Raw genomic sequence first — 66,970 nt, 5'->3', positions numbered from 1 at the left:
CCGGCAGGGCCAGGGCTGCCCCAGCTGCCCTCCCATCCAGGCAGAAGACTGGGCCTTGGCCCCTGAGAGCCAGGAGAGTGCAGTGCAGGGGGCCAGAGGCTCTGGGTCTCGCCTGCGCTCTTCCCAGCTCTGCAGTGAGGTTGGAGGGAGCTGCGAGGCACACCCCAGGCCCTGCTCTTGGGGTCACCTCAGGGCAGGGACAAAGGGGGCCCTCAGCCCATTCACAAAGAGCTACAGAGGGGCCAGACCTGGACACAGTTGGAGACGAGGCCTGGGGTGAGTGAGGGGTCCGCTGTAGAGCCCCCACTGTACAGCGGAGGGATGGCGTGCAGAAGAGATCTCGTATCCCAGGTGCTAGGTAAGGGACTTGAGCAGCGTGGTAACCTGGGTCATGGGGTGGGCCTGGTGTCACTGTGTTCCCAAGAGGCAGGAGGGACAGACAGGGAAGGCAGCCCCTGCCAGCGCCTCCTCAGGGACACAGGAATGTGCCCAAGCATGCTCTCCTTGGCCTCCTGGGTCAGAGCCTGCCTTCTGCCCTCACAGACCTGTGACTTGATGCCAGAACTGTCTGCCTCCCACAGTGCCACGTCCACTCAGGTCTGACCAATCCAGGGACCTGGCCTCCAGCTCTCTGCCTGACCTGCCTGAACCTGGCCAAGTTTCCGTCCTTGTCCAGACCTGGCCTAGGAAGGTCGGCTCCTGAAGGCAGCCTATCCCAGGGACCCCGCCAGGGTGTCAGCCGGCCAGAATCCTCCGCCCACCACATAAGACACGGGCAAAAGAGGGAGACAAGAACTTCATGCAGTTTATCAAACTGGGAAGCAGCCAGTTGCTCTCCTCCCGCCTCCCCACCCAACAAGCTGCTACGACTTCTGGAAACCAGAGCTGGGCGATGTAGGTGTGGAGATGTAGTTGGCCTGAGAAGGGGACAAAGTGGGACGAAAGGCAGGAAGTCCTTGTGCACAGTGAGGGAGCCCATCTGGAACCAAAAGGGATCTGTACTCGCGGAAGGCTGCGGGGGCTCCTGACTGCCTCCTCCAGCCCCTGGGGCTCCAGGCCTCCTTGACTCGTGACCCTGGCCCTCCATCTCTGCCTGTCTTCCCGTGGCCTCCCCTCTGGGCCTTCTGCTCCACATACCTCTCCTGAGGATGCTGGAGATGGCATTTAGCCAACCAGGCGATCCCTCCATCACAGCTTTCTCCTAAAAGGCCACATTAACAGGTCTGGGGATCAGGACATGGACGTGTGGTTTGGGGGCCACCACTCAGTTCGTGCTGGGCTGATAGGAGAGGAGAGATGCCATCAAGCAAGAGGCCATAAATACCAGGAGACATGGCACAGAAAGACCCATGGAAGCTGGGCATGGTGGCACTCACCTGTCCCAGCTACCCCAGAGGCTGAGGCAGGAGGGCCACAAGCTCCAGTCCAGCCTCAGCAACTTACAGAGATCCTGAGTCAAAACAAAAAATAAAAAGGGCTGGGGTTATAGCTCAGTGGTAAAGTCCTGGGTTCAATCCCCAGCACGGGGGTGGGGTAGGGGCAGAGTTCCTAAGGAAAAGACCCCACTTTTTGGCTATCACATGGGTAAAGTGGACTAAGTCTAAAGTGTCCTTTTTTGGGCCTGGCTATGGGGACATGGGCACCTGCAGCCCCATATGGGAGTGGACACAGCCTCGGCAGACCCACCATCCAGCAGTCTGACCAGGTCAGTGCTTCCTGCGGAGTTAAGGGTGGGTGCGGCCTGGCACAGGTCTGAGAAACCCTGGGGATGGCCCAGGCACTACACACAGCCTGCCAGCCTCCTGACCACTGCCAGCATTTGGCACTGGGCACACTCACCTGTGTGTAGCCATCACACCTGTGCCTCCCACACCCATGTCCCATGGAGCCCGGGCCCTTGGGCCTCATGGAACAGTACGGTGTCCACCCCGTGCCTGGCTGATTGGCATGGTGGCCATGCAGCGTATGTCAGAATGCCCTTCCTTTCTGGATTGAAATATTCCATGTCTGTCCCCCTGCCCACAAGCACGGGAGCCCTCCTCCCTGGCTCTTGTGACCCTGCTGTGCAAATGTCTCAGTACCTGCTTTCAGTTCTGTGACTACTCAGTGGTGGAGCTGCCAGACCCCTTGGCAACCCTGTTCAAATGTGTGAGGAAACAGGTGCATTTGTTTTTAACTTTGAGACAGGGTCTCACTAAGTTGCCCAGGTTGACCTTGAACCTGTGATCCCCCTGCCTCGGCCTCCCAGGTAGGTGGGATGACAGGCATGGCCGCTGCACCAGGCCTGGGCATACATTTTTTAAAAGGATCAAAGGCCACTTGGCGGAGACAAATGAGATTTCAGCCGTCTTTTACCTTCCATGTTAACAACTGGTAACTAATTTTGGTAATTTGTTGAAGTAGGAGAGAACTCGCTGAAGACTCTTGTGGTGGCCTGCCCCCTACCTGCCAAAGGAGAAGCCCAGCTGGGCGGGTGCCTGAGGGGCCTCCGGAGGCTGACTGCCCTCCAGGACACGGGGCCACCTCCTGCCTGCTTCATCCACTCAAGTCTTAAGGAGCCCCCTGCATGTCAGTTGGCTCCTCCTCTCCAATCTGTGAGTGACAGCTGTTGAGGGCAGATCCCCAAACCCAAGAGGGTCCACATCATCCTGTCCAGCCATCGGGTGCCCCCACCCGGGCTGGGTGCCCTGCAGTGTGCCTCAGCTGGGGCTCCCCGCACACTGCCAGGGCTGCTGTTTGGTGGCACACACAAGGCAGATGACCTCCTGACTGGACGGGGCCCTGGGGACGCTCGTTCCCGGGGCCACTTCTCAGTGGGCGCCCAGGAATTAATAGAACTCACCCCTATTCCCAGGAGGGGAGGCTGTCCTGGGTAGCAGGACTGTCCACTGAGGCAGAGCCTGTGCTTCAGACTCCAGCCCAGGGGCTCAGAAGCAGAGGTGGGACAGCCCCAGACCGAGCCACGGTGCCTGAAACTGGTGGGCAGTCTGCCATCTCCGCCCTGGCCTCTCACTTTCCTCGGGCTGTGGCCGGGAGGAGAGCCTGGGAGGGCCTGCGTCACGGGCCCTGGCCTTGGGTCAGAGGACTCCAGTGCCCAGGCCCCAGGCTCCTGTGTGAGCAGGTTCAGGGGGCCAGAGCCAGCAGGTGCACGGATGCAGGACGGCAGGCCTCAACTTGCCCTGGCGATCCTAGGGGCTTCCTGGAGGAGAGTCGGAGAGGAGGGTCCTCACGGCGGGGGAGCAGGAGACGTCCTTCAGCCGCCCACAGGAAGGGGCGGCATCCTGCCCCAGGTGGCCAGCCAGGCACTATGACACAGGGCTTCCTCACAGGCCCAGATCGCCCAACTGGTTGGGTGAGTGCCTGAAGGGCTGGCCTCGTCACCATGGGGAAGTGACCTCACTCAGGAGTTTCAAAGAGGAGTCCCTGATCCGCCCACTGCTGGGCTCCAGCGCCAAGGGTTAGGCAGCTGGACAGGACGGTGAGTGTCTAGGCCAGATGTTTGGGGACCCAGTCTGACCCGCTGCTGCCTGCGGTGGGGGCCCCTCTGCCCAGGTTCTGTGTGAATCCTGGATGCGACCCCTCAGATAAATATTAGTAAACGTGGTTGGGACTGACGCTGCCTGACACCACCAGCATGAGGCCAAGCCAACACGGCCCCTCCCTGTCCCTACCGCATGGGCAGGGGACTGCAGGGGAGGCCGAACGGCGCTTTGGAACGCTGTGTGATCCCGGCTGGGTTGCTTCACCTCTCTGAGTACCACTCCTGGGGTATGCACCTTCCTCTCCAGCACCTGCCTGACCCAGAACCCTGTGGACACAGCTCCCAGGGGGAGCAACCCAGATCCACACCAGGGCCTGTACCTGGCAGGAAGTTGGTGGGTTCTAGTCTCCACACTGCTGAAGGACCTCCAGGCTCCTGCCCACCAAGTGGCCAGAGAGGCTGTGCAGTCCTCACTTGGGGCCCCGTGTAGAGCTTTGCCTCCTCCTCATCCCTACTCCAAGATCCTCACAAGTAGGACCATAGTCCCCATCCTCCAGAGGGGCCTCAGGTGGCCCACCTGGGGCATGGGCATGGGGCAGGGCCTGGGGGCAGTATGACTGCTGCATACTGCTGCTCCCTTTGAGCATTTGTAAGGAGGTGACCTCTCCCCCGGGTGTCACAGAGGTGAGAGGTTGGGAGCAGCTTCCAGGGTCCTAATTTAGGCAGGTTCATGTGGCTTGGCCAGGCAGCAGCCCAGGTCATCCGGCGGTAGGGGCTCCTCAGGCCTCTGGGTAGGGGATATTGACGGTGGGTCTGGCCTTGGCCTGCCCCAAGTCCATCAGGGGCTGTCACAGCCCTACCTGGTCTTGACCCTGTCTGTGAGGAGAGCAGAGGGGCCTGGGCTCCCCACCAGGGCTCCACGCTCTGCATCCAGCCTCCCAGCGCCCCGTGCTTGCTGCTGTCCCGGGCGGGCCAGGTTCCCCAAGAACACAGGCTCAGGCTGGGGGGAGCAGGGGCCCCTCCTTGCACTTGCCTCCTGGGTGCTTCTCCGGAGGGTTAGAAGAGCCCCTCAGGTATTCTCTGGGCTAGTGGTAGAGTCTGGGCTCAGTGCTGGGTGTGCAGACACCAAAGAGCTTTTGGGGTCTCCTTGGGACTCTCCCCACCCAGTTCCCCCAAGCTGTCCTCTTGGTACCATGGTCCCCAGTCCCCGGTCACCTGTTCCCTACGCATGCCCTGGAGTGAAGTGGGTCTCCCCTCTCTGAGGCCCTGGCTCCAGCCTGGCCTGTAGGTGCTCAGGCAGCCAGGCGCCTGGGAGGCCTGGAGCTGAGGTCACTGGCGGGTTCTGGGTGAGGGAGGTGGGCTGGGGGCTCCGTTGGGTCTGGGGGTTGCAGGCAGTGCACTGGGCACCTGTGGACTTGCAGCGACTGCTTCTTGTCCTTCCACCTACTTTTCACTTCCCAAAGGAGCCTCTTGCCCAGCCCGTGACCCACACAGGACAGTGCAGGACAGTGACTGAGCTGCTGGGGAAGGGACCAGGCATTGGCAGCCTCCCGGGGTCTCCCTAGCTGGACCCTGGGTTCTGTCCACCCACCCACAGCTGACCAGTGAGCTGAATGCCTGCTGAGATGGGGAGCTCACTCCCTATTCATGGAGGGTCCCACCTCCCCGCCTTCTGGCCTGCTCCCCTACAGGTCACAGGCAGGGCTTGCTGCTGGTCAGTAGTCCTTATGCTGGTGTTACTCCTCCACAGGCCAGAATCCTGGCCAGCCCCATGCTCACCCACCCACCTGGCCCTTCACACCCACCCCAGCTGGCCATGTCCCTGGCCCTCGAAGTGACCCTGAGGACCAGGAACCTGGGCTGGGCTCTGGGAGGTTAGGGGCTTGTCCAGGACACACAAGGCGGGGCAGGGCGGGTCCAGGACCTGGGTTTTATGCCCCACTACCACTCCAAGGGACCTGCCCTTTCACTCTGCACCGATCTTGCAAAGGAGGAGGCTGGGGAGACTGTCCTCACCCTCTCATGAGGACTTCCTTGCAGCACCCCCGCCAGGACTACCCCTGGAGCAGCCTGGCACCCCTCGGGGGTACTTTGGGCGCCACCCCCATCCCTGGGAACCAGGAGGAGCTGGCCTTGGCTTCCTGCTCCTATTAAACCTTTTAAAGGAAGACAATAAATAAAACCGCCAGGCTGCCCGACTGAAAGGCAATGACGCAGCCGCCCCCGCGGCCGCTGGCCCCCAGGCTGGTCCTGTGGGCCGCCGATATCCTTATCCGGCCGCCACCCCGCCAACCCCCACGCTCCCTTGGGCTCCGCCAGGGGCCTCTCGGTCGTCTGGGTTGCATGGTCCCCGGTCGGTCGGAGCTCTCTCTCAGCGGGGGACACACGAGGGCCCAGGGAGGAGGGTGGACCTCTTCCTCCTCCTGCTTGCTGAGTATTGCAGGGTGCTACTCTCGCCTTTCCTGTGCTGCCTGATCTAATAACGGTCACTGTCCCCATTTTACAGAAGGGAAAACAGGTTCAGAGGGGAAGTTCAAGGGCAGTCCCTGGGTGCCAGGACGGACAATAAACCCTGCTGGGGCAGGGCCACTTCTGGGGAGGGTCTTGGGGTAACCTGGAAAGCGACCCTGAGGAGGACCAGATGGCTTGGGCTTGGGAGGAATGAGGCGGGCCGCGACCCTCCTGCCCCAGGAGCTCTGGAACGGCAGGGCCAGATTTCTTGTCGCCTGGGCGCACGGTCCCGGCCCTACTGTTCCCCTTCCCGGACCAGTCCGGGGCCCACGGGCGCTTCCCGGGGCTTCCCGGCCATGAGTCACCGTGGGCAGGGCCGCTGCAGTGCATTCCTCCGCGGGGCCGGCGCCCGGGTGGGGTGGGGACCGGGAGTCACCCTGCCCGACCAGGCAGCTGGGACGTCGCGGGCAGGAGAGGCGGCCCTGGACTGACAGGGGCCGACCGGGAGGCCAGCCCCGGAAGGCCGGCGGGGCAGGCTCGGCCCAGAGGGCCCGGGGCGTGGCCTGCGGGGGCGTGACCGCGGGGCGGGGCCTACATAAGGGCCGCGCCGGCCGCCGGGCGCACAGCCGGTGCCGCCGCCGCCCCGCGCTCGCCCGACATGAAGACCCCCGGCGAGGTGCTGCGCGAGGGCGAGCTGGAGAAGCGCAGCGACAGCCTGTTCCAGCTGTGGAAGAAGAAGCGCGGCGTGCTCACCCCCGACCGCCTGCGCCTCTTCCCCGCCGGGCCCGGCGCGCGTCCCAAGGAGCTGCGCTTCCACTCCATCCTCAAGGTGGACTGCGTGGAGCGCACGGGCAAGTACGTCTACTTCACCATCGTCACCACCGACCGCAAGGAGATCGACTTCCGCTGCGCCGGCGAGAGCTGCTGGAACGCGGCCATCACGCTGGCGCTCATCGACTTCCAGAACCGCCGCGCCCTGGAGGACTTCCGCAGCCGCCAGGAGCGCGCCGCGCCCGCCGCGCAGCCCGAGCCCGGGGCGGCCCGTGCGCCCTGAGCCCGCGCCGCGGCGAGTGTCGCCCCGCGCACCCCGGGCGCCCTCGGCGGTGTGCGCCGCGACCCTCGGCCGGAGACCGGCGCCCGTCGGAGCACGTCAGCTTCAGGTCCCGAAGGGAGGTCTGGCCGCCTTGGGGACACTTCGAGAGGGGACCTGGCTCCGCACCACCGCGGCGTCTCTCGGGTGCGCGGCAGGAGCGACCCTCGCCCCACTCGCGTCGGGGTCTCGGGGACCCGCAGGCTGCGCCCCGACCCGCTCTGGTACGCCTGCCTGACCCAGTCCTCTCCCCACAGAGCCACCCTGGACTGTTCTGGCCGAACCGGCCGCATGGCCGTGTTGGGCAGGAGCCCAAGAGGTGCCCGGGACGGCGGGAGCTCGGGCGGGCGGTCCAGCGCTGGCCGCGCGGGGACAAGGCGCCGCTTCCGCGCCCCACGGAGGAGGACCTTCCCGCGTGCGGACCCTCGCCCCGCTGCGCGGGCGCGCTAACTTATTGGACTCTATTTATTTTGATGTTATTTGTCAGACGTCCTGTCTTTAATATTTTGTTTTGCAATCATGTGCCCATTCCAAATAAATGCCTTGCCCAGCTCCTTTTCTACCCGCCGGTTGTGGGCAGTGAGTTTCCCGCTGGAGTGCTGGAGGGAAGGGCTACCCGCAGGCCCTGGCCAGCCTGGCCAAGACACTGAACTAGCTTTGAATGCATATTGTCACGCTGGGTGGGGTCCAGAGCCTCCCCAGAGGCCAGGAAATGCCTTGGGTGTGGCCCTGGCTACCCTCTACTCCTGGGTGTGGTGTGAGGACAGGGATGGTGGCCATGCTTGCCCTGGGCATCTTCTCACTGCCTGTCCCCAAAGCCGTCGAACCTCCCCTAGACCTGAGCTTCTGTACAGGGGAGGGTGGCCGTCCTCTACTGCCCCCTCTTGCCTGCAAACCACCTGTCCAATGACCAGCCAACCGGAAGGCCTGGCTGCTGGCCCCAGGGCACTCCTCTTGACCCCACCCTGGGCTGGACCATGATGGCACTAGAGTCCAGCTGCCAGCCCTCCTGGCCAGGGCCTGAGGCGAGGGGCCAGCAGGTGGGCATTGCTTTCCCAGGCATGCCCAAGGTGGGGCAGGCTGGCCCAAGACTGACTTGGGTGGGAGGCCTGAGTGCTCACTAGACCCTGGCCCACTTCTGGAGATACCTGTCAGGCTGCAACTTCTGCCCTCTCCACCTGGCTGTGTCGTCTGTGAGACAGACCCAGAGGCTTGGTGTTACCTGGCTGGCAGGGCACAGGAAGTGGGTCACCTTCCCCACAAGGTCCGTGGGTAATGAACAAGCTGAGGACAGATGAAGAAGGGACAGGACACTAGCTGTTTCCAGGATGGAGGCATGCTGGTGAAGAAAGAGGTGAGGGACCAGAATTGGACCCTAATACCTGTCACTAACCTCCATAGAAGCAGGGATCACAGGCTTCTCAGGGGACCAGAACTGCCCCTTTGCTGAGTGGCCTGCTGAGTGGTCTCGGGTGCTAACTCCAGATAGGAAATTATTCTTTGTAAGAAATTTTCTTTTTTGGGGTGCTGGGGACTGAACCCAGGGCCTTGTGCTTGCAAGGCAAGCACTCTACCGACTGAGCTATCTCCCCAGCCCCAGGAATTTTCTCCCAAATATTTATTGGGAGGGGTTCCAAAGAGCAAAAAAGACCCCAGGGACCTTGCACTGACCGTTCCAGCCCCCCAGGATGTCTCCCACGCAGCCTCACATGGAGGAGTGACCAAGCTCAGGAGATGAGTGAGCTCATGCCAGGCAGGATCTGGAGGGGAGTGGATGACTTGGTGGTCTGAGGGCACTCCCAGCTTGGGGACTTTGGATTTCTGAGATTGAGTTTTCCAGGTTTTAACTGCTTTTTTTTTTTTTTAAAAAAGGAAACTTGTGCAGGGAGGGGACCTGTATGGTCTCAGGAGTTCTGCAGTCCCCCGTCCTGGTGGTGGTCTTCAAATCGGTCAGTGCTGGCCTCCCCACACCATGTCTGTTCTCCCAGGAGCCGTGGGAAAGGGTGAGGGGGTGGGAGCTCAGGCCCTTGTTCCCTTGGTCTCTCCTTCCTGGCCCAGGGCAAGTGGCCAGGGATGCCCACCGAGGGGACTTGGGGAGATGGGCTGGCCCAGCATCTCTGGTGCAGTCCTGGAGCTGGGGGGTTGGAGTGCACCCCCTGGACTCCCCGGCACATCTCTTCTCCAAGCTTTGTTTCCTTGATCTTTTATTCTTTTATTTTTTTGCCTAATATATGTATTCAGATACCACTCTTCTCCAGGGTTGGATGTAGTTACTTTTGTCCAAGTGGAAAATTAGATATTTGTTTGTTTGAACTAGGGATTGAACTGGGGGGGGGGGGTGCCTTACCACTGAGCTGCATCCCCAACCATTTTTATTTTTGAGACAGGGATTCACTAAGTTGCTTAGGGCCTAAGTTGCTGAGGTTGGCCTCAACCTTGTGATCCTCCTGCATCAGCCTCCCAAGTCATGAGACAGGTATGCACCTCTGTACCTGGCATTCTTTCATCTTTTAAACCCACCTGCTTGAGCTCCTGGTGGCCACACTGCAGGCTGGGGTGGGCAGAGAGCTCCTTTCTGGGGGCGGTGACAAGAGCTGTCTGAGTACAGCAGGGGGATTCCCCCTGAGCTGTGTTGGTAGATTCAAAGGGGACTAATGACCTAGGAGGAATTTGGGTCATCCTGTGCCCGGAACCCTGGGGCCAGCTGCAGGCCCCTCCACCAGCAAGCACTTCAGCCCCTGGAGCTCCCTGCTCGCCTCCCGGCTTCCTGCTACAGATGCAGGCAGGAGCCCACAGAAATCAGACCACAGAGAGGTTCCAGGAAGTTTATTGCCAGGGGTGGTGGTCACCAGGCTTTGTCCCTTTTCTGTGACATGGGCTTCCTCCAGAGGACCAGGAAGAGGAAGAAGTTTACAGCAAACTGCACCTGGCCAAAGACAGGGACTCCGAAGCTGCGGTACAGGAGGCCGCCCAGGGTGGGCCCCAGGGTGCGGGTCAGCGGCTGCACAGAGGCACAGAGGCCCAGCATGGTCCCTGGGGAAAGCCGGGATGGCAGTCAGGCCCTGGGCAGCCCCTGGACAGACAGGCCACTGCCTGGACACGGCCTCTTCCTGTCCCCCAGACACCTACCCCACCCCCCGCCAGGCTCTGCACAGCGCAGGAGGCCTGGGATACCCCAAATCACCAGCCCCATGCCCCACCCGTCACCCCACCTGCTCCTCACCTCCAGGGCACCACCCTCCTGTCACACACAGGGCCCTACGGACCACCCTGCCAGGAGGGGCCTCATGGGTGCTCCCCCAGAGGCGGGGCTGAGTGTGCTCTAGAAAGTTCCCAAGTGCGGGAGGAGCCTGGGAACGGGGCCACAGGTCAGGATGCAGGCTCCACCCTCCCGGCCTGCAAGGGAGGTGGCCTCCGCACCTGGGGCCCCAGCCTCCGCCCGGGACATCCGGGAGCTGACTCTCACTGCTCCTTCCCAGGCCCGCCAGGACTGGGACCAAGGCCCAAGCGGTCAGGCTGGGCCCGCGGGGACTGGAGCAGGCTGGGTAGTCTGGCTGGGGAGGGTCTTTTAAGACCCTGGGACTCTGGGCCAGGGTTCTGGGGGGCACAACACCCCAGTGCCACCCCCACAGCCCCGCCTGACCATCAGTCCCTTCTCCTGCCCCAGACGCCCTGTGGACACCCCCGTGGGTGGGGAGGGACTTCAGGGAGTGGCAGGACACAGGGACAACCAGCCCCTTCCCAGCTCACCCTGCTGCCAGGGCCCTCACCCAAGCAGCCAGCTCTTTCACCTGTCACCAAGTCTCCACGCCCTCTGGGCAGCTGTCCCTGAGTGGACCTGCCTAGGCGTGGCTGCGGTCCACCCCACGACAGCACTAACCCCGGCCGAAGCTCCCCTCCATGCCCGCTGGGAACCAGCTCCCGGGGGCGCTGCGTCCGCCCCCCACTGCCCAGAGGGTCCCTGGTCTGGGCTTCTGAAGCCGGGCCGTGGAGCGCCCCTGGGACCGGGCCTGGGGCCCCGCCCTCGCTCGGGGCCTGGCGTGGGGAAATGTATGAGTGGCTTCTCCGCTGCCCACAACGCCCACAGACACCAGGCAATTACCGCCGCCTCTGCAGCTCAGGTTCCCAGGCTGCTGCTGGGCCTGGTTCTGCTCCTCCCGAGCTAAGGGTGGTGCTGCAGCATGACGTGGCCCTGGTGGCCTGGCCTGTTCCTCCCTGCCAGAGCCTGCCCTCCTCTCTCCAGGCCTTCGTCACCTGCACCTCTGTGCCTCTCCAGTGGCACCTCCTTCTGGAAGCCCCCCTGGTCCCGCAGTTGGAGACCTGCTCTCCTAGCACCATGCAGTCACTGTCCTGGGAGGACTGGTCACGCAGCCTTGAGCAGCGGACTGCCCCTGCTGTGCCCTCTTGGGCAGGTGGGTGGATGAATGCCCGTCCAGCACTCAAGTTTTCTGGCCCCGTACGGGGGACGCCTGGAAGAAGCCCCAGCCTCCCATGGCCAGCTCACAGGCCCGCCCTGAGCCAGCTAGCCTGTGCCTGCACCACGCCAGCTCAGGGCAGCCCACAGCCTGGGACAGGGCACTTCCAGCCTGGATGGGGACCCCTCCTGGACCTCAGAAAGCAAGCTGGGTCCAGACGGGCCCAGGAGATTCCTAGATCACACTGAACCGCGGCGCGCACTGCAAGCCCGAGCCCTTGCCTGAACCCGGGATGGGGGCCAGGCCCTCCTGTCTGCTCGCTCTTGCCCCCCGTTTCTGCCCCTCTGGGAGGTTTTCCTGACTGGCTCTGCAGGGCCCTCCGAGCCCACACCTTTGCTCAGCATGCTGCTTCCTGGAATGCCAGCCATCTGTTCTCCTTTAGTGAAATCCTGCCCGCGTGTCGGTGCCGGGCAGAGCCAAGCCACCTCCCACGCCCCCAGCTTGGCCCTGGGATGGTCAGCAGGGCCTGCTGTAGGGCTGGGTGCGGGAAGAGTCTCCCCTGAGCCCTCACGCAGCACCCTCTCGGGGCACGGTTGCCTGGCCCACTGCCTCTCCCCTGGGCAGCTCGGCAGCCTCCCCGGAGCAGGGCCTGCCCCCTCCTTCCCAGCTGTCCCCAGCGTGCCACCCCATGCAGCACTCACCCGTGTCTGAGGCTGAGACGGCCTTGGTCAGCATGCTGTCGGTGACCACGTGGAGGGTGCAGAGGCTGAACACCAGGCCGGGCACCAGGAGGCAGAAGTGGAGGACAGTGGACATCAATGCCTGGCAGAGGCCATAAGCGGGGTCACACTGAGCCAGGTGGGGCCCTGACTGAGGATGCACCTGTCCCCTCCACCGTGACTGCCCCCCGAGAGCTGGCCTGGGGAAGGGGGTCAGACGGCCAGTGTGCCCTGCCCTGAGGAAGGCCCAGGGGCTCAGGCACAGACAGGGCACCAGAGTGGCCTTGCCTGGGCACAGAGGGCCAGGCGACTAGCCTGGGACCCCGTTTTGTGGGGAGCTCTCACCATGGCCAGTCCCACCACCATGAAGACCAACACACTGGCCCGGAGCAGGGCTTCCTCAGAGAAGTGGCTGCTCAGCTGCCCGATGACCAGGCCCTGGACCACCTAGGCAGGGCGAGAGGGTGGACGTGGGCATGGGGACCTCCAGGCTGCTGGGAACCATTCTCAGAAATGGCACCTCACCATCTGCAGCCCTCAGGAGCCCACTGAGCCCCAAGGTCCTCAGGAGGGCCCCAAAGTCAATGCAGAGATGGGCTCTCCTGGGTGGACAGAAAGCCTACACCAGGGCCACCAGGGTATGACAAAGCAGGGCAGGCTCAGGCTGCCCCAGCCAGGGCCAGGTGCCCCGTCCAGTCCTCTCACCTCCTTCACCTGGAGGAAAGTGTCGGCGGAGGCTAGGAGTGCAGAGGTGGCCACAGGCACGGAGCTGCAGGACAGGGGCCCAGGATCCGCAGGGCTGGGAGGCAGGCCCCGTTTGCGGAACCCACCAGGTACTCTGCCCCCTCTGCCTGGCAGGGCCCACTGCTTCCAGCCCAGCTACCAATGTCCCTCAAACAATCTACTTCTAGCCTTAGGTTTTGTTTAGGTTTTTAAAAGAGAAGATCTATGGGACAAGCGTCAGTGAGATCTCAGCACAGGAAGCTGAAATCCAGGCCTCGCCCTTCCAACCAGCACCCGACCAAACCCTGAGCGAGCCCTGAGTGCCAGTCTCCACAGCGGGGCCAGACCTTGCGGGGCATCGCCAGAGCAGGAGCCGCCAACAGGCCAGTGCTCCCTTCTCGCCCTCCGGCTGCCGGCCGACCCCCGCGCCTCTCCTGTGCTCCCCGATGGCCACCTAGCCCTGAGGCACCTCGGCTTCTGCACTTGCCCCTCCTCCACACAGTGGCCAAAGCAGAGGGTCCCTCCTCCACTCAGACCCATCCTGCGCCACTCTGAGCAAACTGGCAGACCATGTTGCCCCGCGAGTCTGGAGACGGGTCCTGCCCTCTCAGGCTGGCTCTCCGGGGCTTCGCTCTGCGGACGCCGCCACGTCCTGAGGCGCCCTCACTTCCCAGGGGCTCTGGCAGACACCCACCCTCCGCAGCCCTTCCCCACTGCACCTGCGCCCGGGGTTTCCCCAGTGCATGGGGCGCCTCCCTCCTCTTCACTGAAGTTCCCACCGGGTACCCCGGTAGCTCTGTGCCGTCCCCTCCGGGCACTCTGAATGCCTAGCGCCCTGGGAACAGCTGTGGGTCAGGGCGAGGTGGCCGGGCACATGGAGGCCTCTCTCCAAGGTCTGAAAGGGACGGAGGTGTGCAAGCTGCTCAGGATCAGGACCCATTCCCTCACCAGGGCTGTGGGGGTGCTGTGCCTTCCAACTCCTCTGGGGTGCACCTCAGGGCAGGGGAGCTGCAGGCAGGGGACCAGCTGTTGGGGCTTCAGGGCCTCTTGATGCTCGCCTACCCTGAGGGGTTCAGGGGCACCTGAAGAAGGTGGCCTCAGGCCTCTCTGCAGACAAAAAGCCCAGCCCGCAGCGCTGCCCTCTGCCCATGGACACAGCGGGGTCACTGCTGCACACCTGCTCCAGGCCTGGCTCCTTCCCCCAGCCCTGCGCCCACCCAGGCCACCATCCTCCCTCCTGATATGCTGCAGCGCTGCCTGGCCACAGCTGCCAGTGTCTGTCCCCAGGGTGGCCTGCCCTGGGCAGGCGGGAAGCTCCTTCAGAGCAAGGCTCCGGGGTGGGTTGAGGCCTTCTGCTGCTGTTCTCTCTCTATCTCTTTCTCTTCCCACCCGGGTGGCCCTTCCGGCTGCCCCCAGAGCAGGGGCCTTCCTCGCCCACAGCAGGGCCAGCCCCTCCCAAGAGAGGCTATTTTAGCACCAGGGGCTAGAACAGTCCTGGGCCTGGAGGCGGGAGCAGATGGCCGAGGTGCCAGCAATGCCACAGGCTTCTGGAGAGGCTGAGAGCCCCCTCCCACACCAGCCCCAGAATAGCTGTCAGGCAGCCGTCCCTGGTGCTGGCTGGGAGGGCATGATGGCTGGTCACCACGTGTCTCCAGCACCCAGGGTCTGGTCAGATGCCCAGGAGGTTCTGGGGAGAGCTGGGCTTGGGCAGGGTTGGCCCTGGGCCGGCAGAGCGGACGCCTGCTCCCCACCTCAAACTGCCCTAAGGGCACCTCATGACCGGAATGGCCAGAGCCTCGTGGCAGCTGTGAGGACAGCACAGCAGCCGGGCAACAGTGTCTCGGGGCTTTCCATCTCAGTCCATCACATCTGCTCAGACCCAGGGGCTGAGCACCGTGGTCAGCCTCACTTGCCCATTAGGAAACAGCAGCAGGGCAGAGGACACCCCAGCCAGAGCCTACTTCCCACCTCGCCCACGGCTGGGGAGCACAGGCCTGCAGCCCTGCAGGGCCTGGTGCAGACCCAGGCTCAGAGCAAGGCGGCAGAGCTTCCAGGGACCAGAGGAGGAAGATGTGCTCGGAGCAGGAGCAGGAGCAGGGCCCACGGCCAGTGGGCAGGGGACAGAGAGGTCTCCAGGCCCAGCACCCTGGACGCAGGCCCCCACTTACCATCTGCAGGACCCCGAAGAAGGACATGAGGTAGCCAGCCTGGGAAGGCTCCAGCTGGAAGAAGTCCATGGAGATGATGGAGAACATGACCATGAAGAGCCCTGGGTGGAGGGGGCGGTCAGGGGCACTGCGCATGTGCCCGCCCCTGCCAGGGTCCACTTCCCTTCTGTCTCCTGGGGAGGACCCCCGCCTGGCCAGGGAGGGGCCTGTGACACCAGCTGGACCCAAGACCCTTTCCTGGGATTCCACTGCTCAGCTGTAGTCTGGAAGGGCGGCCCCAGAGCTGGCCATGTGGAGCACTTGGCCCCAGGACACGGGGACTCTGGCCAGGAGCCCTCCAAGGCCCTTCACTCAGCTGCACTTGGGCTCAGGTACGGCCACTGGGTGGGATGGGGTGGGGCCTAGTGGGCTGGCAGGCTCCACCAGGCCTGGGTGGGGGCAGTGGCTTTATGCTTAGGCCACAGGCCCCTGCTCAGGAGAGGGCCCACTTCAGCTGTGACTGGCCCTGCAGCTGGTCTCAGTGATGCACAAGAACCAAGCGGCTTTCTGAGTGACAGGGTCCCTGCTGGACACATCCATAGCTGGGCAGATTGGGACCAGTGCTGCTCTAAGGTCACTGGAGTGGGCCTGGGGCTGCGTGTGGTTCACCATGTGACCGGGACACCGAGGCTCGCTCCAGACGTACAGGAAACCACAGGCACAGGGTGGCTAGCAGAGCGTGCAGTGGGGGTCTGGGCCTCGCCTGCCCCGGGTGACCCCCTTCTTGGTTCCTCCAGAAGGCAGGGCAGTGGGGGACACCTGCATGAACTCACTGCCCACTGTGTCCTTCAGGGATAGGTGAGACTCAACAAGGGTTGGCCGGGAGCATGGGGCCCGGGAAGGGAGGGGCAGCACCTTGACCTGGGCCTCTCTGGGAGGGGTGTCCGACTGACCTGAGGGGAAGCCAGAGACCACCTTGATGAGGAACACCGGCAAGACACCGGGCAGCAGCAGCAGGCGGGTGATAGCCTGCAGGTCGAACACACTGGCCTTGGGTTCCCCTGTCCAGGAAGGCACGCTGGTCAGAGGTGGGAGGTCCTGGCCTGGCCGTGAGGCCAGGGCTGCAGGACTCACTCCCCAGGCCCAGGCAGGCACGGGAGCTGGCCGCACACCCGGGCACCATGCAGCTCAGCACGTGCCCGGGTGCAGGGGCCCCTGGATCCCAGGAAGTATTCAGAAAACAGCTCGAATGCTCTCAGGTACATGGCCTAGACCTGGACAGGAGCAGGGCGACCCTCAGTCCCCAGCCCAGGTGACCCAGCTAGGGAAAGGCAGGAGGCCAGAGGGTGGTGACAGCCAGTGAGGCATGTCTGATGCCCTGGACATTTTTGAGCAGAGTCTGGACTGCCCAGCTGTGCTTGGCTGCTCCCTGCCTCTGGCGCCCACCCCAGGCCCTGCCCTGGCCTCTCTCTGGTCATTCTATCATGGCCTCCTGACCCAAGTGGTCTTTCCATCCCAGACCTGACTCTCAGTCACTAGGCAGAAACATAGGGTCCTGTCACATGCCAGGCACAGGTGAGGCCTAGGGCCACCTGGAGGGGCCCCTGGGAGGAGCTCACCTGGCCTGCACTCTGCCCCACCTCGGCGCCCCCCAGATGTGCACAGTGCGCGGGGCCAGCACCCCACACCACCCAGAGCACTCAGACCCCAGGAACCGTGCCACCCACCCGCCCTGCTCCATGTCACTCCCGGTCTTGCCCAGGTCTCTCCATGTCCCCTCCTAAGGCCTCCCTGGGTAGACGGGGCTTACCTGGTGGGGCGGCCTGGGCATCAACAGGGGCCCCTTTGGTACTGGCGGGGATGCAGGTGACACTGAGGATGGCTCCCAGGAGGTTGGCCACAAGCGCCACGATGGCTGGACAGTGAATCCTGGGGGCAATGGGTGTTGCACAGGCCTGGGTGCTGGGCATGGGCCGCACCCCTGTGCCACACTGAGCCTCAGTTGTAGAGGGCCAGGCGATTCCAGCACCCTTCCCAGCAGCCCGAGGCTGGGCACTGGGACCCCAGGGCACCTTCGTTAGTGACCGCAGAGCAGGTGAGTTCCAGCCATCCCTGGCCTTGGCCATAGCACGAAGGCCTAGCAGCCTCTGAGGGCGGGAGGGTGGAGGGAGCTAGGATGCCAGCCCAGCGGGCCAGCAGAGTGGGGCAGCAGGACAGGCCCCAGAGGACGGGCCAGGGGCATGTGTGTCCCTGGAGAGCCCTTCAGAGACCTGGGGCCTGGCACTATGGCACAGGGCGTGGCACTGCCCTCGCCGCGGAGAACGAGCGCACACTTGGAGGTCCCTTGGGGGACGCTTCCCCTCCCCGCTGCCTAGAGCTGGGGCACACCAGGCCTGGCACGGCCTGGCCTGGCCACCCAGAGCCCCAGGGGCCCTGATGCGATCCACGGGCCACCTTCTAAGGAGGCGCTCCTCTCTATGGGGCACCACGCTGCCATGACCCTCCAGAAGCGGGTCTCGTCGCCTGTGTCTGAGGCCAAAGGCACTGACCCCTGACCTCACCACTTCCTCCCAGGCCCAGGCACACTGCCTCCTCAGAAGCGGGGACTTCTCGCTGAACCAGCTGTGGCCTCCGGGCTGGGACAGCCTCTCCCTGCAGTGCAGCAAATTCCTATCCATCCTGCAAGGGCCTTCTCCGGGGGCCCTGGCCTCAGAACTTGCCTTACCAGATGGTCAGAGTCTGGCCCGTGTGCCGAGGGACAGCAGGCATTCACGTGGGCAAGGTCCTACCCCAGACCTCACCAGCACCCCCAAATCTGCCCTGGTCAAGGCCTCAGGGTGCAGACCCGAGTAGGGGTTGCCCTAAACAAGGGCACATGAGCTGTGGTGTTTCTCCTAGGTCAGACTGGCCGTGCACGTGCACACGCAAGCACACCTCTGTGGGCACTCGGGCAGCAACCCAGGGCGCAGGGAAGGACCCAGGGCTGCCACCAAGGCCACAGAACAGAGTCCAGGCCTCTGCCAGTCCTTGTGTCTTGTCTGGGATGGTTAGCTCACACGGTCCCCAGGGGCTGGCGTTCGTCCCACCTGCCCCCACCCCATCTAGATGGCCCCATGCCCCCTGTCCAGGATGCTGGTGTCTGGGCTTTGGCTGCCAGTTTCCACACAAACGGGCCCCTTCATCAACCAGCAGGCAGGGCGGTCAGAGGGCAGTGGACCCCAGAGCTAGGCCTCTTCAGCCCCAGGGACTGGCAGGAAGTGATGTGTGAGCAGGGAGGGCCACCCCACCCAGGGACTGCCCAGAGGGAAGAGCCTTCTTCTGGACTCTGAGGGATGGACGTCACTGCTCGGGCCTGGCCAGGCTGGGACAAAACCTGCTTTCTTTGCCAGATGCCCCGGAAGTATGCAGAGCAGAGGCGGCCTCTCAGATGGCTATTTTGAGAGGCTGATGACAAGTGAGGGTGGGTGGCAGGGGGCCAAATCCCTACTACTCCTGTCTTGGTGTCCCTTGAGTGATGGCCAGCAAGCCAACGGCCAGTGCTTCCTTGGGGATAGAGGACCTGGGGCTGGGGCACCTGAGAGCAGTTGGGGAAGCTGAGGGGGGCCATTCTTTCCCCAGTCAGAGCTCCCTCTGACCTCCCCACAAAATACCCAAAGGGAAACTGGAAGAGAAAGGAAACTTCCAGGCCAGCTCACCCTGAGCCTGCGGTGTGCTGCCTGTCCACCAGGAGCACCCTCCTGCTCTGCGCCTCAGCAGACAGCATGGCACTGCCCCAGGGGCCTGGGGGCCAGTGCACCCCAGCATATGGCCCTCCGCCTGGATCCACCCAGGTGCAGGACAGCCGGGAGCCGGGAGGGATCTGGGCCGTGTCTGGCTTTCGCTGGCTGGTCCACCCTGCTTTATTTTTCTGGTGCTGGGGACGGAGCCCAGGGCCGTCCCTTGTTGGCAACTGCTCTCACATGAAGCTACACCCCAGCCCTCTCGACTCTTCATTCTGAGACGGTCTCCTCGAGTTGCCGAGGCTGAGCTTGAACTTGAAGTTCCCTGCCTCAGTCCCTTAGGCTGCGGGGTCGCGGGCACAACGGCCACACTCAGCCCGTCTGCACTTTCTGAGCTGAGCTAAGGCCATGTGGGCAGGGAGTTCGGGTTGTCTGTCTAAACCCCTCTTCTGGGTGAGCACAGGAACAGGGGCTGACGGACAGATACCATCGGAAGGAAGAGCAGTGGGCAGGCCTCGGCCATCGGGCTGCCCTGTCCTTCCCTGGCTACCTTGCTCGGTGACTTCATTTCCTCAGGGGCAAACAAGGGCTGGACTCGCAGCCTGTCTTCCTCTTGGGACGCCCTGGCTGTCCTGGGACCCATTCCATCCCCCACTCTGCCTGCCAGCCACCCGAGAGGCCTCTGGCACCCGCGGCCACACCTCAGGCAAACGGCAGCCGCCGTGACCCAGCCTTTCATCCTCACCGCCAGGGTCAGGGCTTGCCAGCCTCGTAGGGCGGATGGCAGCCTGGTCCTGCCTCCCCCATTCAGGCTCTGCCCCTTCCGTCCCTCTGCCCGACCCTGGGTGCCTGCCTGTGAGGGAAGATAGCGGCTCGCCAAGCTGGTGCCCCTGCCAGCTGGCTCCGAAGGATCCCCACTGCCGGACGCGGCTCTGGGTCCTGCTGTACATGGCTCCTGTCCCAGCTGGGGCCGGGGTACTCAAATCCACACGGATCTGGCTTGGAAGCAGCAGGGACAGGGGACTCCAGAGAGCCACTAGGGCCCAGAGAGAAGTCACCTTCCCCTCTGGTGTGTGGTTAGAACCAGGCCGGTACCTATGGATCCTGCAGGACCGCTCCTGACCCCCACTCTGGCCTCCAACCAAACCACCAGAGCCTCCTTGCCCAGGGCCTCCACCTGGACACTTCTGCCCATCCCTCCTGCCCCTGCGCCTCCTCCTCTCAGTGGACCATGGAGCTAGTCCCTCTCGGCCTAAGGCCCTCATTCCCTCGCCCGCACTGAAGGGCCCGAGATAACACCTGGCCACTCCCAAGGGCTCAGGGGCCAGCTCAGGTGTGTGGAAACGTGTGCTGAGTCACCCGGAGGCCTCCGTGGGTATAGTTCAAGGCCGGAGTCACACCAGCCACTCGGTTCTCACCTCCAGAGTTCATGGCTGGCCCCTCCCCAGCCCAGCCCTCAGGTCCGGCTAGCCCACTGGTGTCTGTTCAACCTCGACTGCTTCCAGGTGGACAGAGCCTTCTGGGGCTGAGGTGGGAGTCCTAGGCTGTGACTTGCCATGTGGCCCTCACTGAGAGTCAAGGGTGGGTGTGCGCCAGCCCTGACTTGGGGATCAGGGAAGTCCCTCACCTGGGCCACCTGCCCCAGCTTGGCTGTAACCCATGGCTCCGTTCTGCTCTGCTCCAGCGGGTCCCAGCCCCACGCACCTGCCACTGGAGCACAGGGTGGGCGCACAGGTGCTGCCATGACCTGCCGGAGCCGCACCTTCAGCCAGGGGCAGCCTGGACTCGGCTGTGGGTCACAGCTTGCCAATGCCATTTCAGGTAGCTGCTTCCCAGGTCAGCAGCTGGAACTGACTTCACAGCCAGGCCTCTTCCTGCCCCTCAGCACTGAACTTGAACTTCTGATAGTGTCTCAAACCCAACATGCCCAACACTGGACTCCTGGTCGCCCCGCTCAATCTACTTCCGGTTGCTCAGGCCAAACCCGGGTCTTCCCAGACGGCCCACGTACATCCTCAGCAAGTCCTGTTGGCTCTGCCTTGGGCTGGGCCCAGGGTCTAACCCAGCTCAGGCTGCGCTGACCCTTTCCTGGCTCACCCGCCTCCCAGCCTGCAGCCTCGACTGCCTACGCCTGCCCTGGGGTCCACTCCACATCAACGGGGGCGCTCCCACCAGCCTCGCAGGGTCCCTCTGCCCTGTGCCGGCACTGGTGGCACCCGGGACGTTCAGACAAAGGCAGAGTCCTTGCTCCCCTCCCCTGCCCTCTGGCCTGTGCCCCTGCCCTGCCTGGCTCCAGCCTCCAGGCCCCTTGCTGCTTCCGCCCACAGGGCTGCATCTGTCGGCCCCGCCCCATCCCTCATGTGCTGCCTCCATGCGGGTGGCTGGCTACCTGTGCATCTGGGCAGGCCCAGAGGCAGACACACAGCAGGCTCCAGGAACCTGTGCTGGGTCCTAGAGGCCTTGAGGGCTTGGGCTCTCTCAACCCTCCCGGGTGTGAGGTGGGGGCTCAAGGCCACAAGCCACAGCCAGCTCCAGCTCCTGGTGTGCGCGTTCTGGGTTCTGTTCCCTACCTGAGCACCCGCCTCCCAACCCTGAGCTCAAGGCTGGGCCCAAACCAGTTATACCAGTGCTGCTCCCCCAGGCCTCAGGCCAAGGCCACTTCCTCCTCCCAGCCCTGTCTGGGCAACTGGCATGGGCATGCCCGGGGCCCTTCAGGGGCATAAGGCCCCCTGGCGGGCAGAGAGGACACAGCCTGGGAGACCCCACATCATGCCTTGGTTCCATCAGAGGAAGGGGAGACAGGCTGAGGTGTGGCTGTCACTGACCCAGGGCAGGCTTTGGGTCAAGGGCAGGCTGAAGGAGGAGGGAGACAGCGCCCAGGTCCTGGAGCCCACCTCCCTGGTCTCCACATGGGGACGGAAGGGGGTAATACCACTTTGAAGGACAAGGCCACCCACAGCTGTGTGGATCCAGGTGATCGGCTTGGCTCAGGGGATGGTTGGTCAGATCCCTTAGGGAAGGAAAAGGGCAGGGCCGATAGCTGAGTCGTCCCCTCCCCCTACTCTGGACAGCCAGCTGCAGGGCTCTGGCCTCGAGGGCCCATGCAGCACCCTGAGTCTCTGGTGCGGGGACAACTGGGGATCCCCAGGTGCACTCTGCACAGTCCCCAGTCCTGAGTCCTGGACTGCCCCCTCCCAGGCCTGTTTCCCCATCCACCAAAGGAAGTATGGAGGTCGACCTAGTCACAGGTAAGTGTCCAGGTTATAAATGGCCTCAGATCTTGGGATAAAAGGCAGCAGGGAAGCTGATGGAATGTTCTAGAAGTGGGGACAAGGGTGGTGGTCATCTTGGGGGTGCTGCTGAGGCAGGGAAGTGAGTCGTGTCTTCCAGGTCAGTGGTTGGGATGCAAAAAGGACAGGTGAAGACAAAGGGGACGGATGTGGGCCAGGCGGTGGAGGAACAGACGTCCACATACCTTCAGCCCCTGTGATACCTCACACGTGGGGACCCCCTGCAGCAGCCCCCAGCCAGTGAGGGCTGATGGGCCTGCTTCACAGGTGAGAAAAGCCGTGGAGGTAAGGGAGGCATCCCTGCACATGGGCCCCAAGGTGGCGGGCCTATCTGGGCCGTGTCCCTGAGTGGGTGGCATCTGGAGGGCCCGCCTCCCAGCACTGACATCTGCTTGTGTCCCCCGCACCCTCTCCATGCCCCCTCCTCACTGGCTGCCTTGAGAAACAGGCTCAGAGGCAGCGGTGCCTGGCTCCTGTCCACCCCCGGCCTTCCCCATGGCCTGGCTCCACACCTCCAGTTCTTCCTGCTGCCCTGCCAGGGCTGCCCTGCCCGTACACCCTGACCCCATGCCCCAGGCAGCCCCCTGGCAAGTGCTACTCAGCCCCGGGCTTGACCAGTCTTCCCCACTCCCCTTCCTTCTCCGTGGGCTCCTTCCCTGGGGTGCCTCCACTCTGAGCAGAATCCACCCAGGCAGCCTCAGCCCCTTCTAGAAATCAGGCTTTGGGGCCCTCATTGGTGCAGCTCTGGCCACAACTGGGCCAGCCATTGGCAGCCATTGGTGCCCTCCAAGCACCACCTGGCCCTCTGTGGTCTTCTCATCCGACATGCCCAGTGCAGGGGTAGGGCCCAGCGTCCTCATGCTGGCAGACATGGCCCCAACTCTTCCCCAGCTGCACAGTCCCTCAACTGGCTGCCTGGGCCAGAGCTTCCTGAGGCCCAGGGGTCCCTGCTAAAACAAGACCCAGACCCACAGGGCCTTGGGCTGCCCAAGGTGAGCTGGAGTTAGGGCCTAGCCTTGGCAGCATATTTGCACCTGCCTCCCACCCATCACCAAACCAGGCCAAAATCTGCCCTCTCCCTGTGGCCAACCCAGGCAGCTACCCCTCTCCCCACCAGGTGGAGCAGGAGCCCCTCCATTCCTCCCCTGTCTCCCCATCAGGGCTCTCTACCGCTCAGCTGTGTTGCCCGGCTCCTGCCCTCCTGGGACCTCTGGGCCCGGGGCTCCTCACCTCCCCACACCCAGCACCTTTGCACCTGCTGCTTCCCTGCACCTGCTCAGGTCTCCACTCAAAGGTCACCGCCAGGGAGAGTCTCTGGCGACCACCCAGCTGTGTGGCTGCTCTTTGTAGAGCTGGGGATGAAGCCAGGGCCCCAGGCACGAGGGCAAGGGCTCAACCACGGGGCCCTGCTCATGCTTTATTCCTTTCTTCTTCTTCTTCTTTTTTTTGTGTGTGTTCGTTTTTGTTTTTTGTAGTGCTGGGGATTGAACCCAGGGCTTTGTATTCACAAGGCAAACACCGACTGAGCTACATCCCCAGCGCTGGGTTTATTCCTTTCTATACCACAGGGGACAGCCTGACCTTCTAGCAGCAGGTTGGACTTGAGGGACTTGGCCTGTCTTGCTCCCCACTGAGTCCTACAACCTAGAATCACAGGGGCACTTGCCAGTGTTTAATAAACATCAGAGAGTGAACAGACTCAGGCTCTGATGGAGCGTGGGGAGGACTCCCAGGAACTGAACAAGCCATGGGCCTGTCCTCGGAGCCCTTCCTGCAAAGCGAGGTGCCAGTCATTACCCAAACCCTGGGGCTGCGTCATCACCTAGCTGCCTCCACCATTGCCAGGACTCGCCTGGGAGCATTCCGGAGCCCTGGGCAGTGCCTGGCCTGGGAAACCAGGGATCCCAGAAGCCCAGAGACTGGCATTGCTCATCCAAGATTGGAAAAACTGGAGGTGTCACAGGGCCTGCCTCACCTGTGCGAGTGGCAGCCCCAAGCACCAGGACAGCTCCCTCCCAGGAGAGCCTCCGGGGGGCTCCCTCAGGCCTGTGGAGGTGGGTGGACCACCTGCTGGCCTAGAGGTTCCTCTGGCCAGGGAGCAGGTAGAAGCCTCCACTCCCTGCTGGGTGGAGTCCCTGACCCCAGCACTACACTGGATCCAAACCAGAGGCTTGACCAGGCTGGGAACTGGCTTGAGGGCCACAGGAATTTGGGGGGAGGGGGACTGGGTGGGGCTGCACAGGGAGCTGGTCCCCTCCAGGTGTGCTGCACAAGGTCAAGCTCTCATCCCAAGAGGCACAGCAAGGGCTGTGGGTGCTGATGACCCGTCCACAGCACTGCAGGGGGACAGGCAGGCCTGGCAGGAACTCATGCTACAGATGTCAAGCCCCGCGCTCCGGGCGCTGAGCAGACTTGAGCGTGCAGGACAAGCCGGGGAGGGCCCGGTGTGCACTGCTGGGGTAGGAACAGAGGCCTTAGGATGAATCCCTAAGCTCCTCACAAGCCTGCAGAGCTGCCCTCAGGATTCAGCTCTAGAGGCGGAAAGCGAGGCGTAGGGAGGTGAGCAGCAGACCAGGGAGCCCCCTGCGCCTGAGCCTCCTTTCCCGCCACTCAGCGCGGCCCCTGCCACAGCCCCCTCCTCGGGGCAGCCACACGCAGAGCCTCCTGAGCCCGACTGGAACGGGATTTTCCCCGGCCGAAGTTTCTAAGAGCAAGACCGAGGAGGCAGAAGTGTCCAGTCCACAAGGGTCAAATGTGTCTTCCCTGCCCTCCCGTCTCGCCCTCCGGCCTGCGGAGACCTGCCCTGGCAGGGTGCGGGCCTGGAGGGAGGCTTCGGCGCGGGGCGACGGCGCCCCCTGATGGCCACGCCGCAGCGGGACGACCCAACCGCTCTGCAGGCAGGTAGGGAAACCGAGGCCCAGATGAGTGGGCGGGGCGCTGGCGCTGCAGAGCCACCGGAACCCACCGAACGGTTCCCCGCCCCTTTTGCCCGCGCCCCGTCGCTCACCCGCACTCGGTGTTCAGGGTCCCGCCGAGCAGGGAGCCCAGGATGACGCCGACACCGAAGCACAGCCCTAGGCGGCCCAGGGCTGCGGGCCGTTCAGCCGGCGCGGTCAGGTCGGTGATGACCATCTGGGCGGCTGCGGGAGGGACGGGGACTGAGCGGTGCGGCCCCCGTCGCAGGCCACCCCCCTCCGCTCCGCCGGCCCCCAGGCCGGCCCCCCCGGCCACGCTCCCACTGTCCCTCCACCCGGATCTGCGCCCAGGCCACACGCCGCGTCGCCCCGCACCCCGGTGTGCCTTCTCAAGCCACGCCCCATGCCACCCTGCTGCGGGGTCCCTACCTGGCAGCGTGTGCATGAGGGCTCCAGGCAGGCGGGAGGCGAAGAGCAGGAAGGCGCCGGGCAGGGCTGGGCTGCAGGCGGCCGCCAGGAGCAGGTAGAGCGCCGAGCCCGCCACGAAGGACAGCGAGAGCGCTGCGCGCGCCCCGCGCTGGTCTGCGAACCTGCGGCAGGGCGGGTCAGAGACTGGCGCCGTCGCGTCCCCACGTCCCCGCTGGGGAAGTCTTGGGCCGCAGCTTAGGGCCCGGCACCTGGGGGCTGCCGGGCCTCCTCCTGGGAAGGCCTGCGACCTCTGGGGCCTGTTTCCCCATCGTCCCAGTGGGGTGCGTGTTGGCCAAGGGGACACTGTGACCCCCTCATGAAGGTAAATGTGGGAGGTAGCGCTGTGCAGAGAGCAGCTGGAGTGGGGCGGGTGTCCCTTCTTTCTGCCTAAAACTGCTCTTGAAAACGGCCACTGTCCCCAAGAGGTCTGTGTGTGGGGGGGTGTCTGTTGTCCCAGCCCAGTGTTCCCGCAGCACCCTGACCCTGGGTCACATCTCTGGAGCTCCTGCCTGCTCCAGAACGGCCTTTTCAGGGAGAACGACGGTGGCACCCCCAGCTCATTGCATTGGCCATGGACAGACCTGAGGCCATCAGCAATTAAATCCTTTCTCTGGACATGAGTTGATGTCACGGGGGCGGCGGAGGGCTGGGAACCTACAGGGACCATAGCACTTCAGCACCCAAGTTTGCCTCTCTGAATAATAGTTGATGTCACTGGGTGGGTGGCTCACCCAGAGTGAGCTCAAGGGACCTGGCAGCACCCAGTTCATGGCCTCTGAGGAGTAGCCTGGGTCACTCCCCCGTCCTCTGTACCTGCCAAACACCGGCCCTCCCAGCAGCTGAAGCACCCCGAAGATCGTCTGCAGGTAGCCGAAGGCCACGGAATCCATGCCCAGCCTCCGGGACAGATACTGAAACACAGTTGACGGCCCATGGGTAGGACCTGGTGCCACCAGCCCTTGGATGGGCAGGGGGTGAAGGACACTGTGGAGCAGGTGGGAGGGAGCAGAGGGCAGGGCTCTGACTGGGCAGGTGGCCCAGGGGTCCTTCTCTGCAGGATCCTGCCCCTCCTCCCACAGGTGGGCCATCCTGTAGTGGCCCTAAGGATGCCATGCCCAGTGAGAGCGCTGCTGGCCTGCTTCCCCTCTGCCAGACACACTTCAGGTGGGGCACAGACAGGCACCTGCTGTCCACTTACTCGGGGCTCTGTGGAGGAGACTGTCACATTGTCCTGCCAAGAGAGTGTCCCAGAGCATGATGACACACAGGAGGTGGCCTGTTGCCCGTCAGGCACAGTGTGCTCTGTGAGGCTTCCAGTCCTCAGCCCTTCTTGGAGGATGCGCTTGGGGGAGGAACAGGGCGCAGCCGTGTCCCTCCAGAAAACCCAAGGAGTCCCTGGGACCCTGGAGCCCCATCCTGTCCTGCCCTAATTCTCTGCCTTTAATACCCCTTGCTGAGTTCAGCCCCTTTCTCCAGAACCGTGACCGAACTCATGTTGGAGCCCTAACCCCCAGCACTTCAGAATGGGACCTTATTTGGAAGTAGGGTCTTCATGGAGGCAACCGAGTTCAAGTGAGGACATGAGGGTGGGCCCTAGTTCAGTGTGACTGCTGCCCTTGTTAGCAGGGTCTTGGGGACACAGACATACACAGGGATGATCACACGAACAGACGTGCAGATGGAGTCAGGACCCCACCCCAGCCCTTCCGAGGGCACTGGCTTTGCTGACACCCAGAGACTGCTTCGGGGACCCTGAAACCGCCGGTTCTGGCCCCTTGGGATGGCAGTCCTGGTCACTGATTCCCCTCTTCTCCTGCCCCAAACACTGGGCATCCCCATCCTTCCCAGCCCTGCTCCTCCCAGGCCAGCGTGAGTGCCCACACTCCTGACCAAGGGGCCTGGACGGCCGCCTACCTGGCATCTCTAGGTTGACCGGACAGCCACCCCAGACCCTTCCACCTGCTCCTCCTCCAACCCTGCCTGCTGCCTGCCCTCACCTACTGGAGGCCCCTCTGGCCTCCCCAGGCCTCTCCTTGACCTTCGAGCCTCCTTTTCTCCAGGGGGAGTCCCTCTGGGCCACGTCCTCTGTCCTGCACTGCCAGTGTGCGCCTCTCCTGGGCCCTCACCTGTCTGGATCACCTTGTACAGCATGCACAGCTGGCTGCTCTCGCAGTGCCCCTTCTCCTGAGGGCTCAGTCCATCCCTGACTCCCCTTCTCTCACACCTGCATCCAGGCCACCAGCGGGAGATCCAGATCCAGATTCCCTTGGCCACCACCATCCCTGAGTCCTCATGGCACCTCCTGGACAAGACCATTTCTGGCCTTGCCTTCTGTCCACTCACTCGTCTCCAGATGTAGGAATCTCACCCCTGCCCCAGGGCCTTTGCGCTGGCTGTGCCTCACCTGCTTCTTTCAAGCTTTAGCATCAATGCTGTCTTCTCCGTGAAGTCTTCTTGCCCTTAAACTGCCACTTGACCTCGGGTTCTGTCCTTCCATTATTTTACTACTCGTTTCCCCAGTACACCATTGAACTTTTACGTTTGCTGTGATGCACACGCGAGGATGTGCACTTTAGTCCTTGCTCTGCCGTCCCAGGTCTGCTCCCGTGAGTGCTCGACACACCTGCTGGATCAGCTGTGGCCCTGTCTGTGGGAGCCACCGTAGGCTGCAGGTGCCACGCTATGGGCTGTTCTGAGCGCTCTGAGCCTTGCTCCTCTGCTGCTGGGTGGGGGCTCGGGGCTGGAACCCAGGTCACCTGCAGGGTGGGAGCTAGGCGCGGGGGGTCCTGGGGCTGGGAGTGCCCACCATGCCAGCAATGGTGGCAAAGGCCAGTCAGTGCGCTCCCACCCGGACTCCCAGGCCTGGAGCGAAGACAGGAGCGCCCTGGGCCCGCTGGCCTCCCAGGGTAGGGGCTCCGGGGTGCCTTGACTTGGCCTGGCCTTTTGGTGATGTGTAACTTTGTTCCAAAGTGCCCCTGAGCCTCTTTGGGGACGACAAGTGGGGAACTGGCCTCAGTCATGATCAGTGTGGGCCCCAGCACCTCAGTTCTGCCCAGCCTGGGGTCCAGCAGCACACTGAGTAGCCCCTAACCTGAGCCCAGCACTGAGCAAACGGGTCCCTTGCTTTAGGAAGCCTGGGCTGCGAGTCTCCATGGGAACGTTTCTCTGTGTTTTGGTACCAGGGATTGAACCCAGGGGCATTTTACCACTGGGCTACACACTGCACCCCGTTTTACATACATACATATATATATATATATATATATATTTTTTTTTTTTTTTTTTGGTGGTGCTGGGGATTAGAACCCAGGGCCTTATTCATGCAAGGCAAATACTCTACCAACTAAGCTATATCCCCAGCCCCAATTTTTTTTTTTTCTTACAGTACTGGGGATCAAACCCAGGGCCTTGTGCTTTCAAGGCAAGCATTCTACCAACTGAGCTATATCCCCAGCCCCCGTTTTACTTATATTTTGGGACAGGACCTAGCTAAGTTGCTGAGGCTGGCCTTGAACTTGCAATCCTCCTGCCTCATCCTCCTGAGTAGCTGGGATCACAGGCTTGCAGCACTGTGCCCAGCTTTATCTGCTTTTAAGAACTTCAGTTTATAGCATCTAGAGAACCCAATCCCCATTCAAAGAGAAACTGCTGCTCGCAAAGACAGAAAAGAGCCTGGGGCCTCTGGGTTCTTCCAAACTCCCCTGGGTGCTGTTACCCACGGAAGATGAGACACCGCGGGCCACCTCCACAGAGGTTTGTTGAATGAATAAACAAGGGTAAAAGGCGAGAATGAACAGAAGTGGGGGCACTTGGCAGCCAGTAACGACTGCTTATCCACCTGCCAGGAGCCAGGCCGAGTTGAGGAAACAGCCCTGGCAGTCCCTGCCCTCACATACTGGTGGGGGAGAGGAAAACAAACAGCACAAATGTCCACTAAGTGGACAGGAAACAGGAAGCATGGAGCAGGACAAGAGGCTGCTGGGAACTAAGGTGCAGGCGGGGGTGGGGAAGGCCTCTCAGGAGGCGACCTACTGGCTTGTGTACGGCCAGCATGTGAGCTGAGCAGGTGTCAGGCAGGGGATGGACAGAGCAAAGGCCCCAGGGGGCTGGCAGGAGGCACAGGACTGGGACAGTCACGTGGAGGGGTGCTGCTGTCAGAAGGACGTGGGGTGGCTCCGAGGCTCTGTCCAGGGCTGCTGGGGCAGCCAGGCAGCACGGTGTGTGCTGATGAGGGGTCACCAGAACAGTCCCCGGCCCCTCCTTACTTTATTCAGCTCACGTGTGGCATGGGGTCCCCAGTGGGAAGGGTCTGGCAGCATCAAGACACTGCCTTTGCTCCCTGCTGGACAGTGGGAGGGGCAGTGAGGGGCCTGCTGGGGGCATTACTCACTGGCAGGATGGAGAACTGCATGAAGAGGCAGGTAAGCTCCAGAGCAGCCAGCACGTAGGTGAGCAGAATGACCCAGGGTCGACCCAGAGTGTCCATCTTGCTGAGGGACCGGCCCTGGCCTTTGGGGGCCGCGGCTCCCTGCATCCTGGGCAGGCACTGTAGGAGGCCAGGGAGAGATTTAACAGGAGGCTGGCAGAGCCTTGGGAGTGGTCAAGGGGCAAAAGTCCGGTTGCTCTGGGCGCCGGTGCTGAGTCACCAGGCCAGAGGCGGGCAGAACAGCCCACGGGAGAGGACGGCTCTGCACACTGCAGACCCCCACCCTGGGCTCTCCAGCTACCTGACCTTGAAGAACCAGTCAGATTTCCCTCCCCTAAACTTCTGAAAACTCCTGGTCTCCAGCAGGCAGCCTCCACCGGAGGGAAGTCAAGGACAACCCCAACCCTGATGCTGGGTCAGGCCCGGTGCTTTTAAAGGGAAATCGAGGCCCAGAGTGCTTTCTGTGGCATGGGGCTGAGTCCTGGGCCAGGGGCCTCCTCAGGCCCACAGTGCCCTTCCTTCCCAGGGGCTCCAGCCAGAGCCCCAGGGCCTTCTGGAATGGTGCAGGGGACAGGCTCAGCCTTCCAGGCCCCCGTCGAGCAGCTTTGCCTCGCCTCCTACAGCAGGTACTATAGCTCTCCCTGCCCCACAACCGGCGGGAACCGGATTTTGCAGCCCACTGAGGCCTTTCCAAGGTTTGCCGACCTCTTCCTGACTACAGTTGGGCCTGAGCAGCCTCCATCTTCAGACAGCCCAGGCCGGGGCGGAAGCGCAGAAGGCCAGGGGTTGCGCCGGCCGCTCTGCCCATTCCGGGTGCGCGGGGCTGCTGGAGCCCGCCACCCGCACGCACGTGAGGGCACATCGGGGTCAGAGGCTCGACCTGGCGCGGGTTCGGTGCTCAGAGCCCGCCCTTGCCGGACTGAGCTCGAGTACCTGCCTCCGCCGGGTGAGCTTGGGCGCGGCCTGAGGCATGAGCCCGCGCTTCCGGGGTGAGCCTCGGCCCGCCCTTTCGGGGCGACCCCGGATGAGCCCTTCCCGCCCCCCGCCAGGCCAGCCCACCTCCGCGCCCCGCCCACCCGCGCCAGCCCCGCCCCGCCCCGCCCAACCTGAGCCCGGGAGAGCCGGCTCCGCGGCCTCTGCGCGCTCATTGGCCCAGCCTGACACGCTCCTGGAGGCCCCGCCCACCGCCCCGCCCCGGCGGTCGGGTTCCGGGCTCCCGCGCGGTTTTTCTCCTGACTGGTGTCCAGCAGCTGTGCGTGCGTGTGTGCGTGTGCATGTGTGTGTGTTCCCCCGACCCGTCTCGGTTTTAGCGATGGAACCCAGGGCCTCGCCCATACTATTCCTCGCCCGGGGAATTCAGATGGCCCTGTCAACGGGCCTCAGGTTATATGGTTCTGTCCCTAACTGCCAGTTCTGTGACCAGCTCTCACTGGACACCCTGGAGAGGATCCCCTAAATCCACCCCACCCTGACGTGGGCTCCTCTGTCCTCTACAACTTTCTACTTGAGCTAAGGGGAAAGCATGCCGAGGGGACACTGGTACTGACATTGGGCTCAAGGCCTGGCCTTTGCCAGGGTTGCAGGGCAGGAGGGTGGGGCCAGTGTCCTGACTGAGCATGGTTGGAAGGAGCGCCTTGCAAAGGTCTCATTCAGTGGCTCTACCACAGCCCTATACCTCCAGTCCTTTCCTGTTTATCTTTTTTTGAGACAGGGTCTCACAAAGTTGCCTGTGGTCCTTCTGCCTCAGCATCTCCAGTCCCTGTGAGTATGGGCTGGTAAATGCTCAGTGGCTTGTGGCTTCAACCCTGCCCCGAGCCTTTGGTACAGGAGGTGGGATCTCTGAACCTGCAGCAGCACATGGTGTCCATTTCCAGTTGGGAAGTCGGAGTGTGGGGAGGGGAATGGGAGTGGAGGAGGGACTTGGGACCAACAGGAAGAAGGGAGGGTAGAAGCAAGGAGGGGAAAGAGGGCCTAGTCTAGTCTGCACCCCTCCTGAGCGTCTGCCCTGAGCCCCAGAGGAGGGGCAGAGGAAGGGAGCTTTCTGAACAGCTCTGGGCTCCTCCCTGCTCGCCCTGTAGACCAGGAGGCTGCTGGGAGCTACTGACATGCCATGTTTGCCCCATCACCCTGCCACTGGCTGGGGCCACTGGAGATGCATGGCACCCAGGTGAAGTAGCTTCAGGCCACTGCGCTGAGTCCCTGGGGAGTCTGCAGGAGCACACCCTGACTTCAGGCTTGTTCTGGGTGCTGCACCCCCTCAATGCTCTCTGGTTGGTGGGTCATGCTGGGTGAGCAGGTGCTCACTCAGGACACCCCCCACAGCCTACTGCCCTGGGACCCAGACAAGGGCCAGGTCACAGGCCCATGTGTCAGAATCTGTACCCCCTCTGCAGGTTTTATCCTCAGCTTGAGCAGAAAGCTGCAGAGGACAGAGGAACTTGCATCAGGGACGGGCAGACATGGAGGATCTCCTCCGGGGTGCCCAGTGAGAGCAGGCCACAGAACTGGTGATTAGGGGCAGAGCCACATAGCCTGGAGCCTGCTGGCAGGGCCATTTGAAACCCCCAGGAAGTGGGTGTTGCCTACTGCTCTGTGGACAGGTGTGTGTGCTGTGCTGAGGAAGAGTCCAGGGCAGACAGTGCAGATGGGGGAGAGTGTGGGCCTCTGAGGCAGGCCCCGGTTCCTCAGCCACGCCTGGCTTCAGGAACAGGACCTCTGGCCTCCTGGGGCCAGAGGAGGGTAGCTTCAGGCAGATCCAGGAGCCCACATAGGTGCAGCCAGATTTCCTGGAAACATGCCCAGGAAGGCTGGCCTGGGAAGCGGGGGCTGGGTTACAGGAATCTCAGGGGTCTGAGACTCAGGAGTCCTAGAGGGCTGATGGGCAGATGGCCCATCCCTCTGCATACCAACACTGGACGGGGTGAGGCACTGTCCCCAAGAGCTACCAGACTTCCCAGGACCTACCCTTCAGACCCTGCGACCTGGCTGCTTCTCACAGACCTGACCAGAGGTTGGACCAATATCAGCTCCTCCTGGGGTTCCGGGCAGAGGCAGGAGGGGCTGATGAGCGTCTGAAACTGCCCAGAGCCAAGTCCTGAGGACAAGGGTCCCCTGGAGTAGTGGGTGCCTAGAAGGGGCTGGCTACTCACCACTCTTCCCCCTGTGCCAAGCAGGACCTGGGGTGGCAGGGATCTGGTTGGGCACACTCCTTTGTTTTTGTCATGAAGGGCTCAGTAGGGGTGGGGAAGCTTCCTGGTTGCCAGGGAGTGTGGGAAAATTGCCCTTTGGGCTGGAAGCGGAAAGAGAAGCACTCAGAACCCTGGCCCCTTGGACTTCCTCCTCCAGAGGAAGCGATTCTGGTTGTGGCCAGTGGGACCAGCCATGTACCTGGCCACTCAACAAACACTTCCCCAGAGGCACCTGGGGAAGTTCTGCCCAGGAGACTGACGGAGTCTGAGTGCCAGCTGGGCTGCATTGATCTGGGGTGGGTGAGGAGCAAGGGCTTCTCAGTGGAGGCCATGCTCCTCAGGGTCCTTTAGAGGAGCAGAGATCTGGCGTGTGCAGGAGCAATCTTGCAGGCAGAGGGACAGTGTGACAAAGGCTTCCTGCTTGTGTCCTGAGGAAGCCGAGAATACCTGATAGGCCTGCAGCATCAGGTTTGCAGCGGGGTGAGCATGCAGAAACCCAGACAGGAGGCAGTGGCCACAGAAGGGCAGGGATGTTGTCAGAGGTGGCCTGGGACCCCCAAGAGCCCCCAGATAAGGTAGCCTGCACTGCTGCCTGGACCTAGTGACCATGAGCTGTGGCGCAGGGCCCTGGTCTAACCCCACGAATGCTGAGCGCTTGTGAGCCAGGTGCACCCAGCCCTGTGTAGCATGCCCTGCGGGTTGTGTGCAGGTAACACATCTGTGGTGGGCCCTGCGCACTGGGTGGAACACTTTGACTTCTGCTCCGTAGGCAATGGTTCTGACCTGCCTTGTGTTCTAGAAAGGTCCTTGGGTTGGCATGCTGATGAGCAACCCGGGGCGGAGTGGCCAGCAGGGGTTGGGGGTTCTGCCACAGAAGCGGGTTTCTACGCCCTCTGGAGGGAAGAGCCAGGCGAGTGGGTTGGGCTCTGAGAGCTGACCTAGATCTCCGCCCTGCTGCAGGAGATGGATCCGCCGAGCAGGGCACTGGGGAGAGCAGGCCTCCCAAGGAGAATCGGGGCTCAGTGTCCTGCATCGGGTGGGGGCTGTGACCAGAGAGCGTGCACAGGTGCTGTTTGGGGCCGTGGGCTGAGCCTGGATGGGATGATCCAGAGCGGACGAGGATAGAGAGGGGCGTCAGGACCAAACTGGATCCCACACTAGGTGGGGGCCCCAGGGACTAACTGGAGAGACAGAGGGAAACTCAAGAGTGGGACCCTGAAGACTGGCCATCCGGATGCAGTGGCGGTCACTGGCGACTCCAGCAGGAACCCTGGGCAGGGGCTGGAGCTGCAGGACGGCAAAGTCAGTGCTGCCCGACTGATCTGCAGTTCAGTCACCAAGGACCCGAGAAACGGGACCGCGGCTGGTGGGTAGGGAAACGAGATAGAGAAGACATTAGTTAAGAACGTTACGAGGGCTGGGGTATAGCCCAGGTGGTAGGGCGCTTGCCTCACAAGCACAAGGCCCTGGGTTCAATCCCCGGCACTGCAGAAGTGTTACGATAGTTTTAAAATGTGACCCAGCATGGGAGGGGAGAGGATGGAAAGACAACCTGAGCGGGTGGCAGCGGTGGCTTAGGGAGCACCAGACAGTTCCCTGGAGCACCCGAGTTTGTTGGGAGGGGTCCCAAGGAAGGTGCTGGGCTCCCAGTCTATGTCTCCTGTTATCCCTGAGGACCCACCTCAGTGTCACCCCTTCAGGGACTTAACAGAGTCTTGGCTGGGGTGGGACCAGAACCAGGAAGGGTCTCATGCAGGTCGCAGTGGTACCAGCCCTGGAGAGTTCACACCCTACCCACTGCCCACTGCAGGCCCACTTGCACTTCCAGTCCCAGGCCAGGTGCATTTTCAGGCCTTGGCCAGCAGAGGGAGCCCCAGCAAGACCCTGTTGCCAGCCTCCAGGTCAGTGTGGAATTTAGTCCTTGGAGCCACCACAGCACCCTCTCAACCGCAAGGGGCACGGGCCTGCTGTGGGCATGGGGGTGCCTGGCTTCCGTCTCTTGCTACATCTTGGAGGCAGTAAGCTGAGTCTGGGGGTTGGGGTCAAAGGCCCCTCACCCCGACCTGCCCTTTGGTCACTGGAGGGTGCTAGTGGGGAAGCAGCCCCAAGGTGGGTGGGCTTGCCAGGCAGCCCTGGGGATGGAGTCTGAGCGGGGGCTTTGGGAAGGAGGGAGCAGCTGAGTCTTGTCTCTGATCAGTGTTGGGTTCCTGCTGGGCCTGAGGATGTGCAAGCAGACCTGCAGACTTTTATCCACAGCCTGGTCATGTCCCTGGAGGAGAGGCCCTGCTCCCAAGATGGCCTTCACCACCAGGGCTGGTCTGTGTCCAGCGATCCGGGGTCAGACCTGAATGCCAGCGTCCAGATGCAGGGAGCACAGCAGCCTGCCATCGGCTTGGGGGCAGGGGCCTGGGCCCTGGACTGGCAGACATCTTTGCTTATCTTCTAAGCTCCACCGTGGACCAGGACCAGGATGGACAGGTGGGGTGCGGCTACACACGACAGGGCTCACCCGGCCAATGGCCACACTGAAGAGTACTGAGGGCTCAATGGACAGCAAGTGCTGAGAGCCGTGTAGCCATGTCCACTGTGAGGGCCTCAGGGGCTTTCAGGGGACAGCTGAGTGCAGTCTGGGGAGCCACTGTCCCCTTTCTCCCACCACAGGCTGAGTGACCAGAGACAAGAGTGGAGCCAGGACCCAGCACGCTGCCGCTCTTTTCCCCCAGACAGAGGAGGCTCTGGGATGTGGGACCTACCATGCTAACGTGGGACAGTCATGGACAAACCTGGCCCTTTGGTCACCCTCCTGTCCTAGACCCCTGGAGATCCCCACTGGTCTGAGGCCTGCCCAGCCCTGAGGGCATCTCAGGGAGCCTGGCCGCTTGGTTCCCCTTGTGGCTGTCAACCCCACATCTCCAGAAGACGAGCAGCCCTCTGCTCAGGGTGCCCCTGCCAGCTGAGTGAGCTTCCAAGCCCCTGCCAGCCTAGGCCTGGGCCTCGGTACAGCTGCTCGGCTTGGCCCAGCCAGGCCAGGGCTGCTCTCCCCCCATGGGCTTTTGAACGCATCAAGACAGCCTGAGAGATGACCCTGGCCTCCAGTCCTGCCCAAGGTGCCACGGCACTGCCCCTTTGAAGGGGTCTGTGCTCTTGTCCCCCTGCCTGGAACTTTGCTCTTACCTGCTGATCTCTTCTGCCCACCAGGGCAAGTGGTCACCCTAAACATCCTCCTGGCCCCCTCTGCTCCCACTGGCCTGCCACAGTCGCCCCTGGGGCCCCTGAGAGATGCTTGCTGAGTGGATGGAGAGACAGACTCCAACTCAGATATCCCTAGTCCAGGCCCACTGGACATGGGCAGATGCGGGCTGCTGTGGCTGCCCAGGGCCAGGCCTGGGAGAGCCCAGGATGCCACGGCCAATGTCCACACACAGGTGAGGCCCAGCACTGGCTTGATTCACACGTGTGGCAGATCACACCCTGATGTCACCAAGGCAGGCGGCAGTGGAAGGTGGGGTGCAGCAGGAGCCCGACTCTTCAAAACCCCTGGAGCCAGCATGTGTGCCAGGGCTTTGGACTGGCCACAGAGCCAAGTGTTAGGTGCAGGGCCCTGCTGTCGGCCCTTCTGGGCTGGCATCCTCGAGACTGCCGGGCTCGGGCAAAGCTCTTTCCTCTCCAGCCTCGGTCACTCTCGGAGGACACTGCTCCCTGCCTCCTAGGGTGCTTTGCACCTGAAGAGCACAGTACGCAGCTGCCTGGCACAGAGAGGGTGTGCCGCCCAGCAGTGGGATGCTGATCAGCATCCAGGGCTGGGACACCGCAGATGGCCTGCCTAGTGCTGCACCAGGAGGAAGGGGCCCAAGTGCACTCGGGTGGGGCCTGAATGCAGAACCCCCACCAGAGGCACTTGGCACCTCCCCTGAACTCGGGGAGGGGCTGCACAGTCCAGGCTGCTCAGCACGTGAACAACCTTCCCTCCAGAGGGACTATGTGTGACCACAGTTGGTGTGAGTCATCCCCAGCCCACTCCCTGGGTGAGGTCAAGGCCCAGGGTGTGCTGCAATGCAATAGGAGGGGGTGACTGGCACCTGGAGGGGGAGATGGATGAGGAGGAAAGTCATGTGACCTCCTTGGGGGAGAACTGCTGCACCAGACACAAGCTACCTACGTGGTCTCCAAGCCTCAGAGAGCAGGGGCACCGAGAGGTCAAGCAACTTGCCTAAGGACACACAGCCAGTAGGAGGCAGTGGCTCCACCCGACCCCGTAGCACATAGGTGTGTTCCTCAGCCAGGCTGTGCTGACCCTGCTCCACTGCATCCCACCCCTCCTGGGAAGGTGCTGCAGAGCATTTCAGGCAGCTTTCTAGATGGAGCTGTCCCCTGGGCTGGAGCCCTGTCCCTGCCTTCCAGGCCCCTGCACATCAGGCTGTGCTCACTGTCTGGGCACCTGTGCTGACCAGCTGGAAAGCCCGGGGGGCCTGTGTGTGGCTACCTCCTCGGGCACAAGGCCTGTGCCTGTCCTGATGGCCACTGGGACCTGACTGTTGTGCTCCATACCTGAAGATGTGTGACCGTGTGTCCCCACGTGGGCACCCAGGCCCTGGGACAGCGACAGCCAGGGCCAGGCACGTGAAGGTGAGCAGAGGCCAGGTCTCCTTGGAGCTCCTGGTGGTGGCCTGGGCAGGGGAGGGGTGCTGAGGCTTCAGAGGGAAGGTGGGGGCATTGCTGGGGCCTTGGGCCTGCTGCTCTTTTGGGTCTTTAGTGCGGGCTTTGTCCCCCGCTCCCTGTCCCTGCTCCTTGGCTCCTGCCTGCCCTCTGGGATAGGAGAGGCCAGTGGGATGCTTCCCACTAAGGTGCGAGTGACAACCCCAGCACCTAGGGTGTTGTGGCTTTTTTGAAAATGAGGCTTTAGTCCTCCACAGCCCTGACTGGACATGCTGGGCAGAACCCCACCTAGACTCCAGGGGATCCCAGGTCACAGGGAGCAAGGCCCCTGTCAAGTCACCTGCAGTGTGAGGCACAGGCAAGCTGGGCAGGGTGGCAGGATGGGCAGGGAGCTCCACTGTCCCCAGTGGGGCGGGCAGCTGCGTTCCTGCTGCTGTTCCGTTTCAGGACACCAGGTGGCAGCAGGTGTCCAGTTTTGGCCCTTCGGACTTCAGCCCTGCTGCAGGAGGCCTTTAGACCCTGTTGGCTCAGGCTCCCCTGCTAGCTGGGGACAGGGAGGCGGCTGCTAACTGAGCAGCCCTTGGCCTGCTGCGTGTCCAGGAGTACTGGCCAGGATGAAGCCAGTCCTGGGGGCGGACCAGGACACTGTCGCCTCACCTCCTGGCCTGGCAATCTGCTCTTCACCTTCATCGCTGGACGGGAGGAGGTGGGAGGAGAGGGAGGCCGGCAGGAAGGACAGAATGTCGGAGAGTGATGAGGGCCCCACTCCCAGCCTGCAGGCAGCTGGCAGGACGCCTTCCCCACTCTTACCTTGCTGAAGGACCTGGACAGGTCACCCCACCTCTGGCCTGTTTCCTGCACAGGATGAAGTGAGCCATACTATGTAATAGGGGCTCAACAAAAGTCTAGAATAAAGCCCCCCAAGGCCTAGGAAGCCTCCTTCACCTCTGAGGTCCTGACAGGGACGGCTGGTGGGGGCTTCTTCCTCATGATCTGCTAACTGCTGCCTGGGCCTGGGCTGCCCCTCCCTGCCTGGCAGGGTTGGGTGGGGACTGGGACCCTCAGGTACGCTCCCCTCAGCCCTGCCCTTTCTGCCGGGTCCGGCCTCTTCTGAACACTGGTGGGAGGTGGGCGGCTGGGAAGGGCCTGGGGTCCTGGCGCACCCTGTGGGCAGGAGATGATTCTCCAGGGTCCCACGCTGGCAAGGGATCTGGCACAGCCCATTCGTGTTTTCTTGTGGAGCACGGGTTACCACGCAGAGTGAGCTGCGCTGGTGGGAGCCCCTGCCGCCTGCGTCCTGCCTGTGGGGTGCAGGGAAAGGGTTAGGGGCGCCCGTTAAGCCTTCCCCAGCCCGGAGAGGGGCCACCGGGACCTAGGATGACCTGAGGCCCTGGGGCTCAGGGACGCTCAGTGCTGGGGCCAGTCGAGCCCCCTGCACGCTGGGAGCGCGCCCCCTCCTCCATCCCCGAGGAGGCTGCCTGCACGTGCCTGGGAGCGGCTCCTGTCCGCAGCTGTTCCCTGTTGCGGCCGGTCCTCCCCGCAGGGCCCGCCGGCCCCTCCCGCCGATTGCTGGGGAGCGAGGACCCCTGGCCCGGGACCCCGAGCACAAGGCAGCCCCTGTAATCGGAGCTCGTGCCGCATGTGGCCGCGTCACCGGAGGGAGGCCGGCACCTGCGGCGGACGTGTCTGGCAGCCGCCCCGAGAACAACCCGTGCTGGGGGCGGGGCGCGCCGAGCGCGGGAACTGGTGCGGGAGGGACGCTTGCGCTGCGCCGGCCTGGGCCCCAGCCAAGTGCGCGCCGGGCGCTGCCTGCTGCTGGGGGCCGGCTGGTTAATCTGTAACTCCCCACACCCCTGGGCCTCCGAGCCGGCAGACTCCCCGCCCCGGTTGATGAGGCAGAAGGTGCAGGCTCAGGGAGCAGGGGCTTCCTAGGGTCTCCCGACAGAGAGGAGCCAGCTCAAGCCCTGCCCAGGGCCGGGGCCAAGCACCGGCCGCAGAGTGATGCAGCTTGAGGCCAAAGACGTGTTCCTCCCCGGGCCAGCCGTGCCTGGACAGAGGCTGCTCCGCGCCAGTGTCTACCCCTGGCTTGGACTGGGGGCAGGCAGCGAGGGCACCAGGACCCTTGCTCACAGAAGCCCAGGAGAGGAAGGCAGCACATCCAGGGCAGCTCCTGGCTCCAGTCTCAGCGCTACCCAAGAGTTCAGGCGGTTTGCTAACTTCTCTGAGCCTCTGTCTCATCCTTGCAAAATAGGCATGAACAGGCCTTCCTGTCCAGTATTGGGAGGATTCAAGGAGCATAGAGCCCAGCCTGGTATGACGCAGGGTCCTAAGCAGGCCCTGGATTGAGCCATTGAGGACTGTCATCGTTTTTACTGTCCCTCCAGCCTCCTCAGAAGGGCACCACCTGGGTAGCAGTTGGGGGCAGCAGCAGGGGCACAGACAACGGGCAGGTCTTGGAGAAAGGCAGGATGTCACACCACTGGGCAGGTGTTTGGCTGCCCCAGTGGGCTTCCAGAAGCAGTGGCGTGAGACACCCAGTCCCCTGGCCTTCCGCCTTTCGCCTTGACCTGGCGCCTGCATTCTTCAGCCTCCTGTGATGGATGGCTGACATGTGGCCAGTGGCTCCATGGAAAATTCTTCAAGGCCTTAATTTATTTGAAAAGACAGCTCAGGGTCTTGGGATCCAGGGAACAAGCCCGAGGCAGGTTTGACCAAGGGTCAGAGGGGAGGGTGGAGTCCCAGCCCATCCTCCGTCACCCCCTGGAAGGGGCCCCAGGCCAATTGCCCCATGTCCCAGACTTTGGATTCCCTGAGGCTCTGGGTCAGGGTGGGCCTGACCCAGGACAGTCATCCCTGCCCCTGGGAAGCCAGTTGCAGCACACATTCTTGGTGGTCATGCCAGGACATAACCCACAGGGAAGGGGGGCCCCAGGGGCCAGGTGAGGCGCTGGTGCAGAGGCCAGCCACCAGAGGGCAGCAGGAGGCCAAGGACCGCACCTTCTGGGTCTGTAGGCTCTGCTGCTCAATAGCAGGGAATATGTGGGCGAAGAGCTTCCATCTGAGAGCTTCAGTCTCTCCCAACGTTGACTGACAGACCATGGAGGTGTTGTAAGGACCGGCACATGGGGGCCCCTTGGGGAACTGAGTTTAACTGCTGCAGTCTCCCCTAAGGAGGACGCTCAGGGAGGGTGGGTGGGCTGGGTCTGGGATTGCATCTGGAGCACAGGAATCAGGTCGGAGCGCAGGGGAGAGGACCTGGGCTGCAGGGCTGCCTGCCATCCTTGGCCGCCTGGGCTGTGGAGCAAGGTTCACTTTCCCCCGCTTGTCTCCCCATCTGAAAATGCCACTGGAACGTGCACCAGTGTGTGATGCCAGCCCGGAAACCCACCGCCTGACCGTCAGCAGCCCGAGGTCTACCCCAAGTCTGCTCCACGCGCCCACAGGCACCCAGGTGTGCCTGCAGCTCGCTCTCACGGCTGTGCGGGAGCCCTGTAGCTGTCCCTGGACCCCCATCTGGCCAGCAGAGGGGGCAGAAGGACTGCTCAGACAATTTGGATGGCCACACCTGGAAGCTAATGTTCTCTGGCCAAAATGGACACAGAGGGACTGGGGACTGTGGTCTTTCTGTGTGCTCAGAGGAGAGCAAACAGGCGGGGTCACATGCTCGCTGCCTGGGATCCAGAGAGTCACAAGAGATGAACGGCCACGCTGCTTGGCAGGGGCCAGGCAGGGGACCCTGGAGCTCACCACGTCCTCCAAGGGGGCCCCCAGCCCTGTGCAAGCAGGATGGGGCACCGGAGCAGCCCCGGAAACCTGTGCACGGGAGCACAGCCCACCTTCTCGGACCAGCGCCCCACCCCCAGCTTCAGCTCTTTGCAGCAACAGAGTACAAAGATTGCTCTTTTTGTTTCCTTTTTCCTTTGAATGTATTTTTAATTACAAAAATAGAACTTGATTGTTGTACCCAGACAGATGTTTGCTTGCTTCCAGGCCCCTTGAAGTGGAGGCTGGGCCTCCTCTTGGTGCCCAGCCCCCAGCTCCTGCGTCTTTGTCCAGGTGTGCCCCTGGCTCAGGTGGGGGACTAGCAGGTTTAACAAGCCTGTTGTTGCCATCCTTGATGGAATTCAGAGTCACAGACTTAAAAGACAGTCACCTCCTGTGCCCTAATGTTGCTGGCAGAGGGGAAGTCCCGAAGCCCCTGGTTCAACTCCATAATTAAACCGGTAAAGTAGAAAAATAAAAGTAGGAAGCTTGAATGGAAACCAAACCAGAAAGCCAGGCAGCCCAGGGGGTCCCAGCCCTACTCCTTCCCAGCTGTGTGGCCTCAGCAGCTGATCTGTGTATCTGGATGCTTCCCCCATAAAAGCGGGTGGTGGAAACTGCACTGAATGGAACGCAGCACAGCAAGGTCCAAGCAAGGGGGATACACAAGATGACCCCGAAGAGCTCTCGGCACAGGCTGCAGGCTGCCCGCCTTGACAGCTGAAGCTCGGGTATTCTGACCTTTTGGGAAATCCTGGGGGCAATATGGTCACTACCTAGTGTGGCCTTGTGCCCAGAGTCTCCAGGAAAGTCAGTTTCTGCAAAGGACTGGACGAGACCCTGCCTCTACTGACCCCAGGCCAGTTGATATCAGCCCTTCTCCAGGGGTTCACGGGGGAAGCCTTGGTCAGCTCTCTTTATTTCCTTGAAGATAAACATTTTTGACATCTGTGCCTGTAGGGAATGTGGAATATAACACACAGAGAAAAATAAAGACGTCCACACAAGTCCCTGCCCTTGGTCCTGCCATCAGAAGCCAAGGACCTCCCAGCATGTGTCCCTCTGGGTGCAGGCCCTTGTGCTGTTCAGTTTGCCCCTGGCTTCAAAGCTCACAAGACCGCCTGTGGTCACATCTGCATGTTGACACAGCATCCCCCACACGGACTGTCCTGCACCCCACCTGACTATAGGGGAGGGAGACTGGCTGGGGCGGGTGAGCCTCACTTTTCCTCCCTCCCAGAGGCCTCTGCCTGAGAGGGCTCAGAGCTCAGGGCTCTGATGGACTCTCCAATGGGGATCTGAAAGTTCGGGCCCCCCACCTGGGTTGCTCCTGGCTTGTGGAGTGGGGAGTCCAGGCACTTCCTGGACTTTGCCCCATAACCAGCTGGACAAAGGAAGGTGGCAGAAAATAATGGGCTTCCTTAGGGTCTTTTCTGCTGGGATTTGGGGGGGGGGGAGAGGAAGAGAGTCGTGTGTGTGTGTGTGTGTGTGTGTGTGTGTGTGTGTGAGTTTCGTCGGGGAAGGACATGGTCTTCACAGGCTCTTTCAGGTGACCTCAGGCAGGTCCATTCCCTTCTCTCGTCCAACAACCTCCAGTCAGGCCAGGGAGGCAGATCCTGGCCTGGAGAGGCCGGGTGCAAGCCCAAGGGGCCTGGGGACCCGGTCAGTGACATGATGGGCACAGCTTGTGTCCCATCTACTGGGCAAGCCGGGGCCACAGATCGGGCTCCAGACGCCACCCCAGGAGAGCCGATGGCAGCCTCGCAAGGTGTTCCCCATTTGGCCCTTCGGAGAAAGTGGAGCTGACCGCTGTCGCCGCCTTCCGATTGAGGGCCTTAGTGCTAGCAGGTGTACTAAGGATCCAGGTGTGCGGACCCCTCCCAGGCAGTCACACGTCCGAGCGTCAAAGGCTGCCCAAGACCCCGGCCCGCTCCAGCCAGGGACGCACTGGCAACGGCGGGTTGAAGCCCGTCAGCGGGCGCGGAAGGCCCAGTGGCAAGCGCGGGCGGCAGGGGCCGGAGGAACCTGGCCGGACGCCGGGCCCCGGGGAGACGGTGCCCACCGCGTCGCCGAGGGGGTGCCCGCGCCGCCGCCCCACAGCCCCCGCCTGCAGACAAAGGAGCCGGCGGGAGAGGGGGCGGGGGGGATGGGGCGAGGGGGCGGGGCGCCGCGGTGTCACGTTACCGCCCGCAGCGCCCTTTAACTCGCGCCCCGCCCCCGCCCTCTGCGGCGCGCTCGCGCGGCCGCCAATCAGCCGCGCCAGGCCGCGCGCCCCGCCCGGCCCGGGGTGTGTGCGCGCGGCCAATGGGGCGGTACGCGGGGGCCGGGCCGCGCGGGGCGGGGCGGCGCGGCGCCGGCCAATCGCCGCGGTGTTGTTGAAACTGAAAATACTACATTATGCTAATCGTGGCGGGGCCCGCGCGCGCGGGGGTGGGGCCCGCGCGTATAAAGGGGGCGCAGGCGGCTGGGCGTTCCACAGGCCAAGTGCTCTGTGCTCGAGGGGTGCCGGATAGGCCCGAGTGAGCAAGCGAGCAGTCAGGCAGCTCTGAGGGGGCGCGGCCGCAGCCGGACAGGAGCAGCGAAGGAGACGTGGAAGCCGTCCACCACCAGACAGCCAGGTAGCCGCCGCGCCCGCACTCCCGCCGCGTCCCTTAGACCCAAGCTTCGCGGGGTCTCACTCTTGCCCAGCCTCCGCCCTCCTCCTCTCTCTTCTCCTCCTTTCGCTCCCCTCTCCTCTCTCGCTGCCCGGGGTCGCACAGCCCCCGGCCATGTCCGACGTGTACCTCCGCAGCACAGCAGCGATGGAACGCCTGGTCACCGGTGAGACCTTTCCCGCACTGGTGCGCACTAGCGCCTGCCGTAGCCTCTTCGGGCCTGTGGACCATGAGGAGCTGGGCCGCGAGCTGCAGATGCGCCTGGCGGAGCTGAACGCCGAGGACCAGAACCGCTGGGACTTCAACTTCCAGCAGGACGTGCCACTGCGGGGCCCTGGGCGCCTGCAGTGGACCGAGGTGGACAGCGAGTCCGTGCCTGCCTTCTACCGCGAGACGGTGCAGGTGGGGCGCTGTCGCCTGCTGCTGGCGCCCCGGCCCCCCCCGGTGGCCGTGGCTGTCATCCCGTCCCCCGAGCCGCCGGTCACTGAGTCCGACGACGGCCCCGAGGAGGCGCCTGAGCAGCCACCTAGCGCCCCGATCGCGGCGCCCACCCCGCCCCCGGCCCCGGCCCCGGCCCCAGTCCCGGCCCCGGCCCCGGCCCCGGCCCCGACTCCAGCTCCGGCCACGGTCTCGGCCTCAGACCTGGCCTCTGACGCCGACCCGGACCCGGACGCGGCGCCTCAGGACAACGCCGAGCAGGGCGCGAACCAGGCGCAGCGCAGCCAGGAGCCGCTCGCTGACCAGATGCACTCGGGGATTCCGGGACGTCCCGCGGCCGGCGCCGCTGCCGCCGGAGCCAACAGCGCGGCGATCAAGAAGCTGTCGGGGCCTCTCATCTCCGGTGAGTCCCGCGCGGCCCCGCCCCGGTCCAGCCCGGCCCCGCTTTGTCCGGCCGGCCGGTCTCTCCCCAGCCCTCGGGGGCCTCTCTTGGTCCCCGCCTCCTCCCGTGGCATTAAAGGGCCCGCAGCGCGAAGGGCGCGGCTGAGCCCGCAGCCCCTCCTAGCTAGCTGGCGGTACTCCGCTGCGGCTCGAGAGGCCGCGAGGAGTGGGTGAGCCCGGCCCCGACCTTGTCGGACCTAGGGCTTCGGCCCCGGCCGCAGGAGCCCGTCCCGGGCGCGCCGGGCGCCAAGAGCGCGGCGCCGAGGGGGTTAAGTGCGGCGGCAGCCCCGGGGGGCTTGGCCGCGGGACAAGGGGAAATGCTTACACAGCACATTGCGCGGCGACGTAAACAAAGCTGACCCGCCGCGGACCTCGGCGCGGGCGGGGACGGCGCCCCCACCCCAGCCCGAGCGCCCCGAGTCCTTCCCCGGCCCCCTCTCTGGGCTCCCGCCGACCCCGCCCTGACCAGCCGCGCGATGTCGCCAGCAGATTTCTTCGCCAAGCGCAAGAGATCTGCGCCTGAGAACAAGTCGTCGGGCGATGTCCCTGCGGGGTGTCCCTCTGCTAGCGCGGCTCCTGGGGTGGGCGCCGTGGAGCAGACCCCGCGCAAGCGTCTGCGATGAGTTAGGTGAGTCCGGCGCCACCGGGGGCCGCGGAGGGCCACTCCGCGGGGTCCCCGCAGTCTTTGCTCACAAATCCCTTTCCCCTGCAGTTTAGAGACCTGAGTGCCTGAGAGAGTTCCTGGGCGGCGGACGGAGGAAGAGAGCTGGGCCTCGGCTGGGACCGTACATGTAGCAGCAACCGGCGGCGGCTGCCGCAGAGCAGCCTTCGGTGTCGTGTTTAAAAATCTGAAACTTGTGCAATGTGTAATGACGTCTCTATATCGAAATGTATTCTGCACAGGAGTACACTGGTCCCAAGGTGTAAAGCTTTAAGAGTCATTTATATAAAATGTTTAATCTCTGCTGAAACTCAGTGCAAAAAAAAAAAGAAAAAGTATAAAAAAAGTACAAAAGAGAAAAAAGAAAAAAAAAGGAAAAAAAGAAAAAAAACCCATGTATATTTGTACAAAAAGTTTTTAAAAGTTATACTAACTTATATTTTCTATTTATGTCCAGGCATGGGTCTCTCTGCCATGCCCCTGCTCAGTCATTGGTTATGCCAAAGGCACTATATATCATCAGCTTCAGTTATCCACAAGTGTAAACTTAATAGCGGGGCTTTAGGGGAGGGGGGGGGGTCGCTCACAAATTAGCTGCCACACATACACACTTAGCTTGCCGTCTTTTCACGCTTTTGCTCTTTTATTATTGTTGTTACTTTAAACTTGAAGAAGACAAATCTGTTAAAATGGTTCCTGAGCCGTCTGTACCACTGCCCCGGCTCCTCGTCCGCCGGGTTCTAAATAAAGAGGCCAAAAATGCTGCACCTCCAGTCTACTGTGCTTGTACCCTAGTGCCCCCCCAAAACTGGGGAGAGAGAACACGGCCGGCCGGGGCCGGGGGAGTGGAGGGAGCGGCCAAACACCGGGGGCCACTTGTCAGAGTAGCCTGTCCACAAGGGAGGGGGCTTCCTCCTGGCCTGGCACACTGCTGGCCCTGCCCCGCACTTCAGGCTTGGAGAACACGGTTCCTTGTTTACTGGCTTCCTTTGAAACCACCAGAAGGCCAAGGGACTCTAATGGGTACCTGCAGGGACTGGATGAGACCCTGCACACACTCCTGACTGCAGTGCCCCTCTGGTCCTTCCCAAAGTGGAGCCCCAAATGCTCCAGGGTTCCCAGTTTCATGGGACAGGGTACCCCAAGAGTGGGCCACATTATGGCCTTGGGGGGAGAAAAGACAAGAGAGGGGCAATGATAAGGGGGGGGCCGCCTGTGGACAGGTCGGGGTGGGGAGGGTGGCCCTGGCCTAGCGCTGGTGGGACAATTCAAGGCTATGTCCACCTGCCCCCACACTCTTGCTGGGCACCGCAATGGCCTACTGGTTTCAAAGTGCTCTCTTTGAGTCAAAAAGGGGAAATTTATTTTTTATAGTTGACCTATAAACCTCTGGAAATAATGGTTCACAATGGAGAAGGTGATGGAACATAGCAAGCCCAGCCTGCAGTGGGTCCTGCTGGTGCCCTGAGGCAGGAGAAGGCAGCCGCGGGCACTTGGGGATGCATGCGACACCGGACAAGGCGGGGGTTTTCAAGATGTGTGTAGGTGTGCCATTAACCCTGCCCCAGCTACCCCAAGACCCTGCTGGGCCTGGCCCCGGGAAAGGCTCCCACCCCTGGCAAGTGGCAGGGCCTGCTGCCTTCCACAGCCCTCTGCCTGTTGGGGGCTGGGAATGACTCCAAGGAGACCTGGGAGAGGCTGCCCGCACCCACCGTGACCAGAGGTGGACGACAGTGCTGTAGAACCTGGACAGTGCTGCCTCAAGGCCACACATGCAGCTCTGCAGAAGTCTCCGAAGGGTCCCCGGCCTCTGCCCGCCAGCCCACTTCCCACGATGCTGGCTCTGGGGCCCCAAGACGGGGGTGCCCTCCTGTTGCTCTGCCTCCCAGTGTCACTCTGGGGGCTTTCTCAATAGCAGGGGGGCCGTGTGGGGACCCACAGGTGAGCGCCACCTTTGTCACTTCCCAGTGTGACTCATTCTCCAGCGGGAACCTGGAGCTGGCCCTGGGGACCCCCCTGCACAGGGGGACAGCATGGTGATGTGACTCTCAGAGCACCGTGTGACTCTGGCCCAGGCCGCCCAGGAAATCATTCCCTCTGGGGCCTTGGTGTCCTGTCTGAGGCTGAGAATATCTGAGGTGCCCTCCAGCTCCAGTGTCCTGTGACTCAGGAGGACGATTATGGGGACAGTGACAGTTGGTGGCTCTCACCTGAGCTGCCAATGATGGCAGGATGAACATGTACCCCAGTCCCCACCAGGGTGGGAGGGGCTGCTAGCTAAAACTCCCCAGCTCCTTAGGCATCCAGGGCAGAGCTGTCTCGCCGCCCTGCCCCGTGGACCTGGCTGGGCAGAGAGGCAGCAGTCCTGTTGTGCACAGGGGTGACGCTGGTGAGGAATTGTCCTGGGCAGTGGTGGGTGGGCCTCAAGCTGTGCTTCAGGAAGTCCCCCAGAGAACAGCACTGACCAAGCCCATGAGGGAGGAGGGGAGCAAGTTGGAGCCCAAGGCTCAGGATGAGGCAGGGGAAGCAAGGCTGAGGGGGCTACTTGGAGTTAGCCCTGGTGCCAGGGGCCTCAGCTGGCCTGCTGGTGGGTGTGGGGCCGGCGCGCAGTTCACTGGCTCGTCATACAGCGTGAGAGTGTGCTCCGGGTCCTGCTTCTGCGGCCTCCCCCTTCCTGTTCTCTGGTACTGGTATCCAGTCCCTTCCTGGGCTGGGTCAAAGGTTAGATTTTGTCTTTAGGCAGTGGGGAGCCCCTGGGGGGCTGCAGCAAGGGGAGGTGGCTGCTGGGTAGAGGACGGGAGAGCCTGTAAGAGGGGTGGGGAGGGGCCAGGAGGACAGGCCGCGGAGGCAGGGGTGCTGGGTAGTGAGCTTCCAAATAGGCGCCAGAGACACAGGAAGAATAAAACATGCAGTTTCCCGCTCCTGGAGATTCCTCCGTGGCCAGAGGTGACGTGATAAACCCAAGGACTGGGCTGTAGAGCACGCGAAGGGATCAGCGAGGGCAAACAGAGCAGAGCGCAGGGGGCATGTGCTGACATGGGGCATGCAGGGAGCTTGCTCCAGCTCCTATCAGGTGACACACGCCCATTAGCAGGGCAAGGTGGCTGGGGGTGCCGAGGGAACATCAGAGCAAAGGCCCAGGGGGCTGGGATGGGGGAGGGTGCTGTGTGGTGGGAGAACCTCAGGACAGCTGTGTGGGGGGCAGGGACTCAGATTCTGGCAGTCTCCTGGGTTCCTGGAGTGGTGTGAAGTGGCTCCTCCCCAGAGAGGGGGGGCAGAGCCCCTTCTTTCAGATTAAGCTATAACTCAGACCTCTGCCTGCCCTGCTTTCTGCCCTCGGCCAGGCCCTGGGGTCCCAGAGCACAACCTGGTTCACTCAGCAGCCCTGCCTGTGAGGCCCAGAGGCCCCCCGCCAACTCAAGGCCTGGCTGTTCCTTGAGAGTCTCTCCCTTTCTCTCTGTACTGGGGTTTGGACCCAGGGGTGCTCTACCACTGAGCCACATCCGGACTTTTGCTTTTTTGTTTCTAGACGGGGTCTTGCTAGTTGCGCAGGCTGGCCTCCACCGTGCCTCAGCTTCCAGGATTTCTGGGATTATGGGCGCAGGGCATCCGGCCCAGCTCTCTGGTGCTCTTAGGAGCCCTGTTCCTGGGTTTACTTTTTGTTTGCATTTTATGATACATTGTTATTAACTACAGGCGTAGTTTACACTGGGGTCCGCTCTTGGTGTTGGTGCGCGTTCTCTGGCTTTGGACCCACGTGCGGTGTGTCCTACGTCAGAGCAGGACAGTCCAGGGGTGTCGCTGCCCTGGAAACCCTTCCTGTTCCCCATTCCTCCCTGCCCCCCCAGTCTCCTGGCTCACTGATCTTTTTGCGGTCTTCCTTGTCTCCCCTCTTCCAGAGTGTCTCTGGGTGGAAGCGCTCAGCCCACAGCCTTTTCCAACTAGAACCTTTCTCCTGGTGGTCGGGTCCACATCCCCCAGGTCTTTCCAAGTCTGGGGACCCCGTTCTTCTCACATTGAGTCAGATCCTCTGTCGGATGCACTTCACCCACCCTCCTGCTCCCTGAAGGACATCTTTGTGCGGTTGCAAGTTTTCAACTCTTTGGGCAAATCCCAAGGAGTGCAATGGCTGGGCTGTCTGTTGAGAGGTCTAGATTTGGAAGCAACCACCGGACTGTCTTCCCAAGTAGCTGCACTATTTGCCTCCTCACAGCAGAGTGAGTTTCTGTTGAACAGCACTGTTTTCTGGGTGTTTCTGCCCTGTGAACCACATCCACCTGATCCTTAGGTGTATTGAAAGACAAAAGCCTAGCTCAGCAAGCACTGTGGCACCTGCCTGTAATCCCAGTTACTTGGGAGGCTGAGGCAGGAAGACGGCAGGTTCAAGTCCCATCTGGACAACTTTGAGATGGGAACCCACCTCAAAATAAAATCTGGAAAGGTCTGGGAATGTAGTTCAGTGGTAGAGCACTGGCCTAGCATGTGCGAGGCCCTGGGTTCAATCCCCAGTGTTGCCAAAAAGAAAAAAAAAAAAAAAAGTCTTCACGCGGACAATTGTGGCTTTATCTCGGTGCGCGGGCTTGTTTGACCTGGCTGGGGATGAAGTGCTGGAGCCGGGGTCAATTCCTCATCCAGTTGGCCCGTAGGAGATTGCATTATTGTCCAAATATTTGCTGCCCCACCCTGCCTCTGCGCCTCTTGCATGTTGCTATCAGGCTTGGCCATGTGACTTGCTCTGGCCATTGAAATGGGGCTGACATGACTGGCGGTTGCTGAGCAGGCCCTGCCAAGGTCAGCATTCTGCCATCTTATCTCTTTGCTTCCATACCAGCCAAATCCCAGATAGGGGCTGCTCTTGCCCACCAGTGACGGGAAAGCCTGAGGCGAGCCCCTGAGAGGTGGGGGCTTGTTTGTTATACGGCACGATGTGAACTATACTGACACAAGCAGTTTCCTTGAGGAGCCCAGCTCACGGGTGACAGGAAGGACAGCCCGGGCCTGGTGGCATGACTAGGTCTTCTGGAGACTCCAGTGTGTTTGGGTGTGTCTTGAGCATGTCCCCCAAGGGCTCCTGTGTTGGAAGCTCTGTCCCTGGTGTGGCAGTGTTAATAGAGTGAGACCTCGGAGAGGTGCAGCTGGTGGGAGGTCTTTAGTGCAGTGGGTGTGCTGCTGAATGGGAGAGTCTCTGGCTTTTATGATGTGATCTCTCCCTCTTCCACGTGCTCCCAATGTTGTGATCCTATCCACTGTGGGGTCCTCTCCAGAGCTGAGCTGATATCAGCCTCAGGTCCCTGAACCTGCAGAATGGTGAGTTATAGAAACTTGTTTTCCTTATAAAGTTTCCAGTCTTGGGTATTTGTTATAGTCACAGAATATGGACTAAGACACTGGAACATAGTCTAGAAATGATGCTGACACTCCCAAGAGCTGCATCCAGGGTCCTGCAGGTGCTACGTCTAGCCTGGCACTTTCAGGGCTGGAGTGGGCACAGTGTCCTCTCTGGTTACTATTTGATCTGCATAGTATGTGTATGTGCTTTTAAAAGTTTCCAGTAATTGATCTTATTTTTTCTCTGTACAGGAAGGAAGTTATCCTGGTTTGGGAAAGGGTCAAAATTTCAGAGGCTGAGTTGTTTTCCCCACAGTTTGGCATACTTAAGAAATCCCAATCACTCGTTCTGAAAATTAAGTGCTGTGTTATTTGAGCTCTGGTGTGTTTGGGGAGAAGAGAAGATATCGATGACATCGTTGGGATGTGCTCCATGGACAAGCCCCTTGAATAAAGAGTGGACATGGCCTCTCGTGGCTCCACGGGCATCAGGGACCAATGTGTGACCTTAGTGGTTGTGGGGGGAGGTCTCCCCGGGCTGGCCCACTGCAATGTCTCATGGCTGGGTCTCAGCACCCCTCCAGCCCCATGTCACCACCGTAACTGCAGCACCAGTGGCCCTAAGTCGGGGGAGCCTGGCCTGTACCTTCTCTCATGTGAGCCTAACACCAGCTCTGCGATCTCTTGCCAAGTAAAAAACTATCCCAGCACTTTGTGGTTTAAAGCAGTGGTTTCATTTATACCTGTGATTATGAGTTGGATCTTGGGAAAAGCTGGCAGGGTAGCTTGACTCTGCTTCATGAAGTGACAGAGAGGGCAGTGTAACTGGGGTTGGGGTCAACTTCCAACGTGGTTCAATCCCATACCTGGCAGAGACAGGAGCTGCCCTCTGGTCCTTGATTCCTTTTCCCATGGCTTCTTCCTCAGGCCTGCCTGGGCTTCCTCACAACATGGCAGATGGGTTCCATGAGCAAGCATTCTGGAGGCCCAGGAGGAAGCCGGGTGGCTTCTGCAGACCTTGTCTGGAAGTCCCACAGTGTCACTTCTGGCCCCCTGCGGGTCAGCAGCAGGGTGGTAAGGCCAAGGTCACCCAGGTTCAAGGAAGGGGAAGTAGTGTCCACTTTCCCATGACCAGCATGGCGACTGTGCTCTCCTGGCAGGACCCAAAATGGGGAGCGATGGACGCTCAGCTCAGACGGGGGCTTTCTTCAGGACTCAAGACAATCATCTCCTACGTTCCAAACCTTTTTCCCTCTATTTTCAGTGGTCATAGAAAAGAAAATTGCTGCGTACTTCTTGTGTTTGATCTAACCAAATGCCAGAGGTGGCTTCCTGCTAGGCATGTCAGGAAAACGTGGGCCCAGGCAAGAGGCAGGCAGCTGCAGACCTGTGGCAGCAAGGACACGTCATCCCTAGGGCCACTGAGAGTGTGCCAGGAGCACTATATAAGGGCATCTGCCAATAGCCCTGCCTTCTGAGTGTGAGTGTGTGTGTGTGTGTGTGTGTGTGTGTGTGTGTGTGTGAGAGAGAGAGAGAGAGAGAGAGATGTACATATGTTTAAAGATCACACACTCACTGGACACAAATACACACCCATAATGTGTACACATCACATTCACATATACCTGTGTGAACATGTAAATATCGTACACAATACATCACATGAATGTATATGTGTGAACAGGTGAATATCATGCACACATACTGGATACTATAGATAGACAGGTAATATGTATCTAAAATACACATGCCACATATTTATGTGTGTGTGTATACATAAAGACAATTTCTCTTTTTTTGTTAACTTTGTATCTGGTCTTAGATTTTCTCAGCAGTTTGTAATAGTATCACACTTCCTCAAACAAAGTCTTAGGAAATTTGCAAACTTGCAGAAGCCTGGAACTCAGGGGGCTGCGCGGCTACCCGCGGGCCTCAGCGATCCTACGCTTCCCAGTAGCCTCACTGATTCCCTCCTCCACTTGTCCTGTATCCCACCCGTGTTTCAGTAGATCCCAGAGCTGCTGTCCTCCCACCTGCAGACCCTTAGTCCTGCAAGCCTGGCTGACTTGGTTCCTGAGAGCATCCACTTTGGGAAAGCACTCCTCACATATTCTGGAAGGACCCTGATGGCTTCCAGGGAAGCCCTGGGCTTTGTCTGATAGTGTCACAGAACCAGTGAGCACATGCCACTATCTGACCAAGACTTAAGAACCCCTGTGCCAGGCATGGTGGCTCACACCTGTAATTCTAGCAGCTCAGTAGGCTGAGGCAGGATTGTTGAGTTCAAGGTCAGCTTCAGCAAGAGTGAGGCCCTAAGAAACTCAGCCAGACCCTGTCTTTAAATAAAATATTTTCAAAAAGGGGCTGGGGATGTGGCTCAGGGGTTAAGCACCCCTAGATTCAATCCTGTTACCAAAAACAAACACCTCAAAAAACAAAAACAAAAAATACCTTGTACCAAGAATGTGCCTTCATCCAGCACCCCCTTCACTAGGTGGATGGCCCATGCTCATAAGGGACACTCTGCACTTGCCCCAAAGTGCTGTTGTTGCCTGCTCAGCCTCTTTGGAGTTACTGGTCCATTTTTGGTAATACAAAAATTTTTGTATTACAATGGTAATACAAAAGGAAAGGCCGCCCAGGCAAGCAGTTCTAGGCTTCGGAGCCGGGGTTGGGCGCTGCTCTGCAGGGCAGTGCATTTCACACTGTGGTCTCTGTGTGTCTGAACCCCCTTTTCCTTTTTTCCTAAAAACTGCCACTTGCCTGTGGCTGTTTGCCTGGTGGTCCCAAGGCCTGGGGCTGCCCTTGGGCCCACGGACAGGGGTTTGGGTCAGGGTGGGGCTCACGATTAGCTACCCTGAGTGCCTTGTACTGGTTTATTGCCCCTGGCAGGGAGCGTGCACCAGCCCAGCTCATCCCGGGAGGAGTGGGCCCAGCTCTGAGCCGGGGACGGCAGGGTGCTGGTTTGCGACCAGCACCAGGGCTCTCTCTGTCTCCCATTCAGAACCTCCCCCTCCTTTGGGGGGTATAACTGGGGCCTCATGGTCCCTTGATGAGGATGATGTCTGTGGTAAGGAGGTGAAGGACAAGCCTCTTGCCTCTCCGGGCCTCAGTCTCCCCTCTCTGAAAGGGGTGCCTAGGAAAGGGGTGCCTCTGAGGACCTTTCTAGTGCATGTTCTTTGGGTGTATGAAGCTGATTCACGGTTTCAAATGCATCTCCCCAAGTCTCCTTTCTCCATTCAGATCTCTGCTCTTGCTTGGTGCTGACCCCGCCCTGGAGGCTCTGCCAGCTTTAGGGACAGGAGACTTGCATTGGTCTGTCCAGGTAGAAGGGAGCCCCCACTCTCTGCACTCTGGGGCTTTCATGTTGATGTTCATGGGTTCTATTGTCTCACTCCAGCATGCTGCTCAGTTCTGGGAGATGTCCAAGGTCCAGAGGACGAGTCACTGAGTCTGTGGCAAGGCTAGAGTTGTGGAGTCCGCTGTGGAGAAGCCTGCCGCCTGGCACTGGGGTTTGAATATGCCCGCCACACTCCATGTGTTGGACTCAATCTCCAAGTTGGGGCCTTCAGGAGGTGACTCAGGGTCACAGGGCTTCTCCTCTGTGAATGTATTAGGTCCGTATGAAAGAGGCCTCATGCAGCATTCACTTCCCTTTCAGACAGGCGCCATATTGGAAGCAGAGAACTGCCCTCACCAGTCTCCAACCCAGCCTCCAAAACTGTGAGAAACAAGTTTTATTCTTTATAAATTGCCCAGTCTCAGGTATTTTGTTACAACAGCGTGAATGGACTAACACACTGGCGTCCACCATCTGAGGTTCCTGTTCCCTCTGTGCAGGGAACCATGTGTATCCCAGGGGGTGTGCAGTGGGCAGGAGCTTGACAGGAGGATAACCCACTGCTGCAGCTGTGACAGAAAGTGCCTGGATCCTGGTCCTTGTGCAGGAATCTAGCCGAGGATTAAGATGAAGAGAAGAGTTGGTCCCCTTTGGTTTCTTATGCACACCCTGCTCGCAGCCACTGTGCTTTGTGTTGAGGGATCCCTTCTTGGGAGGATACTCCAAAGGGCCAGGGGCTTTGCATTTTGCTTTCCTGTACTCCCAAGTGTAGCACCCAGTTCAAAGCCTGTCCTGAGATATTTCCATTAGTTGCCGGTGTGCTTTAAGCCCAGAGTCATGTTCCCACATGGCAGAAAAAGGAGAGAGAGAGAGAAGAAAGAGGAAGAAGGAGGAGGAGGAGGAGGAGGAGAAGGAGGAGGAGAAAGAGGAGGAGGAGGAGGAGAAGAGGAGGAGGAAAGAGAGAAGGGAGAGAGGAGAGAGGAGGAGGAGGAAGAGAAGAAAGAATGGATACATAGACGGGTGGATGGATGTGTTGGTGGATGAATGGATGGATGGATGGGTGGGTGTATGGGTGGATGTGAGGAAGGATGGGTGGATGGATGGGTGAATAGATGGATGTATAAGAGGATGGATGAGTGATGAATGGATGAATGGTTGGATGGATGGGTGGATGAATGGGTGGGTGGATGGATGGGTGGCTGGATGGGTGGCTGGATGTGAGGATGGATGGGTAGATGAATGGGTGGATGAATGGGTGGGTGGATGGATGGGTGGCTGGATGGGTGGATGGATGTGAGGATGTATGGGTAGATGAATGGGTGGGTGGATGAATGGGTGAGAGGATGGATGTGAGGATGGATGGGTGGATGAATGGGTGGGTGGATGGATGGATACAAGTTGAATTTTGTCAAGTGACTCTGGTTTGTTTTCTCTTGTTTTGTTTTTCAGTGGCTCATTTTGGGGTTTCCTTCAGTTTTCTCCTTGCTGCTTTGGAGCCAGGCTTGTGCAGAAATCCCAGCCCTGCCAGGTTCTTCCATCTCCCACCAGGCCCTGAGGTGCCCAGACTGTGTTTGGTGGGCTTGGGATGCTGGGGTGGGGTGGGGTCCCAGCCTGCCTTCCACCTAGCTCAACTCTTCTGAGGAGACAGAATGAACAGAAGCAGCCTGCTGAAGGGGCAATAATGTCAGAAAAAGGAAGAATGCGGGGGACAACCCAAGGGAAGGCTGGGCCTTCCAAGTGAGCGCCATCTTCCATGTGGCAGACTGCCCATGGAGCCCATGGAAGAAGGTGGGAAGGTGGAAATAAAGTGAGGTGGCCAGCAGCTACAGAGCAAGGAAGGAACCCTCTAGAAGGAGCGTCTGGGTAGAGCACCAAGGAGACGATCAGCTAGCAGACAGGGCAAGCAGCCACAGTGGGTGTCCTGGTTTGAAGTCACTGGAGGTCAGAAATGCCCAAGCAGGAAATGAGATGCAACTTGTAAAGGACATCAAAGAAAATGGAAAAACATGCTTCTAATACATCAAGGAAGCAGCAGAGGGGGATGAAGGCTGGCCTGTCATTAGCGGGTGGGGCGAGGTGACAAGAGGTGGCACCAGAAGGCCAGAGATGAGAGTGGAAATAGCCATGTACCTGGGGTGGGAGTGGGCACCTGCAGCAACGTGAGAGGCCAGCGCGGCTGCACCTCAGCCAGGATGCGCAGTGGGCTGCCACCTCAGAACTGGTGTTGGTGAAGACCTGGATCTGGAGGAAGCCTTCTCCTGGAAGAAAATCCAGCAGGTTCCATTCGCCATCACTAGAAGAGAGCAGAGGCATGGCACTGCCAGGCCCGCTGTCTCCACGGAGAGGCAAGGAGTCCAGTGGAGGGGAGGCCGCTGTTGAGGGAGGAGGGTGACCTCTGTCCTCCGCTGCGGCCAGGCCACAGCCTCCTCCTCTCTGCTCAGGTCTGGCCCCACCTCTACTGCTCACACAGGGTTAGTGGTACCTGGGGAGCCCTTCTCCCTGACTTCTGCCCCTGGAGAAACTTGTGAGCCTTCTCCACAGGTCCAGGAGCAACCCAAGGTCAGCCCCACATAATCTTAATGTCACCTGCAAGGTGGGCCTTGACCACTTCCTGTCCATCTCCTGATGGCAGGAGGATGTATGTCTCCCGATCTTCCATCTTCAAGCAGCTTTTAAAAGCAAGCGGCCTCATCTGGGGAGGTGAGAGGTTGTAGGTAGAAATGAGTGGTCCAAGCCCCTTCCCCTCCCAAAGACCTGTGCAGACTGGGGGATTGGAATTGGAAAAGACTTTGCCTGGCGCCCCTGCCCGCTTTGACCAGGGACCAGGGAATTGCCCAGGCTGACTATGCTCTTTATGGTAAAGGGAAGTTGTCGCTGGTCGTGTATGTTTAAGTTTCCCCAAAGCTATGAATTCATCCAGGGCCTGTGTCACTTCCTGCTCAGCCCGGCTGTGAAAGGGTAGGAAGTCGAGGTTTCGGCCTCTGTTTTGGGGGTGGATGCGTCGCCTCAGGTCAAGTCCAAACCCGGCTGGGCCTCAGTTTTGCAAAACGGGGCTATCAGAAACCTGGGGGACCGGCGCAGCAGCCCCGGGGGGCGGGGCAGGGTTGTTTTCCCAGGCCCTGGGGAAGCAAGGGGGAGTCTGTTATTCCAGAGAGCGACACTTTCCCGGGCTCCAAACACTATAAACAGCAGCGACAGTAACAACTGGGGTTCAAAAGTTCAAGAATCGGGTTCGAAGGCGGCCTAGGGTACACCCCAAGCCCGGGCGGACTGAAGCCGCCCTGAAGGTGCGTGCCCTGTTGGGGCACTCTGCTGGTGGGGCACTGGCTACCCCAGGGGGCAGCTGCCTGCGCTCGGGGCTCCATGGACTGGAGGCCGAAGCGCGGTTCCGTCGGGGCGCGCCGGCGGCTGCGTGCAGGCGGAAGGAGCGCGGTGCCGGCTCTGGCAGTCCTGCCTCGACTGACGACTGACGGACCGAGCCTCCCCCTCCCGGCCGCGGCCGCGCTCCGCTCGCGGGTCCGCGGGGAGGGGCGGGAAGGCAGCTGGACGCGGCGGCGATTTATGGGCCTTTCAGGCGAGCAGGTGCCTCCTCGGGCCGCCCATTGTCTCGCCCGTCTCACAATGGGGCTGCTGCAGCCGCAGTGCCGGCCCCCGCCGCGCCCCGAGGCCTGCACGGGCGCGATGGCCCCGGGGTGGCGCAGGCCCGGCGGGCGACCGAGGCGCTGGAGGCCGCCGTGCGTGCGTCGGTCCGCGCGCTGCCCGTGCGCCATCGGCCTCGAGCTGCCCGCCAGCCGGGCTACCCGTTTTGCGCGCCGCCCGGCGGGGCTGGACCGCAGGGATCACGCACCCCGACGGTGCGCTCGCGGCCACGGCGCCCGCTCCTTCTGCGCCGTTCGGCACCCCGGCTCCGCCAGGCTGGCATGGCCCGCGCCGACGCGTCCGGGTCGCACACACAGGGGCCATTCTTCCCGGCTCCGCGCAACCATATGGCAAATCCGCGTCGACACAGCAGCCCCCGCTCATTCAGGCGCAGAATGTCCCGCAACAGAGAACAATCACAACTCTGTTCGTGTCTATTATGGATGCGAACGGGGCGAGAAAAAAAATCATTTAACTCCAAGAGATGGCCAGCTAATTACCAACCATATGTGAGCCCGGATTCAAAGCCATGCCGAGGAGGAGTTCATTCTGAGTCCGGGCGACTTTATTAGGTATAGAGGACAGATGTCCCGCCGGCCCACGCATCACAGAAAATCGTGTCAGAGAGTTCTTGAAATGAGGGGAGAGGTCTTTTAACATTAAAGACCCAGCCTGCTGATGGACTGGGCCGGGGTCCTCTGGGATCCCCAGACGGAGGAGCAGGGCTGCCAGAGTCAAGGCCCGGCTGGCCCGGGGAGGGGTTCCCCCTCGGTCCCGCCCCCATCCCCTGCTCTCTGGATTGAGACCCAGGCGACTCAGGTGCTGTGGGGGCCCCCGGGGAGAAACAAAGACCCTCCTCCAGCCGCGCAGTGATGGCTCCTTATGCTCGAAGACACCTCCAAAGACTGGGGGATGGCTCTGTTGGGGCTCAGAGTCTGTCGTTTGCCCCTAAGGAAAGAACCGAGGAAGAAGCAGCCTTGGGAGTGTCTGGTTACACTGGCCCAGCCGCAGCCGGGCGCTGCACACAATGGGTCTTCCCTGGGAGTTCGCGGAACGAGTGCAGCAATGAATGAATGAGTGAGCCGGTGCGGCAGCCACCCGACTATGAAAATCCCTTGGGGGGCGGGTGGGAGTGGGGACAATAGCGGAAGCAAAACACTCCTGATTTCTTTACCAAGAAAATAGCCTCTGGCCATGAGCCGCGGATTCTGTGAGGAGGGGAAAAGGAGAAAGCTCGTTAGAGAGAGAGAGAAAAAATCTTTCTGTTTTCCATGCAATGCAATTATGTCCCAGCTTTTTCTCCTTGTTATTCTTTTAAGCCAAATGTCTGAATAAAAGGATTATTCCCCCATCCTCCCCCCCAGGACTGCCGGCGCTGCTGTGAGCAGGCGGGGCCACTGCTAGCTAGATTAACTGTGGCCCAGGGCTTCCGCATTTCTTCTATGAAAATAAGTGAGGTCAGCAGCCATTCAATTGTCGCAGCATATATATTTGAAAATTTAAATATTTGAATCAAAGGAAAAAGGGGGATTTGCATTTCTGCTCAACGCGACAAGCGCGTTCCGTGAACCCGCACAATGGAAACGTTTCAATCGGATGAATTGTCCCCTCGCAGGAGGATTCTGCAGAAAAGGCCGCCACTGCTCGCCTTTGTTTCTTCTGCTTTTGTTGTGTGTTGTGTTTTTCTTTCCTCTTACCCGCTCCAATCCAGAAGGGTGTTTTCTGAAACTTGGGGACTGACTTTGGTTTTGAGGACATAAAGAAACATGGAAAACCTCCCAGGACACATTCACATCGGAGGCCTCTCTGGCACAAAAGCGAAATTTAATTGAACATGTGCGGGTGAAAAAACAGATACGGGGGACTCGGATGCCACTTAGGCTGGGCTAGTCAGCTGACTCCAGCTGGCCTGGCCCCGGCTGTTAATGAAGCCCCCAGTGCGCGGGAGGGAGGCCCGTGACTCTTCTCCTCTCCAGCAGCCTTGGGCAGCCCCGGCTGGATGGTTCCTGAAAGGGTCAGGAGTCCCCAGGGCGTCAACCCTCCCGAGCTCCCCGAGTCAGTTTCCACTTAGCACATCAGGGCTCACTCCACAGAGTCTGTGTGGCACTTTTGCCCTAGTTTTGGAAGACAAAATTTTGGGGGACGCTCATCTTCATGGTGGATCCCTGGGTTTTGGTACCATGCCTCTGAAGGACACCAGCTCAGAGCCAGCTTAATATAATGTTGGCAGGGGTAGTGGCGGTGGCTGCTGACCTGGAGTTCCGGGCGTGGCCTCTCCATCTTCCCTGACCCTGTGGGCCGGGACAGGCACTTCCCCCTCTGGGAGGCTGGAGTGGGGATGACACTGAGGCCACCACCAAGCCGACCTCCTGGGGGCTGGAAGCGCGGGACGAAGGGGTCACAGGCTGGCTCCTCCCGGATCCTCAGATGGCGTCTTCTCCGTGTGTCCTCACATGGTCCTCTGTGTGTCTGTGTCCTCATCTCCTCCTCTTATAAGAATCCCAGTCATATTGAATTGGGGCCCACCCCAGTGACCCTGGTTCTCCCAAGCCTGACTGCTTCCCCTTCAGGTGTGATATTCTCAAAGATGAGCACTTGGGGGCAGAGGGCACGCTCAGGCACCGACCCTTGGAAGCTGGCACTGTCTCAGAGGCCAGGGAAGGGCTGCCAGGCCACCTGGAGCTAGTTCCCCACTGGGGGTTCTACATGCCACTCTGCTGTGCCAGCCCCCATGCCTGGAGCTACCTGTCCCCTGGCTTGGTGTCTTGCGCCTGCCTCTGGCTTTCCTCTTCTTCCCCTCTTTCCCCATTTCTGGTTTCTTCTCTTCCCCAAATCTGTTCTCCTACCCAACAAATTCCTAAATCCAAACAAAAGCCCAGCAGGAGCTGAAGAGTGAGGTCCCGGCCACAGCCAGGCAAGATGACCTGACCTGAGCCCTGAAGTCTGTCCTTGCAGTGGCCACCCTGCTGCTGTGTGACCAGGTGGGTAGGCTGACCTCTCTGAGTCTTGGCCTGCCTGCTTCCTGGTGAGCAGAATGACCTGTCTCAGGCAGAGTGAGAAGGAGCTAATGAAAATGACTGAAAAAACACTCCAGGCATTTAAAAAATGTCACGTAATTGCAAAATAATAACGATAACAACAATATACTTAGGAATTTTGCTGGAACTGAGAGCAGGCCCGAGTGGAATTTGGCACTAAGTGGGTCTGCCCTGGCCTCAGTCCAAGGGGGTTTAGTTACTGAGGGGCCCCCAGGACTCCATTCTGAGGCAGCGCTCTCCTAAGGTGGTCCTGCCCCCAGACTCCGGCGCTGAGCTGGGGCAGGGGCTGGGCTGGGGTGACCCTGTCAGCTGGGGGCTGGCTTGGGGCATTGTTGCTACAACCCCAGGTCATATGGCTGGCAAGCCAGCGGTGTTTTTTTTTTTTTTTTTTTAGTCCCACAAGTGAAAATAGCTTTATATCTAACCCAACTGTAGAAATATCATATGCTTGCTGTAAAAAGAAAAAAAATGCAAACAATACAGAAATGTACAAAAAAGAAAGTGAAGTTTCCTCCCAGACAGATGACAGTGAATGACAGTCTGGGGCTCTATTTCACCTCGCCGGGACTGCACTGGTTTTTAGGTAAAAAGTCTGCATTTGAAAGCATCCAGGATACGCACACGAGTGCTTTCACTTCTGATGGGTCGCAGCCCAGGAAACCCATCCTGACCTGAGCGCAGCAAAACCCAAGGGCACTGAGTCCAGTGAGGCCACCAAGCACCAGAGCTTCGCCTCACCTGCCAGGACCCTGGAGCCCTTCACCCCACGGCTGGGCAAAGCCGCCTGCTGGGTGGCGAGTGGCTCCCGCCATCTGCTGCGTGGTGTACTCGAGGTGAGAAGCGGAACCATCGTCTGGGCACAAGCCTGACGTTCCAGGTCTGGCTCCTGCAAAGTGGATGTCACACTGTGAAGTCGAGCACCATCAGCTGGGCTGTGCCACCTCAGGGACCGGCTCTATACATTTTCACTGAAAATATTTGACCATTACGGGAGGTTTAAGAGAGGGTTAAGAGACAAGAGTGTGGTAAACACGGAAACAGTGAAAGACTGCGGGGGACAATTGGCAGTGGGGGACGCCACCAGCACTGGAGAAGATGCTACCTTGCTTGTGTTAGAAAAAGGTCCAGCTCTTCCAGACTGCAGAGTCTGGACATGCTGAGGAGGAGTGGCAGCATGGAAAGAGGAAGACCAGGTGCTCCTGAGAGACCACACTGGACACGTATGTAACCAGGCAGGGTGTCCAGTGGGGCCCAGTCCAGGCGGCAGGCATACAGGCCACTCCATTGAGCAGGCTCCCTGGAGGAAGATAGAGACCCCTGGCTAATGAAGGCCTGCAGGATTTAGGACCAACGCGTGCTGGTCTTACATGGGTGTAAAAATCCCATTTGAACTGATTCCTGGAAAGAAAAGCAAGGGAGGGGGCAGCTGTCATTTCCTCACGGACAGGAAACAGTTTCCGTCCTGTGGCCATGGAAGCTTACATGGTGCACCCTGGCTGTGCTGCCCCTGCTCATGGAGCAGAGCTGTTGGCACTGGTCAGGGGGATGCCCTGCACTCCTGGCAGGCAGGCTGGGCACTGAGGATTGGCTGAGATCTTGGCTGCCACTTGTGTGGAGCCCTGGGCTGTGGACCAGGCCCGGTGCTGGGCACCCAGAAGGGAAGGTGGACAGGAATGTCTGTCAAGGAATATCAGCTTTCAGACAACTGTGGGGTACAGGAGGAGTGGCCCAGGGCCCAGAGTGGGTTCTGGGACTGCCCAGGGAGAGGGGTGGTGGGGGAGAGGAGCCCAGGGGAGGGGCTGCCATGGACACTGGAGGCACTGGGGTGGGAGGGTGAGGCCTGAAGGCCACATGGGGGTGCAGGACAGGGCTGGTGGCAGCTGGACCAGATTCACCACTGGGCTGGCTTCAGACCCTGCTGGTGCCAGTTAAAGACCTGCCAGTGACCGCCTATCAGCCCTTCGCCAGAGTGCATCTCTGGGACAAACGATCCTTTTAAAAGGCCTCTGGCTGAACCTGTGTTGGGAGTCTTCACTCCGAGAGAAGGGCCCTGTCACTTTCACTGCTGGGGTGGGGCAGGTCATCACCCACCAAGGTGTGGGTTTTCTGTTCTGGTTGCCATTGGGAGTGGGGAGATCTCCTCCCCATCCCTCAGCATTCATTCTGCCCGAAGTCCCGGCCCCAGCCCAGCTCCCACCCTGCAGGCTGAGGGGTCAGGCGGGCCGGCTCTGGGCACAGGCCCCGCGGGCTCCGCGAGGATCTTCCCTTGGCCTTTGGGGCCGGAGGCCTGGGCCCTGCTGGGGCTGGGGCTGGAGGCCGTCTGACCCCCGAGATCGTGCCGACCCGGCCCAGCCTGGGAATGTTTCTGCCTTGAAAGGCGGAGGGTGACCGGGCGGGGCGGCGCGGGGAGCCTCATTATGGTTGATTGAAACGTCCAGGACCCTGGGCTCGGGTTAGAGACCCACGTCTGCAGGGCCGGCCGGGCCGGCGCGGGCCGAGGGGCTCGGGGGTGGGGTCCCGGGCACCCGCCCCTCCCGGGCTGCGCCCGCGCCCCGCCGCGCCGCGCGTCTGTTCCGAGAAGAAAGCGGGCCAATTTGTTTTCATTCAGAATCACTTAAGATCCCATTTTGGAGGAATGAAAGGAGCGAGCGCGCTCCCCGCGCCCCGCGCGCTGGGTGCTCCCCGTGCCGGCGGCGCGCTGGGGGGCGCCCGCGGCCCGCCCCGCCCCCACCGCGCTCCCGGCGTGGCGGAGGCCGCGGCCCGAGGCGGCCGCTCATCTGCATGAAGCGCACACTCGCGGCCCATCTGCAAAGGCGCAATTAAACGCGGGGGGCGGGGGGCGCCCGAAATTAGCATTTCCGCGGCCATCTGGCGCGAGGAGCGGGCGCGGCCGGACAAAGGGCGCCGGGCGAGGGGAGAGGCGAGTGTGCCGCGGCATTGACCTGCAAATGAGGCTTTGTCCGCGCATTAAAGCTCGCCGGACCCCCGACCCCGGCCCCCGCCCCGCCCGCGCGGCCGCGGCCCCTCGCGGCCCAGCCCGGACTGGGCACCCGGAGGCCTGGTGGCCGGCCGCCGCGCCAGGGCAGGCCCGAGCTGGGCGCCCCGCACCTGGGCCCAGGCCTCCCGCGGCCGGGGCCAGAGTCCCTGGGAGGGGCCTCTGACCTCCGCCTCCCCGGCCGGCCCTAAATGGCCGGCCCCACGCCTTAGGGGTTTCCTCAGGAGGTGGGGTGTCCCCCTGCAGGCCCCAGGGGAGGGCACGGCTGGATGGGGACGCTTGGCTCGGGAGATGCTGCAAAAGGGCAGATAGATAGCCTCCTGGACAGGTTTAATGCCCTAAATCTGGAGGACAGGCTCCGTGGGGTTTTGGGCCTGCAATTTGGGGTGCCTTGCTGGGCCGGTCCCTCTGAGAATGTGCAGCTTGGTGTCTCACAGGAACCAGCCCTGCCAGGCAGAGGCTGCCCAGCCTGGTGACAGCTGGGTCCCTCACGATGCCTGGGTCCTTTGGGGACCTCTGGTGGGCTCCTGAACTTTCCATAGTGGGGCTCAGACTTTGGGCACTCTGGAGTAGGGCTTCAGGGTGGGCTGCTGCAGGGACCCTCAGGATCCCTACAGGCCTGGCGGGCGATGCCGTCGGGGTGAGGCTAACCTCTGGCCTCTGTCCGGCCTCCTCAGGGGGCACCAGCTAGTGGGAAGCACTGTGGCTCCAGCCTGCGGTGATGCGGGAGTTTCTTGAAGAGGTGGGCTGAACTGGGGTTGGAATGAGACCCAGGAAAGGGAGTGGGACCGTAGCCTGTCCTGGGGTCTCCTGGGTGGGTGGACAGGGATCTGGTCCAGGGTGTGATGAAGGGCTGGGCCCTAAGCCTGTGAGTGGGACTGTTACATTGATGGGGATCCTCAAATACTTGCCCTTAGCAGGGGCAGGACGTCTCAAATCTCCCTAGCAATCCGTAGTGCAGGCTGAGATGGGGTCCTCCTCGGGTTCTCCCTCCAGGGCACAAATACTACCAGAGAAAAGGAAGCTGGAAGTTGAGAAGTCAGTGACACTCTAGTGAGAATTACCCTGCCAACTATTTTCCTGAGAAACTGGGGGTCTGGGAACAAGTGCATAAACATAAGTCCTCTGGGCAAGCTCGTTCAAACTGGGAGGGCAAGGCATGCTGAGGTTCCCTGTACAGCCTGGCATTAGGCCACCGGTGCGGGAGCTTTGGCTGCCAGCTATCCTCAAGGGCGGGTCCTCAGGGACCTGGCCTGGGCCCCTAAGCTAAGGGAGGGGTCTTCTCCAGCAGGCTTTGCACTGTGCCTGGGTAAACTGGGCAGAGTAGGCTGCTTCTAACCCTGCCACCCGGGGTGGGAGGTGTGGGCACCTGGCACTCAGGTATTCTTCGGAAACTGGGATGAGGTCTATCAGACCAGATCGTGTGTATGAGAGGCCAGGACCAGCAAAGTTAAGCCAGTGGTGCTGGTGGCGAGGATGGTGGCCGCTTTCTGCCATGCTGGGCTGGGCCCCTGGCATCTGACTGTGCTGACACTCAGTGGGCACGCCCACAAAGAGATGAGGTACATAGGGGTGAGGCTCTGGGCTGCAGTTACGAGTTCTGGGGGGACAGGTGTGCGTGGGTGGGGCCCAGGGGAGCAGTTCCAGTGGGCACACAGGCGAGGTGGGCCCTGGGGCCTCCTGAAGGACTGCAGTTGGCGGTCTGTGGCGCAGAGTGTGGAGCTCTGTCCTCCCTGTTTCCCAGCATCCCCTGTGAACACCTCCCAATCTCCAGGGCCTGCTCCCAGGCTATGGCCAATAGTGGAGCCCAGGGCCTAATGTGAGTGACCACGGGCCCCTGCTCTCTCTCCCCATGAGTTCACAGGTCCAGGTTTGATTCAGGCCAGCATTTCCTGGTCCCCAAGGAGTCACCTTGTCATGTGTCCTCTGTGTAACCCACTCTGGGGACACTGCCCCATCTGGAGGGGCATCAACTGCCAGGACACAGACTGTCTGCTGGGGCCTGGTGCCATGATGGAAAAGCCTGGGCTACGCGGAGAAGGCTTCGTGGAAAAGGGCCCCCCCCCCCCCCGTTGGGTTTTGCAGGATGAGTGGGAGCTTGCTGCATGTAGACAGGAGAAGGGCCAACTTGGCAGGTGGTGGTGGGTCTGGGAGGAGCTGAGGCTGGGTGGGTGGGGAACGGGGGCTGGGCCTGAGGCTGGGATTCGCCTGCCTGGGTTTCTAGCTTTGCTTCCTTGGGCTGGGTTGGAACTGATATTCATGCCTCTCAGCCGAAGGATGCTCTTTTCAGTGTGACCAGCCGGGCAGAAGAGCTGAGTGACAGGCAACTCGTGGCCCAGCCTTTGGAAGGCAGGGCTGCCTCTGAGCCCAGGGCTGGGGCACAGTCCTGGCCTGGGCTGGATGCTCAGGAGGGAACCAGGCAGCCTGAAGGCAGCACTGGCACCAGGGCCTGCTCTGCCCCTCTGAGGCCTGAAAGCCCAGTGGCCTGAGACCCCCTCTGTGTCCCTGCCCACGCTGCCCTCTTCCTGCTTGGCCCATAAGTGGCCAGTCTGGCCTGCTAGGAGAGAAATGGTCTCTTTTTGCCTGGGATGGGGGTTCCTGCTCCACCTGGGTCCTGCGTCGTGTCCCTCTACTGACTCCACAGGGCCCATGAGGCCACGTGCTGGCCATTTCTTCCATGGGGATCTTGGGTGCAGCAGGGCTTTGGCTGAATCCAAGGGCAGAAAACCCAACCCTCCTCCACGCTGCTCTTTGCTGGGTGGCAGACCTGGGCTGAGGTTGGGGCAGGCAGCAAGGCTGTCTGTGGCTGGCAGTCTCGGACCCCTAAGGCTCTGGAGTCCCCCGGAGGGCATTGAAGAGGGAAGGGGGGTCTCTGTCCTATGTGCAGCTCAGCGCTGAGCAGCAGCTGGCTTTCAGCTCAAGCTGCTCCCCCGTGAGGAGTCCAAGGAGCCCTGCCTGGCCAGGCCGCCCATGCCCTCCAGCCCGG

At 61.3% G+C, this 66,970-nt stretch overlaps 3 protein-coding genes across 10 annotated transcripts; 2 read left to right on the top strand and 1 right to left on the bottom strand.

Annotated features, from left to right (window-relative positions):
* Positions 1–6,386: 6,386 nt before the first annotated feature.
* PHLDA2 (pleckstrin homology like domain family A member 2) lies at positions 6,387–7,584 on the top strand. Its single transcript, XM_079104995.1, has one exon. The coding sequence runs from the start codon at positions 6,591–6,593 to the stop codon at positions 6,984–6,986; it is 396 nt and encodes a 131-aa protein (XP_078961121.1). The 5' UTR covers positions 6,387–6,590; the 3' UTR covers positions 6,987–7,584.
* A 2,121-nt stretch (positions 7,585–9,705) lies between these two features.
* On the bottom strand, positions 9,706–33,084 carry SLC67A1 (solute carrier family 67 member 1). 6 transcript variants are annotated; one of them, XM_079104946.1, is made up of 12 exons: positions 30,778–30,863; positions 29,809–29,964; positions 26,232–26,329; positions 25,380–25,540; positions 25,043–25,175; positions 16,837–16,955; positions 15,980–16,087; positions 15,048–15,148; positions 12,502–12,603; positions 12,139–12,259; positions 11,829–11,974; positions 9,920–10,055 (listed from the first exon to the last, which is right to left on the bottom strand). In XM_079104946.1, the coding sequence occupies exons 1-11, from the start codon at positions 30,814–30,816 to the stop codon at positions 11,835–11,837; spliced, it is 1,278 nt and encodes a 425-aa protein (XP_078961072.1). In that variant the 5' UTR covers positions 30,817–30,863; the 3' UTR covers positions 9,920–10,055; positions 11,829–11,834. The 6 variants fall into 6 exon arrangements, with proteins under 6 accessions (XP_078961069.1, XP_078961067.1, XP_078961070.1 ...); XM_079104945.1 differs by lacking the exon at positions 11,829–11,974 and having other exon boundaries at positions 9,814–10,055; XM_079104943.1 differs by lacking the exons at positions 11,829–11,974; positions 30,778–30,863 and adding an exon at positions 32,994–33,084 and having other exon boundaries at positions 9,706–10,055; positions 25,043–25,540.
* An 8,545-nt stretch (positions 33,085–41,629) lies between these two features.
* On the top strand, positions 41,630–45,876 carry CDKN1C (cyclin dependent kinase inhibitor 1C). 3 transcript variants are annotated; one of them, XM_079104024.1, is made up of 4 exons: positions 41,630–44,068; positions 44,242–44,945; positions 45,473–45,611; positions 45,696–45,876. In XM_079104024.1, the coding sequence occupies exons 2-3, from the start codon at positions 44,252–44,254 to the stop codon at positions 45,604–45,606; spliced, it is 828 nt and encodes a 275-aa protein (XP_078960150.1). In that variant the 5' UTR covers positions 41,630–44,068; positions 44,242–44,251; the 3' UTR covers positions 45,607–45,611; positions 45,696–45,876. The 3 variants fall into 3 exon arrangements, with proteins under 3 accessions (XP_078960150.1, XP_078960149.1, XP_078960151.1); XM_079104023.1 differs by lacking the exon at positions 41,630–44,068 and having other exon boundaries at positions 44,204–44,945; XM_079104025.1 differs by lacking the exons at positions 41,630–44,068; positions 45,473–45,611 and having other exon boundaries at positions 44,204–44,945.
* Positions 45,877–66,970: the final 21,094 nt, after the last annotated feature.

Source organism: Sciurus vulgaris (assembly GCF_902686455.1).
Source record: "Sciurus vulgaris genome assembly, chromosome: 11".
NCBI lineage: Eukaryota > Metazoa > Chordata > Mammalia > Rodentia > Sciuridae > Sciurus > Sciurus vulgaris.
The sequence above is the reverse complement of the archived record's forward strand: the minus strand, read 5'-3'. Positions and strand labels throughout refer to the sequence as shown.

What these genes read in the sequence shown, in the direction of transcription:
- PHLDA2 (XM_079104995.1), top strand. Translation starts at nt 6,591, where the DNA reads ATGAAGACCCCCGGCGAGGTGCTGCGCGAGGGCGAGCTGGAGAAGCGC.
- SLC67A1 (XM_079104941.1), bottom strand. Translation starts at nt 30,816, where the DNA reads ATGCCTCAGGCCGCGCCCAAGCTCACCCGGCGGAGGCAG. An exon ending in AGCTCACCCGGCGGAGGCAG is followed by an intron (nt 29,965 to 30,777) that starts GTACTCGAGCTC and finishes GGCCTCCTACAG; the next exon opens with TGCCTGCCCAGGATGCAGGG. An exon ending in ACCCTGAACACCGAGTGCGG is followed by an intron (nt 16,956 to 25,042) that starts GTGAGCGACGGG and finishes CATTGCCCCCAG; the next exon opens with GATTCACTGTCCAGCCATCG.
- CDKN1C (XM_079104023.1), top strand. Translation starts at nt 44,219, where the DNA reads ATGTCCGACGTGTACCTCCGCAGCACAGCAGCGATGGAACGCCTGGTC. An exon ending in GTCGGGGCCTCTCATCTCCG is followed by an intron (nt 44,946 to 45,472) that starts GTGAGTCCCGCG and finishes TGTCGCCAGCAG; the next exon opens with ATTTCTTCGCCAAGCGCAAG.